At 43.8% G+C, this 71788-nt stretch overlaps 3 protein-coding genes across 5 annotated transcripts; 1 reads left to right on the forward strand and 2 right to left on the reverse strand.

Moving 5' to 3' along the window:
* Nucleotides 1–2887: 2887 nt before the first annotated feature.
* On the reverse strand, nucleotides 2888–15916 carry gprin3a (GPRIN family member 3a). Of its 3 annotated transcripts, XM_015946111.3 has the most exons (5): nucleotides 15131–15916; nucleotides 11633–11786; nucleotides 10447–11550; nucleotides 10121–10350; nucleotides 2888–5082 (listed from the first exon to the last, which is right to left on the reverse strand). In XM_015946111.3, the coding sequence occupies exons 3-5, from the start codon at nucleotides 11508–11510 to the stop codon at nucleotides 4010–4012; spliced, it is 2367 nt and encodes a 788-aa protein (XP_015801597.3). In that variant the 5' UTR covers nucleotides 11511–11550; nucleotides 11633–11786; nucleotides 15131–15916; the 3' UTR covers nucleotides 2888–4009. The 3 variants fall into 3 exon arrangements, with proteins under 3 accessions (XP_015801597.3, XP_070404284.1, XP_054603314.2); XM_070548183.1 differs by having other exon boundaries at nucleotides 10121–11546; nucleotides 11674–11786; XM_054747339.2 differs by having other exon boundaries at nucleotides 10121–11550.
* Nucleotides 15917–16060: 144 nt separating this feature from the next.
* rnf150b (ring finger protein 150b) lies at nucleotides 16061–41256 on the reverse strand. Its single transcript, XM_015946154.3, has 6 exons — nucleotides 40387–41256; nucleotides 19323–19573; nucleotides 19025–19179; nucleotides 18554–18650; nucleotides 18216–18477; nucleotides 16061–17940 (listed from the first exon to the last, which is right to left on the reverse strand). The coding sequence occupies exons 1-6, from the start codon at nucleotides 40841–40843 to the stop codon at nucleotides 17822–17824; spliced, it is 1341 nt and encodes a 446-aa protein (XP_015801640.3). The 5' UTR covers nucleotides 40844–41256; the 3' UTR covers nucleotides 16061–17821.
* Nucleotides 41257–47211: 5955 nt separating this feature from the next.
* Nucleotides 47212–65366, forward strand: LOC107376843 (uncharacterized). Its single transcript, XM_054747336.2, has 3 exons — nucleotides 47212–47523; nucleotides 52264–52605; nucleotides 63830–65366. The coding sequence occupies exons 1-3, from the start codon at nucleotides 47352–47354 to the stop codon at nucleotides 64645–64647; spliced, it is 1332 nt and encodes a 443-aa protein (XP_054603311.2). The 5' UTR covers nucleotides 47212–47351; the 3' UTR covers nucleotides 64648–65366.
* Nucleotides 65367–71788: the final 6422 nt, after the last annotated feature.

Below are 71788 nucleotides of genomic sequence, written 5' to 3' on the forward strand. Positions count from 1 at the left end.
CACCCGGTTCTCCCCAGCGGTCAGCCCGGCGTATCTCTGACTCAGAAGCTCTGGTGTTGTGCACAGTTAACTCCGGTTGTAGCTAGGTTGCTACCTCCGTTAGCTTAGCTCCCACCTCCACAATAGCTTTGGGTTAGCTTCAGGTTAGCTTGTAGCTAGTTCGACCGGGTGTCGTCAGTTGATCCCAGCCTTACAGCCCCACCCTCAACCCCACCTCTCTTCCCTTTTTTGGAATTGTCTGGGCTTGACGGAACCCATGACACAGTCAAAATGGCGGTGGTGGCCACCTCCCATTTGGCCTCAAAAACGTGTTATTGGAGTCTATGGAAAGCCATTCTCCAATATTTTTATGTCGATGAATAAAAGGCAGCTGCCTGCTCTTTCAGCAGGACAGCTTTCGTATGGCACTTCAGGTGCTGAGGTAATGAGAAAGCCCAACTGCAAGCAGCGATTACCGGAGCTGCATGTGCTGTTACAGTGTCAAACTGCACTCGGGTACTTCTAATCAGTTCTCTGCCCTGCATGTGTGGCAGCCATATTAAGGCTGATCCGACTCAGCCGCGCTACGACCGTACATCTTTGCCTCTGATTGGGGGGGGGGGGGTGGGGGGGGGGTGTACTGATCCAGGGGAACCATGCCAGTTTATTTGTTTGCAGTGTCTGTGCGCCGAGAGCCGCTGTCGGTACAGGATCTGCTCGGGTGCAGGATCGGCTCGGGGTCCTTCGACTGCCGATGACGTCAAAGTAGTTGATTGGCTGAACGTGAAGCTTACGGAAGTTACGTTGTTACGATTTTGATTGGTCAGAACAAATTTGCGGTCATAGTCTTAGCGGTTGTAGTCCTGTAGTCCAAACATCAACACTTTTTGGAGAAAATTTGTTTGAATTTCTAAAGGAAATGTAAAATATAAGCAAATGATAAACGGTGACCCTCAAAAGCTCTTGATGTTGATGAAATGGGGCAAAATAAAATATAAGAACTTATTGAAAGACACCAAGAAATATTTTGAATCAAAGAATGTATTTAGATAACAACTAATGAAATATACAGACGAACGCCCCATTAATACAAACAGATGTGGCTTCACATATAAGAACTGTTCTATGTTTTGTCAGTCCGATGTTGGTTTTATGCAGTTTTACATTCTTTACAAAACAAAGATAATCTGGTGTTTTATTAACAAATTACAATTATAAAGAAAACATTTAGGTGTTAACAAACAAGAATTTATTAACAAAACTGCTGATGTCTTTCCTAAACGTGTGTATGAAAGCCGAGTAGTTTTGCAGTAATGTGACGTCACCGGCAGTCGAAGGACCCCGAGCCGATCCTGTACCCAAGCAGATCCTGTGTAGCTGCCCCTGGCACCATGAAGAAAAGAACGGAGCCTCGACGGGTGCGCAAACTTTTATTTGTTTCTCTGGTCCAATGCCTTGGACTTTACTCCATGAGTTGCACCGTGAAAACTGTTTAGAGATATACAAAGCATAAATAAAAGGTGAACACAACTTCAATGTCATAACAGAAATAGATTACAGTATATTCTCACATTTACCTTGCTCCGCTGGCCAAGGGTGCTAAACAAAACAATAATTCCTCAGAGCTGCTTTATCTGTAGATTTGACCAGGTGATGGACAAGAAAAACAAACAATGACTATAGAGTGTCAAACTAATAACCCAAACAAAAGCGTCAATACAGCAAAACTTACGTGGGGATGCAGTCGGCAACGTGCAGCTGAGGTGAATTTAGGCTAAAGACATAATTTCAATACTTCAAACAGTGTTATCTTCTCTACAAGTTAACCCAAGCAGTTTTCTCTGGAGGGGTGTGGCTTATATAAATTCTGTGAGCCAATTAAGGGTCATTGCCATCAGTTGCTCAGCTGGCAGCTACATCCTGTACCGACACTGCTATTACATTCAGCTAACCCAGGGTGGCGTTGCTGCAACCACCTTTTAAACCATTTATTCAATTGTCACGACTACCACATAACACAGTGATGTGCCAAAAAAACCTATTTAAATAAATAGGCTGACCTTTTGCTGCTGTACACGCCGCGGATGCGATTGAAATCGCGAGGTGAACGAGCATGGACGTAATTTTCAGTTTAAAAGTGGGGGGGACACGGGGGGGGGGGGGGGGTATCTTTACAGTATGCTCTAATGGGAAACTGGTTTCAACACAAACGGTTGTTTTCCGCTTGGTCCTAGAGCTCAACCAGTGTCAATTTAATATAGTGTGATATTGTTTTTGGATGGTAAAAAGTGCAGGGGTCAAAACCTGACTTTGGAAAAAGTGGGGGGGACATGTCCCCCCTGTCCCCCCCCCCCAAATTACGTCCATGTGAACGAGCATTTGTCCATGCTGCCCCAAAGCTATGGAACTCATTGCCCATTGGAGTTCGGCAGGCTCCATCTCTGGCGGTTTTTAAATCTCGTTTAAAGACCCACTTTTACGCTTTGGCTTTTAGACAGTGACTCGTTTTAGTGTTTTATTGTATCAGTGTTTTAATGTGTTCTTAGTATTTATCATGTTTTATCTGCTTTTGATTTGGACTTTTATCCTCTGTTTTAGTTCTTTCGAATGGTTGTGTTTTGTTTTAGCCTGTGCAGCACTTTGGGCAGCTCCCATGCTGCGTTTTAAATGTGCTATATAAATAAACTATGCTGTGCTATGCTAAAAACAAAGGAGCAATATTATAACAACTAACATGAGCTTCAAACAAAGATTAAAAGCTATGTAGAGCACACACACACACACACATACACATAAAAACAAAAGCAATATAAGGAGGTCAATATTTCCTGAGGTTTATAATAAATTTTTCATAAAATATCCTCCTGTGTTTCTACGTCTGAATGAATAAAACACAACAGGGTCCCTGTTAACATCAACGTGACTTTAATGTTTCTGAATTATTCAAATCAACAGTTCAGCTCCATCAACAGCATCCATCGGGGGTGGGGGTGGGGTGAAGAAGGAAGGATGAAAAGCTAGGATTACATTTGCTCATATGTGGAAAAAATTCAAAAAATGAGGAATTTTTTTATGAGCTTTAAAAACGTTGTTATTATAGAGGAACTGATTAGTGTGGAAACGTGTAACAGAAAGAGAAAAAACAAGAAGAGGTAAGATTAAGTAAGGGAATGAAAGGTAAACATCCGACACAAAAATAAATACAGATGGAGACAGTGAAGACAGTACAACAATAGATGAGAAAATTTAAGAAAATTTAAGAAATCGGCAGAAACCACTCCTTGACTTAAACTCCTGTGAGCTGCTGGGTGTTTAAGTATGTATGTTGTGAGTTTCATAAAACAGGAAGTGTATTAAATGTGTAGCAGAAACGACCCTGCTGTCCTCTACATCAACAACCAGCACCGGTTAAGAGTAAATCTGTACATCTGACTAAATAAAGACCTCTGTGGTCATCACAGCTGAAGGATGCTTCAGCTCTCTGGTCCTGATTGACTTGTTCTTCTCTAGAAAGACTCTTTGATTCCATTCACTCATGCAAGACAAGCTTTGATCAATAAAATTAAAACATAAACACAAATGTACCCGTTTTTATTCGACCACAATGGTTTAAACCAAAGGTACATTGGTTGTGATGCATATACATGTCTTGATGCCTTTTTATCACAAACTGTCTTATTTTGGTCACCAACAACTTTCAGTGTTGTCTCTCCTGTTTGGAGGCCCGCTACAAAGTTTTGACTATTTTGGAGAACGTGTTCAAGAGTCGGGCCGTGTGAGAGGAAGACCTTATGACTTGCAATAAAAGTGAGACTTCTCAAGAACGTTTCAAGACATTTTGAATGCTGCTCTTGGTTTGTTTCCAACAGTTGCATCAATGGGACAGTGAATCTACCCGAAACCTCCCTCTCCAAGTGGGTCCAGAACATTTTGGATCAGGTGTGGCCAATAATCACACGGACCGTGTTGGTGTTTTAAACTCATTAGTGAAATTCACGTGTATGACAGATGTCAGCTTTCTGGACTGATCTCATTCTGCCACAGTGGACCCCTTCCTGCAACAACCCAGAAACCTTCGGCGTTTCTTCGTCCTCCTGTGGCCTCTGGAGCTGCCTTTGGAACAGACAGACTTCCTCAGAGTCTGGATGTGTTTCTCCTGCTCCTGAATCTTTGACTCCAGGTGGGACTGGATGGCCTTTCCAAGGGATTCAAGGTCTACGGAGGCGCCATAAACTTCCCATGTCATCCCCTTTTCATCCCACTCCACCTGCTGAGGCTTGTCTGTTGGTACTTCACACCCATAAAGTTCTTCCTTCTCATTCTGGGTCTTTTTATCATCTCTGCTCCCATCTTCCCAGGTGTGTCTTGTACTGTCTTCCATACCATCAAGGGCAGGGTTTTGCTGGAAGCCAAATGTACGTAAAAAGGGAGGGAGGCAACTTGTCTTCCTTGCATTGTCTGTTTGGCCACTCAGCTCAATGTCGATTTGATACATCAGAGAGGAGATAGGAGCTCCTTGCTGGAGGCTGGGACTTGTGGAAGCCGAGCATTTGACTACTTCCACCTGAATGCCCACGTCTCTCGTACTTCCTGGCCAATGATGGATTCTCTCAAACAGCTCAGTCATGGTCCCGGTCTCCTTGACCCAACTGGAGGCTGATGCATCAGTAGATGGAGGAAGGGCTGATGAAGAATTCCCCAGACCATCACTCTGTTTCCTATACACCAGCTTCTTCTTCTCTTCTTTTGCACTCATTAGCCTTGGCAATTGGATGGTATTTGCATTACCCAGTTGATCCAGTTTACTCAGGAAGGGGTCTGGTGTCCTTCCATTGTCTCCTGACAAACACCCATTGTTGTCAGTCACGGTCTGCTGGGATACCTCCAGACCTCCCTTGGCTCTCTCTTTGCTCTGGGTCAGGTTAAAGCGTTCCTTGTCTGAATCGTTCTTAATTTTTTCTGTTGTCTTGGGGATGGAGTCAAAGGTGAGACCCCGAGTCAGACCAGTATTACCGGATGAGCTGCTGGGATGTATTACGTCTTGTGAACATTCTCCCATGATTTTGATTTTAGGCTTTGAGGAGCCCAAAGGTGCCAAGAGTCCTGAAATAAACCATCAAACAAAAAGAAGTTAATGGTGAAAACGTCCATCATCCCTTCAAAAGAGCATGCTTTTTGTTTGTGTTTTCAAATAAAATAAGCAAACTTTTTAGTACATTTTGAAACTATAACTGAACAACCCTTTGTTGTAAATAATTTTGGCATAATTTAAGTGTATAGGATGTGATGAGATTTGGTAACTGCGACCGTCTTTTTACACCATCTTTTTCCACTCAGACCTGTGTCTCGATGGGTTGTGACAGTTGGAGACAAATTCTCAAACATATTCAGAGATGTTGAATTCCCTCATCCCTTGCTGGGCAAAGCCCTTGTCACTTCACAAATTCACAGAGACTATAATGGGAGCGTCGCTTCGTGTGTCTCAAACCTATCTCGAACATGTCTCTGTCAGGGACTTGCATAAAGCAGCCAGGAGAGCACTGATGATTTTCTTGACGTCTTAATTTATTACCTTTTTTTTCTTTTCTCAAAAGAGGGTTCCAACCAGTACTTGAAATGACATAAGAATGGACGTCGTAACAAAGGAACCCAAACTCAGGACCCGACTGCAGACATGTACAAAAACACACCTCTCTACAGACACAACTGGCTCAACTTAAATAGTGGCTGATCAGACCACTGCCAACACACTGGGGTAAGGGGACATCAATTAACAAAGAACATAAATAAACTACCCCTAACAAATACAGACTAATCAGTCCGTCATGTTTGAGTTACTTAAAATGAATACATATTACTATCAAAACCCAAATACTATTTACAAAAGAGAATAACTAAATAGACAAACACAGGAATCTCTTCTCCCTTGAGAGTTGGTATGACCCAGTGGTGCTGATTAGGCCAAGTGAAGTGATCTGCAACAGCTGCTCCAACTCCAAGGCCACTGGCAACCAGAAGGCAAATGCAAGTTTTCTGAATTACAAATTCAACAATAAGGCCCTGTCCACACGTAGCCGGGGATCTGCCAAAACGTAGATATGTTTCTACGTTTTGGCCTGTCATCCACACGAAAACGGAGTTTTTTCACACGAAAACGGATCTTTTTAAAAACTCCGGCCAAAGTGAAGATCTGCGTTTTCTCCGTTTTGGGTGTCTGCGTGTGGACGGACAAAACCGGAGTTTTAAGGTCCGCAGCGTCACTTTTCGCGACAAAAAAATGCTGACATCACGTGTGCGACCTGTGTTTACACTAGCCGACATCATGGAAGCCTTCAGAGCTGCGCTCTGTCACTACCCGATCCATAAATTGTCCAAGCGCTTTTTGCTTGTTTGTTTTTGCAAGCGGAATTACTGCTCCTTGCGGAAGACCACAGACGAAGGACGAGGTTAAGAACGGGGAAGTACTGCCGCCTACAGGTCTGGCATGTCCTTAACAACGTATTTATCCGGGTACGTGTGGACAGAGTTTGTTTTTAAAACGCGGTGGTGTGGATGCAAGTTTTTGGAGGGGCGGATATTCGTTTTTAAAAATCCCCGGCTACGTGTGGACTAGGCCTAAGTTTGGAATTACTGGGCACGATTTCGAAAGCATTCCCAGTGAAATGTCTCTTGTTGGAGACCATAGTATTAGCCAGCGAGCCGTCATTTGGATGGCCAGCTTTAAAAAATGACAGCCTAAATAACAAGGGACGTCTTTAAATTTGATAGTAAGCCATCCCTGTTGTCTGTAATATCTCATCAAGAATTTGCATTTTGTGGAAGTAAAATTAAAATCTGATTATTGCACAAATCTCTTGGCACACATGGTCAAGTCTGTACCACCGGACATACGCAGATTCATTGGAGGGGTTTACCCAGCACGGATCCCTGTTTCTGTCAACTGTGAAAGCAGCGACGGCAGCAGATGGATGAAGATGTGCTTGTAAAGGTGGGGTAACGTCGGTTACACAGACCTGGTTTGGGTCTGAGGAGTCTGATGTTCAGCAGAAAAACCTCCACAGTGCAATATTCTGAACGCCTTATCTGAGTTAAAAGCTTGTTAACGTAAATGACCTTAATTTTTATTTACACACAAATGCACAGGTTTCATAAGGAGTGTCCATCAGCTATCACCAGCTAGCTAGAAGATAAGGCCAGGCAAGGCGGCTTTATTTGTACAGCACATTTCAAACACAAAGGTCATTCAAAGTGCTTTACAGAAGCAACAAAAGGAAGTTGACTTCCTCCAGTTAAACTCTGAAAAGACTGAAGTCTGAGAGCATGGTTCCACTGCTTAGTCAACAACTTTGTCATTTATCTTCTGTCGTCAAGATGAACTTAAGGCACATATGTCAGAGTCAAGGCCCGCGGGCCAGATGGGGCCCGCGGAGCATTTTTATGTGGCCCGCGAGATAAATATCAATATATTAAAACTGGCCCGCTGGCCGATTTTACCGCAAAGAATTCAACTCCCATGATGCTTTATGGCGTCAGCGCGGAGCCGACGAAGCCCCCTCCTTTGTGTTTTTTCCAGCACCTGCTGCCGGTGTCTGCAGCTCCGCTGTCTCGGACAAACTGCACTCCTCTCACTCAGCTCCGAGTTCACTCAGCTATTTTCTGACGTTGAAGCCCAGAAACGGAGATTCTAGCCGCTCAGTAATGTGTTCACGACTGAAAGAGAAAGTTTTCCAACTAACTTCCAGACAGAGCTGATATAACTCCAGCGAACAGCGACACGCTCAAACCAGCACGACTCTGTGGTTGTGTTTCCTCCCCGACACACAACAACGTGGTCAAGCTGCTCAGACATGTTCATCAGCACAAACCTATGTGAGCACCTGTTGTCATCTAATGTTGTCGTTATTATGATGAAGATGAACAAAACAACAGGAGTCTCCTCCTCAGCTCAGATCAACCCCATGATGCAGGTATCTGGCTGGAACAGGTGAGCATCACAGTAAACCAGTGGAGCAAACTGAGCTGTAAATATGTTGGTTTTATGCTCTTTTTCTGCTCCAAAACATGAAAGTTAACAGGTGAGATGTTGCAATTTTCATTTAACATAAAATGATATTTTTATTTTGTTGTTGGCCCGTGAGAAAAGATTTAACCTACAGTAAACAGGAAGTGGAAATGCTGCAGATAGATGACTAGAATAGAAAATCCCTTTATTGTTCCTCAGTGGGGAAAGCTAGACGTCACAGCAGCGATGACACGTATTACAGGAGAACAAAAGGAGAATAAAAAATAAGAAAAATGAATAAACAAGAAAACATAAATCCTGAATAGATTTTAAAAATGCTGATTAAACCACAAGTAATGAATACCACTGATGTGTTTTATTTGTAACTGACTTGCTCGTGTGTAATTTGGTTATTCCACATTCAGTGTTAATGCAGAAATAAGTTTGTTTCCAAATTTAAAGGTTCAAAATTGCATATATGTTGATAAAGAAAATGTGCAAATTTTCAGTCACTTTTTCAAAAATATTAAGTTTGGCCCTCGACTCCGTCCCAGAGTTTCATTTCGGCCCCTTGTGAGTTTGAGTTTGACACCCCTGACTTAAGGAATTTGGGTGTTTTTGACCAATCAATGTCTCTTGAAGGCCACTCAAAAACGTTGGTCCGAAATTGTTTTTATCAACTAAGAAATATCTCCAAACTGTGAAGTTTGGTGCCAAAACATGAACTTGAAATGGTCATCCATGCCTTTATCTCCTCCCGTCTAGATTACTGTAACACACTCTTCACATGTTTTAACAAAAAAGCACTTGACCGTCTTCAGTCGGTCCAGAACTCTGCAGCGAGGCTCCTAACTGGAGCAAACAGAAGAGCACACATCACTCCTATTCTGATGTCTCTGCACTGGTTACCCGTTAACTTCAGAGTTCATTTTAGAATCCTGATTAAAACTTTCAGGGCTCTTCATGGTCAAGCTCCTCCCTATATTACTGAACTGTTAAAGCCTTATTCTCCAACCCGAGCCCTCAGGTCTACCCACCAGAACCTTCTAGAGGTTCCAAAGATTAGATATAAAAGTCGAGGTGATCACTTCCTCCGGGCTGTTGCACCCGCACTTTGGAATGATCTTCCTTCATCCTTATGTAGCACTGACAGTCGGGACACTTGTAAAAAACAGCTAAGGACCCTTTTATTTAAAGCTGCTTTAACTAAACCTTTAATTTTATTTTCTTCATCTGTACAATGACTTAAAAATGTTCTTTCTGTTGTTTCATATCTTGTAGTTTGACTTGTGATTGTTTTATGATTTTTTGTCTTTAAACTATTTCAAACTTTTCGTGTCCTCTGATTTTAATTATTTTTCATCTTAATTTTATTATATTTTGTTGTTTTGTTTAATGATAATTTTATGACTTTATGATTGTTTGTGATTTTTCTTTTTGGGATAAGTGCTATTTAAAAAACGTATTCACTTTTTAAAATAAGTTTTGAACATTAAATATTCTTCAAATGAAATTCTATACTTTATTAATTTATGAAAAAATTTAAAAGAAAATTTGACATTGCACCCACCCTCCCCTCCCCCAGAGAGGGACACCCACTTTCCCAGTTTCTGGCTGGAGATGCAGTCCTGGGGGAGTCAAAACGCATTGGGCTTCAGAACGTCTGCAGACATCATGTCTTGAACATGACTTGTCAGTAAGTGCTGGACTGGAGTGAAACACCCTTTTGTCTGGTCCAGATTGCCCAGTTGCACCATATTTGTAACAAATGCACAAAATGGTTGAGTGCTTTAAAACATTGAAATCTCTTTAGTAGTGCAAATTTTTGACAAACCCAAACTATTCCTGCAAGACGTGGCTCCAACAAGTCACCAAAAGCCACAGCCCAATTAAATACCGTTTTAAAGGGTTTGCAACCACACAAAATGAGGAAACTGAGACAGTGTTTGATCCTTTCTTCTGTTGTTGATGGTGGAGCATTAAGGAGATAAGATCAGCAGTGATTCTGGCACCAATGATCGAAATCACTTTTAATGTCAACTCTATAGGACCACATTATGACTACTCTGACTTAGAGATACCAAGACCCCGGAAACCATGTCACTAAGGGAGAATAGAACTTTTTGACAAGATAATTACCTGATGAAGAACTGGGACTTATCTGGTCTTCCTTGTTTGGTCCAGCTGAACTTAGACCAAGACTTGTCCCAGATCTGGAGTCCATATTTCGATTTACTGATATCAAAGATGGTGTCAAAGCTGATTTTTCCAGAGCTGACTTTGAATTTGACCAAACTGGTCCAGACCTGGGAGAATCTGATGGATCTAGACTGGACTCAGCTGTAGAACCCTTGGTTTTAAGTCTTTCTCTGGAAAGGAGGGATAAGGAAACAGACCTAAGAACATTGACGGAGAAATCAGGTGGCTTTAGGGTAGGAGATGACTGGGTGGCATCGAAGTCATACCTTGAGATGAGATCAGAAACAGAGCCGACCTTCAAGTCAGACCCTGAATAAAAAACCTTTTGAGAATCTTTGTGGGTTTTCGTTGTTTGGGGTTTTGTGCTGGTTTCTAAGTCTAGAGTGTCGCTGAGACCAATCTTAAATTTGGGAGCAGCTTTGGAGCTCCAGTCCATTTTATAGTTTAAGCTGTTCTTGAAGTCCAAACTGCTTTTAGAAGCTGAGCTGCTTTTTGAATCCAGAGTGTCTCTGGAGCCAGTTTGGGATTTGGAGTTTGTACTGGTTTTTGAACAAAGACTGTCCTTGGATGCCCTTGTTGCTTTAAAGCTTGAGCTGGATTTGGGTCTAGATTTGGACTCTAATCCAGTACTTGAATCTTTAGCATGGATACGTTCCTTGGACTCTGATGTTCCACTGGTTCTGGTCCAGGTGGGTTTCCTTGCACCTGTGAAGGACATTTGGGTTTTCAGGGCTGCTCCTGGCTTCATTTTGCTGGTTTTAGACACATCTGTTGGCGGACTGATGGGATTTGGATCTTCTTTCTGACTGTGAACTCTTGGGCCTGTTTTTATGGTGAGGCTCACAGTCATCTTGGTGGTCTTCGCTCTTTCTTCGGTGGTCAGAGCAGAACCAGGTTTTGTTGCTGTTCTGTGTCTGTCTGTGGTTCTGGCGCTGCTCATTTGTAATTTCTGTCGTACGTCTCTGTTGTTCACGACCATCTGAGAGATCTGTGACCTAGAAGATGTTGGAACGATACTCTTTTGTTTCTCACCAGGTGACATCAGCGTAGCCTTGGTCTCCATGGTTACCTCACCCTTTACTCCAGGTTCCCCTCCATCTTTGTTTCTGTCCTTTTTGTTAGTTGCTTGGAGCTTTAAGGCCTTTGTGATGGGGCGCGGGTTACTTGGAGAATTCAGATTGAAGTTGAGGTTGAAGTTTGGCTCCGCCCCCCGGTTAGCATTGGGATCTATGTTTCCTAGAGGGTCAAAAAGCTCCAATTCCCCCAGGATACTGGAATCCAGTTGGCTGTTCTCCTCTATGTGTGTTGTTAGATTTGATGGTGTTGCCATGGAGATGATTTCCACCTGTTATCCTACTGAAGGTCTCTACCTGTTTGGACAAATGGAGACATAATTAGGACAGGACAAGTCTAGTTTCAGATTTCCTAGTTTCTTTTGTTACTGTAACATACCAGTGGTAAAATTTTCACCTACAAAATGACCAGGAAGGAACCTACTTCCCGATTAATTCAGTTTCCAGCTGATGTCCAATTCGGTCAAATCGATGGAAAAAGCATTTTGAAACCATCTTCTCCTTCGACATCAAGTCAAAGCCTCTCCGCATCGCTGCGAGTGATTACAGACACAAAGACTGAATTAAGAGCCACTCAATACCTCAGACAGACATCTAACCTGCAGGCCCTGGTTGCGTCTCATGGCCGGTGAAAGCTGAAACCAAGGGGTTCTCGTGGTCTCGACGTCTGGTGGCTAACCACTCGGGCCGCCTTTCCTCCGGACCGCCGGGAGTGACACGTAATAAGGATATCGTAGTCTCTGCACACTGGTGTCGCACGGTTTTATAAACAAATCTGTAGTTTACCAAACATAATGCCAAATTGATTTTACAACCCAGACTCCACAAACTCTCAGATACTTAAGAAAGGTTTTGCTAAAACATCTGGCTTCCATTCCAGCATTCCACACATCACATTAAATCACCTCATCATACCTTGTCTCGTATAATCATTAGTTTAAGGAAATAGAAATAAATTTATTTTTATAAACTATATACTTGACTCTGTCTGGATTAATACGAAGTGTGTTTATGGTCCCTGAATAAGTAAAAGTAACTAGAATCTTCTGATTAAACGTTGAAAGATCAGATTGATATTTCATTTTTATATGGAGTCATCACATCTTGTTGATCATTCGTTACAGCTGCAACGTGATGAAGGAGCTATTCCTCCAAGGTTATTTAACCTTTTCCACAGTTCTCCCTGACACAGCGCCAGAGTGCATGAAACAGCCTCAAGGTCATGCATTCGCTTCTAAACTGTTTACTTTCCAGCAATTAAGACAGAAGATGAAGAGACTCTTTTCTTTTATTAAATCAAAGAACTCTATTTTTAATAAAGCTAATCAAAACAACTGTTAGTCTAATACAATGTGACTGAGCTGTGAAATCACAATGTTATGATTAATATGTTTTAATAAGTAATATGACTTAATCTAGTTCACTAGACACACTGACACACGTAAGGAAAACAATCACAAGACACATTGCTGTTGCTGATCCAATCAGAACCTTCCTAACGTTGAAGCGTTTCCTTTCGTGTTGGGACGGGATCTACTCCAATGCTTTAAAGCCGGCATTTCACTCGAGGATTGGACACTCCAAACTCGGGTGACTCAACCGATGCCCTTGGGCCCTTGAGCACCTCGTTACATGTCCAGGCGGTGACAACAACAACGGAACCGCCAACCTGGTCGATCAATCCAGTACCAGTAAGGTCAGTGACATCCAGAGAGTCTGCGTCGTCTCTGCAACACCACTCCACACGGAGGTGGGGAGAACACCTACCCTAGTGGGAGTTGGCGGTTGCAGTGACACACCACCTGAGACTCAGCACCCTGCGGTGGGGACATCACCTGGCAAAGGGGGGACTGATGGTGGCGCTGATACTCCGGCTAAAGCCCAGAACCTTGCGGTGGGGACTCCCTCTGCCGAAGGACAGGCTGATGACGTCGCTGACACTACTGCACTACAGCAGGCGCTGGTGACCTTTAGCCCAGAGGTTGGTGACCCACCTACCGAAGGCAAAGTTGTCCGGTGCCCTGTACCACCACTGGTTGACCCCGATCTCTCTGACTGCACCTGTGCGTCGACCGAGGGCCCTCCGGGGCGCCCACCTGCGCCGAACCCTCACAAGAACGTGCCAGTCTGCAACCTACAACGTTCCTGGTTTCCATTTTCAGGTGTGATTAAATACGTTTTGTTAGTCGCGTGTTTCGGTCTGCTATCAACTGCAGTTAATATCCATCCTCAGCCACCTCGAACGCACCTGTATGAACCTGGACCCTCTTCGGGTATCACACTCCGAGACCGCCCAGGTCTACTAATGACTAACTATCGTCTATTTACACAAAAGATCTTCGTCAAATTCGACCCCGCTATGGAGTGTACTGATAGGATGAAGATAAGAATGTAGCTGATCCTTAACGCTACATTATGAAATATTATATATATTATATATTATAAAATTGGATGATTTATCTAAATTTCGCAAACATCAGATCTTCTCAGATGACATGAGAAATAATAAACAAGCTCACAGACCAGCCTGCTGATCCAATATGACACATCACATTATAAACAAGGTACAGGCTAGTTCAGCTCGAAATAAGGTATTTTTAAAAGGACTTTACGGAGTTTTTAAGTTTTATGCTCGCGATTGCCTCTCAGGCCAAAAGCGTAACGGCAGCTTCAATAGAAGGCTCGCGCACGAGGCACGCATGCTGTACGTGCACACTCCTTAACGAAAATAACAGCTGAGACAGTCAGCTCCGTGTGTGTGTGTGTGTGTGGGGCCCGGAGGACAGAGGACAGGAGAACGCACAGCTAATTAATTAAATAATTTGGTCCTGTATACCTTTCTCTTCAGCACAGCCGACAAAGGTTTATGATGGGTCAGTCCTCCTGCATGCTCAGATCATTCCCTTCCCTTCCCTGAATAATTGTTCCAAAATGAAATTTGAACCCACATCTTTTTTATCTGTGAATTCAATGCCATTCGGCGAGTCTCAAATAAAAATTTGGGCATCTTACTATAAAAAAATATACCATTAATGTAAAAAAGAAACTCTAAATAAACTATGTTCACATCCAGAATCGAACCCAGGTCTTCCGCACGAAAGTCTGACGTCTTGCCAGGCGAGCCAACGCGGCAGTAAAGTCACGTGTGTCTGTACCATTTAAGAACGGTTTGAAGGGCGATGCCTGAGCGTGAACGCGTATGAAGCAGCCTGCTCGACCCGAGCATCTCTCTTTTTCTGTGATTTTACAGAAAAACAGGCAATCACAGTAAAAATGCCAGGGCTCATTCTACAGGACCAGGGCATTGCAGGAGAATGTATGAAGAAGACATTTATTATTTCTATACATGTTTTGGCTGTCAAACTTCCATAATGCCCCTTTAATAAAGATAGCATAAAGATGTTCCAAATGTTGGCAGAAAATTTCAACCCAACATTTCTGCTTTTATTTGCTTATGATCCGATGTTGTGCATGAATCATATGCATGTTGATGTCTTCCAGCTGAGATGTTGGGTCATCTCAGATTCAAGTGGAACCACAACAAATAAAACCCATGTTTAGAGGGACATGCCATGACGGATGAAGATATGAAACATGAAAATTTCAGGAAGTATTTGGAACGTCTGTACACTAAACGTGGAAATGTGTCATTAAATTAAGGCAAGTTTCTTTTTACTAAAGTCTAAACGAGTTTTAGATCTGCTCACATTTTGTTTCAGAATGGCAGAATTCTCAGATTCAAATTTAAAAGACTAAAAAGCCCCGAATCCTAAAATCCAGAGCAGATTTGAAGCCTTTCCACCATCTGATGGCAGTAATACTGAGGACATAAAACCTTTTCTCTACTAAATGCAACAAGAATATCCAGTTGTTTTACCTGTTTAGGGTCACATCAGATGATGGGGGTTGATGGTTAAAATCCCATCATACGAGAACGCCTGAGAGTAAAAAAAGACCTTTAATTGCTCCGTTTCTTCCTTCTCACTGCTCCAGAGGAAAAACATCAGTGCATAAATGAACAGAGAGCACCGTTCTCCCCTCCTCTTTTCTCTCATTCCTCCATTATTTAACTCCCCTTTCTCCTCCTCTTTACTCTAAATCTGCTTTCATCTCATCAGCTTTTCCTGCCTCAGTTCCTCTCAAAATCTAGAAATCTGCAGGGAAGAAAATAAAACCTGCCACATGGAGAATCAGTCACACTCAGATCAGATGTCAGCAGGTGTCTCCTTCAGTGGCATTTACCTGGGGGTGGTACCAGGAACGAGCCCCCGCTGGCCCAACAGAGCCAGTATTGTACCATTAATACCACTAATCAGATGCTCAGTCTTTTGTTAATTTTCATTTCTCAGAAACCAACACCTCCTCTAAAACTGGTATTTAGTTTATTAGAACTCCAGGTTTGAGCTCATCTTTCATTTTAAAGCCACAAAGTTAAAAACTGCTCACTAAGCCTCTCATTTTTCTGCTTTTTCATCCATATCCAGTCTGAATCACGAAGTAAAGCTGGTTCATGCTCGTCTTTCTGACCTGCTGCTGTGGGCTACTGATGCACGTGCTGCCCCCTCGTGGCCACAGGGAGCAACACCAAAGAAAAACCAACAGTTTTTCGTGTTTTCAATTTAAAAAAAAGTATAATTAAATTACAAATGTTAGCATGTAACGCTTACATCATTGTGGCGTTAAAGAGCTGTTTCATTTAAATTTGGTCTAATATCTAAATATTGCCTTTTCAGAAGAATAAAAATCGACCCCTCCAACCGGGGGGGATCGGTTAGATACAGGAAGTTGGAATAAAATACCTTCAAAATAAAGCTCACAACACAAAGCAGGTGACTTTAATGAAAACATCACTGTAAATGAACAAACCAGCCTCTGTGTAACACCAGAGTATAAATTAACTAGTGGACATTAAACCTGGAGGAAAACGACTTTACAACAGGAACTCGGCTCTGACAGGAAACAGGATCACTGGTGGGACTAGGAACAAACACTGGAGCTGGGATCGACCCGGTTTATTTACTGGAGCTGGCTTCTCTCACATCCAAACGGACGTTCAACAGAACTCTGAAAGTTCCAGGTCAGGGGGTCGGAGTCTGGATTACAAAAATAAACTTCTCCTCTGGTATCAAAATAGACGACAGTCTTCTTCTCTCAGGACACCTCTAGCAGACCCGGGTTGCAGGCTAGGAACGGATCCACGACTTGTGATGTCAAACACACAACGCAAAAACAGAACTCACCACGGATTGTCGGAGTTAAACGTGTTTAGGGGCGCTAGCGGAGTGCGGGGGTTGGACCAGGAGACTACAGCAGGGTAGCACTGCAGGTGCTTTCAGACCAACATGAAGGTTCAGACGAGTTCCCAGAGGAACACGCTGGTCTCTGATCCTCGGAGCTTCATTAACACGTGTGAGTGAGCTAACTCGCTAACCGCTCCCGCCTGGCGGCCTCTGGCATCCCGGTCTAGGAACAAACAACGCAGCTCTGACCTGATCCCTGGTCAGTCTCACAGTGATCCACACCTTCAGTAGTGGAACGGGGGCGATCTGTAAACTAGCTCACACTGGTGAAGCTCTCACATCAGAATAAATACTACACATTGCTGTAAAGTCCTTCCAGGGTTCTGGACAAGATCCAGGCATCCGTGCTGCAGGAGTCCTGGAGGTCCAACATCAAGAAGAAAACCTTCGTTCACAGAACCTGAATCAGCTGATCAGCTCATCCAGGTGTTTTTAGATCTGGTTATTTATGGATGTGTGTGTGTGTGTGTGTGTGTGTGTGTGTGTGTGTGTGTGTGTGTGTGTGTGTGTGTGTGTGTGTGTGTGATCAGGAGGACCTTCCTGTGGTCCAAAAGCACCTTCCCAGAGTTCCTCCCAGGTGTCGGAGCGAGAGAACGGACCAGACATGACAGAGACACTGAGTTCTGCAGCAGGAAGTCCTGATGTTCTCCTGAAGACGCCGGACAACCAGATCCATGCTGGGTTCCAACTGAGCTTCACAGGAGGAAACCGGGATGGACTTTTGCTGCGTCAGCATTTCCTAATACTGTAGGGCTTCCTCCTCCACTCAGGTAGCTCCCCCCCCCCACACCGGCAGAGGAACCACCGCTCCTTTCAAAATAAAAGTATTTTGTTTACCAAAATAAGAGTCATCAGAGAAAAGAACCCGACACAAACCAGAACAAGGAGAAAGAGTACGGATGGTTCAGGGTGCAGAACCTCCAGAGTCCAACCACAAGGACCTTTTGTAATGAAGGTCTGGTTCTGTCACCCAGCGAGCCAGGGGGGGGTGGGGGGGTGGGGGGGTCAAAGTCAGAACAGAACCGAGACAACCACGGCAGGCTCGGGTGAGTCCAAGTCTAGACCTGGAGAGTAAGACCAGAACAATTGCACCAGAAAAGTCCAGAGTTGGCTCTGAACGGATTCTAGGAACAGGAACCAGACCAGTCCTCTGAGTCCTAAACTCTGGACCCGGTTCTGGTTCTGACAGAACCGGGCCCCGGTCCAGTCTCTCTCTGGTCCCAGTCTGAGCTTTGGCCTGGTTCTGGTTTGGTTCTGTTGGGCTGCTCTCAGGACTTCATCCCCATCCGAGGCTGCTCCATGGACCCCTCCTCGTCCAACAGACCCGTTTCCACGGCGATGACCAGCGACGCCACAGAGGAGCTGCTGGGCATCGGCTGCAGCTCACCTGGAGGGTAAAGAACCAGGATTAAGTAAAACCTGGAACTAAAAAAAAATCTATTATTCAAACGTTTAAACAGAAAAATGTTAGAGACAAAATATTCTTAAAAGTAAAGTAAATAAAAAAAATTACAGTTTCTACAATATAAACAACTCATTTTACATCTGAATAAAACCAATAAATAAAAACTCTTCTGGAAAAAATGGATTTATTCTGGTTTTAATCCTGAAAACCAACACCAGGGGGCAGTACAACACCACCTGTGTGTGTGTGTGTCTCACCCATTTGTGTGTCGGTGGTGGCAGTCACTGGGCTGTCCCGTAGCGTGTCGGGGTCCTGGTAGTCCTGTGGGAGTCCCAGCCGTCGAACGCCAGGATCCAGAACAACCAAGGATCCGCCCTCACTCAGCGCCCCGTCGCTCGACGCTCCGGACACCACCGCCTCTAGGGCCAGGGCCCCGACTCCGCCCATCCCGACCCCACCTACGCCACCCAGAGCCAGGTCGTAGTCCAGGGGGAGCTCGTCCAGGCAGTCAGCGTTCAGCTGGAACCAAAAGGGAAAGATTCAGCCTCACAGCCGCCCACGCCCAGATGTTTACAAGTCAAACAGCTGGACTCACCGCCACGCCCAGGGCCTTCAGGATGTTCATCTTACACATGGGACAGGTCCGGTGGTCCAGCAGCCACGGGTCCACACAGCTCTTATGGAACAGATGCCTGCAACGGTGAAAACACCCGTTTAATCTGGGATGAGTGAGAGCCCAGCAGGAGGAGCGGAATTATGGGAATTACAGGTTAAAGGTCGGATTTAATCGCCCGAGACGCACTACATCAGAAATGATCACAGCTCTTCGCTAAGAAACTTTGGTCTGATCTAATTTCACAGATTAAAGAAAAGTTCTTACTTAAGAGTTTTTAGTAAAAACAAACGTCTAAAGTCATAAAAAGAATATTATTTAAGTAGATCTAACTCAGACTGAACTTCCTGTCAGAGAAACTCCTAGATCACGTCTGAGCAGGCGCCCTCGGGACTTCCTGTTCCAAACGTACCCGCCGCTCTGCTCTGAGTTCAGAGGTCACGGTGAGGTTACCTGCAGGGCAGGATGCGGACGACGTCGTTGGGCTTGTAGCCTTCGATGCAGACGGCGCAGTTGTCGAAGTCGACCTCGGTCTCCTGGTCGCCCTTCCTGATGGTGCGAAGTTGAAGTTTGCTGATGGCCTTCTTCGCCGCGTCGCCAAGACGACGCTGGAGACAAACACGAGGACAGGTTTTCTCTAAATGAGAGAACATTCTAGCGTGTTTCTAGATGTAACTATTAAAGTTACGTCTCAAACATCATGGCTGCCAGACTGTTTTAAATAAGCAGGCCCCCCCCCCCCCCCCCGTACCTGGTTGCGGTCCCGCGCGTTGGCGTATCGGAACCTCTGGATGTAGTAGAAGACGAGCCAGGCGAGGGAGATGATCATCAACACGATGAAGGAGATGGACACGAACACCACCGACGTCCTGCTCACGTACTTCTGCAGGTTCCTCGTCCCGATGGTGATCGTCATGGTGACTGTGATGTTGCGCTCCAGCAGGGAGACGACCTCAAGACCTTTTGGCTCAGGAATCATGATGGCGACCACATCACCTGTTCCTGAAGGTGAGAAGACTCGCTGTGAGTTCTACTAAAAAGGCGTGTGTGGGTTTTACCAGACCGATCCCATCAGACGTTCAGATTCACCAAGTAAAGCTTTATTTAAACCCGTGTTGACAACAGAAACAAGCCGCAGTACTTCCTGTTTGCAGTACTAACCGGTTCTACTAAAGGTCAAAGTTCTGTCTCTAACCAGTAACGAGCACTATGGGCATTGTTGGAGAACGTCTTTAGACCACAACAGGAAGTGTGTTTAGAGTGAGATAGGACACTGGTTCTGATAGGAGAACCTGGTTCTCAAAGCAGGAACCGACTCTGAAAGCAGCTAGATTGATATCCGCCATCTTGAATCTATCAGTTTTGTGACTGGAGGAGAAACCCAGAACGAAGGTTTCAGAAGACATTTGAGCATTTGTACCACGTCACCAGAAGTTTGCTCTCTTCTGTCTGACACAGGAAACCTGGTCCAGGTCCAGCTCCTTCCATAGAGTAACGATTAAATTTACGTATTATTTAATGAACCATAAAATGTGAGATTCCATAGCAAATATGAAATCAACTTTATGGATCTTTGGATAATTTAAACCAGAAGATTGGAACTTTTTATTGCAGGGATTATGTAACCACTTCGTATTAACTCAGAGACAACAGAAAGAGAGTCAAGTTTTAAAAGTTTAAAGATTTATTACTAAACAAATTAAAACTAGACTAACTTTAAACACTAAATGTATGGTGTAAATAAGGTGAAGGGAGACGGAGAATGGTGTAGTGTGGAATGTTGTTCAGAACCAGCAAATCCGGAGAAACGATTAGTTCTGATGGGAGTGAAGATGATAATTCGCTCTAAGCTTTTGGTTTGGAGATTTATAACACACACTGAGACACTATTCTGCCGTCCTACGTATCCTTTCGGAAGTCCCCGTTAGATCAGGAATGTCGAGGTCCAGCTTGACCTCCTCTGGAACCGAAGCCGGTAGGAAAAGCAGCGGTTGCCGACCAGACCAGTCTTGAGATACTTCCGGGTCACAACAGTTTTATTGGCATCTAGCGAGACCCAAAAAGGGGTCGTGATGGTTCAGCTTTTATTCTGAAAGGAACCGTTGCAGCAGGTGGAACAGCAACAGATTTTATCCAGCTTGTCGTTAGGTTCTTTCGGCTGAAGAGGAAAGTTACGGATTGGTCACTCCGACAACTTCTCTAGAACGCTCTGAACTCGAGTTTAAGATGACGTGGGCATAGTTTTATAATTTGGATCATTTGATTTACGGTCGAATCAAAAAGGGACACCAAGAGGGGGTTTACCAAGCACCACCAAAACACGCCTCGCGTCAGATCTGGAAGGCTCTGATTGGATCAGAAAAAGGAAATGTGTCATGTGATTCTTAACATTACGTATGATCAGTCTCTAGTGGAAACATTAGAAGTTGTATTACTTATTATAACTTACTAATCATAAACACTGTCATTTCACAGATTGTTTCACATTTTATTATTGGACTAACACTTTGTTTAATTAGCTTATTAAAAATAGAGTTCTTCTGATTTATTAAAAGAAAGAGTCCTTTGTCTTCATTCTTCTCTTGAGCTGGAAAGGAAACAGTTTAGGAGCAGAGCATGAGACCTTGAGCACTATCTCATGCAGATTAGGTTTGTGTCAGAGACTTCTGGTTTTGCTTTGAGCAGAGCAAAACAGCACAGGGCCTTTTAGGTCAGAAATGGACAAGTCATCACGCTACAACAGGAACATGTCTAACAGCAAACATCTGGGCTGCTTTTACCTGGAAATGTCACCTATTCAGATGTGCTGACTACAAAGGGAAGGATGCCACAGGTTTTATCATGACAATCTGAATCTTGGCTGCTCCTTATGGGATGTTCTGACTGCTGGTGCGACATTGTGACAAATGGATCAGACGAAAACCGTTTCCACTTCATCATCATTTTCTCAGACTTGGTTCATCCGAAACACGACGGCCAATTTACTGATCCAATAACAGCCTGGGCCTGATGCATCCCCACATCACCATGACGACCACCGCTCTAAAAATACCCTTTATGAGCCGATGCGGTGGGCGAGGCGTGGAGCGGCCCGAGCATGAGATTATGCAAGAGCCTCTCCGAGGACTGTTCACGGGATTTCTGTAATCCTGCAGCAGGCTTTTACTGCAGATCCTCTCAGAGAACAACACGCCTGAATATGGAACACCATTATATCATAAATACAGGAGTACCACCTGGTTTAGGCAGGAGGGTACTATACACTCACCGTACCCATTTATATTACCATCTATAATAAACTTGTGTGTAGTAATAATAGATTTAAGAGGTCAAATTTATAAATATTAAAAATCCCAAGAAAGAAATCAGAATTATAGCAAAGTGTTTATTTTCTCATTTATTTTGTTGACATTGAAGTATTTCTATGGTTTTTGTGATCATGCTTTAATTGGACTTTCATGTTTAAATAGAAAACATGAGTTTAGATAAAGACTGACAGCCTAGATGTGGAATAAGAGAACAAGAAGGACCAGAAAAGCCCAAAGCATCCACAATTTAGTGAACCGAAACTTTCTTTTTATGGTCGAACAGTGTGTGTGTGTGTGTGTGTGTGGGTGTGGGTGTGTGTGTGTGGGGGGGGGGTGTGTATAGAATCACAACGGGTTTGAATGTGCTGACTACCTGCCAAAGCAGAGATGGCAGAACCACCACATTCTGAGGGGAGAGAACGTTTCAGCCTGGACCGTTTTAGACGTGACACACTCTGAGCCTGATCACTTGAGTGTGTTTGCATAAAAACGAAGACGAGTCTGAGTTGTGATGAGTTTAACTTTAGCCTGAGTTGGTGACTTACACAAGAGATTAACTGTAGCAAGATGTTACTACCGCGTTAGCATAAAGAAGCTAATTATTAGCCATGGCGACTCCATTTCCTCAGGGCTGTTTTAACGTGAAGAGGTAGTGTGACTGTGTTTTCAGAAACACATTAGTTAAACAAAAAACAACTGTAACAAATGCTGGCACACGTTTGCCGGATCGTCCAGCCCTAGCTGAGGTTCGGTATCGACCCTAAAGATCGGTGCACGCGTATCAATCAAACTGATGAGTATTGAGGGAAAAATGAACAGAAAAAGAGGAAACAAAGCTGAAACAGAAAGGTCAGGGTTAAAAATTCCTGCTTCCTGGAGCCAAACCAGATCATCGACCCTCCATATCTGCTTGTTTTCAGTAACTAAACTTTATTTATAAGCACTCGTCGCAGACAGAACATCACAAAGTGCTTCACATAGCTCAAAACAAAACAAGTAACGTCATAGAATCATAATGATTAAAAATCAAGTCATTAAATGATAAAATACCATAAAACAAATGATAGATAATAACTCTTTTGAGTTATAAATAGGAAAACTAAAGATTTATGTAAAAGCTGTTTTTTAAAAGCGTCCAAACTGTTAACTCGTTCGCTGCCAGCGGTTTTCAGCGTTTTTACTGTTTTTTTAAGAGTCACAGAACGTTGCACTCCATGATGATGTCGACGCCAAAACTACCAAAACAAAGAGGAAACTCACCTCTTACATCAGGAGGAATCTGCGTGTTTCGAGCGTTATCCGTTCTTTCATAATCCGTTGTGGAATTGTGATTGGCAGAAGCTTTTCCGGTTCACACCTCACTTTTTTTTACAGGAGTGGTCCAAAACGATCTCCTAACACATGGATGTCTGCCTCCTGATCATGTGATGCAGATCGGCTTTAGAGCTGGGATGTTTGTTCACACAGTGCGGGGGCTCGTTCCGACGCCCACACAGTCAAACAATGCAAATGAGGAATTTAGCCGTCATTGACAGTGTAACGGTTGGGTTTAAAATGATGACTTTTCTCGTCAGTGGCAGTGAATGAGTTATTAACAGTGTTGGGAGCGTTACTTTAAAAAAGTAATTACTTATAGTTACTGATTACTTTGTCAAAAAAGTAACTCAGTTACTAACTGAGTTACGAGATAATAAAAGTAACTACTGGTAATTACCAAGAAAAATAACTACTTAGTTACTTTTTTCATTAAAGAATGCAAGAAAAATGGGTTCCCCTCTTAATTAAACTTGCTTAATTTACTATAAATGACTACAATAGTGAAATATAAATGACTAGTGTCTGGAACATAATAAAATGTCCAAAAGTTTTTTATAAACCTGAATAATTTAAATAAATTATCACTTAACAGGAGGAACTACTAACAGGAACATTACACTCATCTAGACTATTTAAAGGTCACTGTGTGATATTTAACAAGACCCCAAACAGCTCAAATGCATAATTGCGAATAGAAACACCTGTAAAGGTACCTGAGCCTGTAAATGGTCTCTCAGTCTAGTTAAATTACTGAAATAAAAGTATTTTTGCACAGTATTTTAATTTTTCCAGCTTCACATAATTGTGTGTTTTAGCAGCATTTCTGTTGCTGCTAATCTAGTAACGGTTAAATAACTAAATACAATCATTTAAAATGACACTAGAAGAGGCACAAGCCTGATGGAGGACTTACATTTACTAACATGGGTCAGACCCAACCACAGAAGAGCTGAAGCTGGGTGGTGAACACACACAGGTAGTTCTAATAACACCTGAGCTCCATGACGTCTGAGACTGATGCATCAGTGTTACAGCGGGGCTAAAGACATGATCAGAAACAGGTTACAGCTGGATGACCTAGGAAGGTAGAAGATCAGGACGTCTGAGCGGTGAACAGGTGAGCGGACCTTCAGGACATCCCGCTGTCACGCTAAGAAGGGCACGGCTGCAGATCCACACCTGCAGCCGTAGACTATTCATCACGTCTTCTTCGTTCTTGATGCGCGTGGATGAAAACATCTGCCTCTTTAGCTCCTGATCAGCTGATGACAGCTTCAACACACCGCGCTGCTTAACGCACGCATTTTCTTTTGATAAAAGAAGACGGTAATTATTTAGATTGATTGTTACTGAAAAAATATTTTTTTTTTAGTAACGCGGTTATTTTAAACTGTGTTATTCCCATCACTGCTCTGTGGGGTCTACAGCAGGCAGCGACTGAGACAGTGAGAACACTGAGGGTCTCCGCCCACCCGGCCAATCATCATCGTGTTTGTAAGTGCGTTACCGACACCTCTCTCTACCTGGCTGCAGCTGAAGTGTGGCGGTCAGAAAGTCTCACACTGTTGCTCAACGTTCGACAAGCACATAGTAACGCACAACCTTCCGTCTCCAGTAACGGTAACGGCGTTGCAACAGTGGTAAAAGTCATTAATTAGATTATTCCGTTACCTAAAAAAGAACACCGTTATACTTAAACGCCGTTACTCCCAACACTGTTATTAATACATAAGAATAAAGGAAGATAAAGCTGGGGTGCAACAGCCTGGAAGGAGTGGTCACCTCGACTTTTATATAGGGCTGCCATGATTAGTCGACTCGTCACGACGACGTCCACAAATAAAATAGTTGCTTATTTTGTAAACGTTTTTTAAATCTCGCTTGCTGCGGCACATTCAGTGGTTGTTTCCTGCCTTTCTGCTCAGCCGCCGCTTTAGCTCCGAGGCAAATGCGCAGTAGTGGCCGTCCAGATCAGCATTCGTCATCGGAGAAAGAAAACATGGCGAGTCGGTAACGTAGCTCAAAAAACGGAGGGCTCGGGTTGGAGCATAAGGCTTTAACAGTTCAGTAACATAGAGAGGAGCTTGACCATGTAGAGCATTGAACGTTAGTCAGGATTCTAAACTCTAAAGATAACGGGTAACCAGTGCAGAGACATTAGAATAAGAGTGACGTGTGCTCTTCTGTTTGCTCCAGTTAGGAGCCTCGCTGCAGAGTTCTGGACCGACTGAAGACGGTCAAGGGCTTTTTTAGTTGTGTGAAGAGTGTGTTACAGTAATCTAGACGGGAGGAGGAGATAAATGCATGGATGACCATTTCAAGTTCATGTTTTGACACCAACCTTCACAGTTTGGAGATATTTCTTAAGTGATAAAAACAGCTATATGGGATGGCTTCTGGTCCACACTTACCGCAGCTCGAGCTGTACCAGCTAAATACTCGGTGCCACCAGGAGGAAACAACCACTAGCGATACTATTATTGCAAGAACAATTCCATCCTACTGGTCGTCTTTTTGCCGCCGCTCTCTGAGACTGGGCCAAAGACCTGTCAACCGCACTGGTCCTGCTAACTGAACAGCTCCAGAGATCTCCAGGCACTTGCTACAGATGGCTCCGGCTTGTTTCCCCCAATCAGACGCTTCCACCACCCCACCAGAAATTAGTGAAGCGGCAAATGGGAGGGTGCATGCCGGGAAATCTGCGCCGGATTTCCCAGGATCGGCATCAGCCCGAACCAAGTCTCGTACACTTTTTTCTGGTGAACATCTGTTCCCTTCAAAATAAAAGTTTCATTCTTAGTGAGATTTTTACATCCTGCACGTTGGATTTTCTCCTGCTGACTGAGACATGGATTAAGCCAGGAGAAAACAGTTTTTACCAACCTACTCCCCCCAGAATGCTCCTTCTTCAGTTCTCTCAGGCTTTCTGGCAGAGGTGGTGGCCTTGCTACCGTCTTCAGGAACGTTTTTAAATCTAAGTTCCTGAACCATCAGAGCTCCATTTCATCTTTTGAGCTGCAGCAGAAGACGGCTTCTTTAGCTTAGTTATACGTTGTATTTAACTGTTTGTTATTGTTTTATGAGTGTTGACTTGCGCTGATTTTATGTAATATCTGTTATTGTTATGTCCTGTAAAGCGCTTTGGTCACCTTCCATGGTTGTGGAAAGTGCTAAATAAACTTGATTGTCTGCAGCCATCATGATGTCACTGGAAACTTAAGCAACGCCGTTTCTGTTGAATGCTTTTTACGAAAACCAGATTGGAATTTGTCAAAACTGTTGTGTAGTTCCAGAAAAGTAATCAGTTGATCTGCAACAACCTTTTCTAATATTTTAGAGATAAAGGGTCATTTAGAAATAGTTCTGTAATTTTTAGGCTGAGATGAGTCCAAACTAGTTTTTTTCAGGATAGGTTTAACAACTGCATGTCTGAAAACAAGGTAACAGAGCCAGATTGTTGAGATAAATTATTAAAATCCACAATGCATGGGCACATTTTCAGACTGAAAACAGATCAAGGTCGTTGCTGCTGAACACAGCAGGCTGTCCTGGATGTCTCTGTGTGCCACAGCCCGACTGTTTTCCATTCAGAACTCAGGTTTTCCTTGTGACCAAGGCCTGACTGTGCAAGCACACCCTCGTGTAACCCCAAAGATTGAGAAAAATATCCCAAAAGAAGATTCATGCTCCAAACTGGGACTGGCTGCAGCTGCAAAAGTAACAGTTTAGTATTTAACAAGTTGATCTGCAAGCTCTGAGTACAAAGCAATAATCAGAGAGAAGCAGCTGGGAGTGTGTCGCCAAGTCTGGACAAGTTTAAAACATGTCGGCTCACTGGTGGATGCTTTAACAACAAACGGCTGATTAGAAACAAACAGAAGGAATGCTGCCTCCCACGTCTGTAAACGCTTGACCCTGATCCAAACACAGGTTAGTGGACAAACATTTACAACTTGATGGAGAACTAAAGACAGGGAAGCAACAAGTCTGCAATCCCAGCCACATCTATTGTGTGTGTGTGTGTGTGTGTGTGTGTGTGTGTGTGTGTGTGTGTGTGTGTGTGTGTGTGTGTGTGTGTGTGTGTGTGTGTGTGTGTGTGTGTGTGTGTGTGTGTGTGTGTGTGTGTGTGCGTGTGCGTGCGTCAGGAATTGCTATGTCGTAATATAACTCTTCATCATCAGTTCAGTTATGGTGCACCTCATGGCTAACTACTTGGTCCTAATAAATTCTCATATCAATATTCTTGAAGATATGTAACTGGATTAGGTTGTCACGGTGTGAAAATTTAATCTCACGGTGATTATTATTGTCTACTTTTTCTACCGGGGTTTACCGCTACACCGGTTACCGTGACAACCCTAAACTGGATCAAATAAAGCAAAATAATAAATTATACAAGTTTTGCTAAGTTTGTATCAGAAATTTGTAGGTTTTTGTTGAGATAGGCTGATATTAGTTTTATTGTTGCCAATATCTAGATGTTTTCTGTCTAACTCGGGGGTCGGCAACCTTTTCCCCTCAAAGAGCCATTAGTACCTGCTTCCCACAGTAAAGAAAACACTGGGAGCCACAGCAGAGACCTGCTTTAAACAATCACAACAGGTGACAGCAGCCAGTACCGGTCGCTCGTGTACGTCAAAGTAATCTTTCATAAGAAGATTATCAATAAAATGATTTATATAAAGTGTATCCAGAAGTTGTAGCCCGTCTCTGCCTACAATAGTTTGATATTTTTCACCCTGTTGGTGGTTTTACTGAGCAGGTGCCACTTTTGTCATACGTTTCTTTTTAAAACATGTTTAGACTGTTCAGAATACAAATCCAGGCTCTGTCACGTTTGATTGTTGTAATTAAACTTTGTAGGTGGGGAAGGTCAGAAAAGGATCTGATCAATTTGTTTTTCCCTCATTTACAGTGACGGAGATAATGGCACAGTGCGCCTGGCTCTGGTGGTAATCAAGTTTAATTATATCTCTTTGCAACAATTTTCACAAGAAAACAGAACAGTTAAAAGCAGGGCTTGTGTTGACTGGACAGTTCCCGTATTTGACCGTTTATTTTGACGGAGAAAGAATAGAAAGTATTACCCCAACGCATGCAGACGAACTGACATTTTATTCGTTACGCACATCGCAGATGTAGCTAAATCACTCAAGAAAAGATTCCCATCTGAACATCTGAGCTGGACACTGCTCAGCGCAGCTCCCTGTCAGCGCGTACGTACGGTGCACAGCGAGCTGAAGATGTGGAGAGGGGCTTGGAGCGCGTTGCAGAACCAGAGCGCATGCGGGAAGCTTCCTCCCACTGAAGCGAGTGTTTTCCAAACCCGGTCTCTCAGAGAGACTTGTCACTTAGAAAATGTTCCCTGATTATGAAACTTTGGCTGAATAGTGCTCGTTCCTGTCTCCAATGTGGCGACACATCCAGGAGCCTGTCTGAGGAGAGTCCCAGAATCTCACATACTATTCAGCTCAGAAAGCGCCTATGATTACGCACAAGCGTGACCCGTCAACCCGGTCTCACAGTCAGACCGGGTTGGACCAAGCATTTTATTTAAAGGGGCATTATGGAAGTTTGACAGCCAAAACATGTAAAGAAATTGTGTAGAACTTTCTTCTAGATATTTCCTGCAAATTAGCAAAAAAATAGCCATTTTCGCTTCGAACCGTTCTTTGAACGTTGTTTCAGCTGTCATTAAGGATATAAATGTTACAGATACAGGAGCTTTAGCTCACCTAGTAAAACGTTGGACTCCCGTGCAGAAGCCCTGGGTTTGATTCTAGATGTGAACATAGTTTATTCAGAGTTAATTTTTTTAATTAATGGTATATTTTTTTACAGTAAGATGCCCAAATTTTCATTTGAGACTCGCCGATCGGCATTGAATTCACAGGTAAAAAAGATGTGGGTTCAACTTTCATTTTGGAACAATTTTTCAAGCAAGGGAGGGGAATGATCTGAGCATGCAGGAGGACTGACCTATCATAAACCTTTGTCAGCTGTGCTGAAGAGAAAGGTACAGAACCTAATTATTTAATTAATTAGCTGCGTGTTCTCCTGTCCTCCAGGCCACACACACACACACACACACACACACACACAAGGGACTGTCTAAGCTGTTATTTTCGTTAAGGAGTGTGCACGTACAGCATGCGCGCCTCGTGCACAAGCCTACTATTGAAGCTGCCATTCCGCTTTTGGCCTGAGGGGGCAATCGCGAGCATAAAAATTCAAAACTCCGTAAAGTCCCTTTAAATATCCATTCATTATTTTACAAGCACAGAGAGCCGCATCAGATGGATGGAAGAGCCGCATGCTGCTCCAGGGCCACGGGTTGCCGACCCCTGGTCTAACTGAATGCTAAAATATAGCTAAAAACATTGAATGCACTACATTTCTGAACATAATCTAGTTTTGTTAATTATACAAGTCGCCCCACATTAAAAGGATTTTTTTAAACCATTTATAGCATTTCTGCATAACAATGATAAATTGTTCCCATCTAACCCCGTCCTTGTGTACGCGGCTGTTGCATAAACGTTTAAAGAATGTTTAAAAGTACTTTTGTAGTTCTGCTGTGGTATAAAGAATGGACTTCCTGCTCACAACATTTTTTTGCGTAATTCTTGCTAACCTACTGGTCAGGATGAGAACTACAGAGGGTGCAGCATGAATCAAGAGCCAGTAGCAAAGGAAATTGTTGCCTATTTATAAAATAGTTAGTATTTCTATTTCTTCTATTAGTGTACCAGGAAGTCGCTTTTGAATAACAATAACTGCTGAATCATGTTTCATTGGTTGTGTAGACATCGTTCTGGTTTTCAGGTTTCGTGTTTCTGGCATTTAAATATTGAGGACGCTGAGATGCATCTTCTGCTCGTTTTTCTCAGAAGAGACTTTATTTGTTCTGCTGGCAGAGAACAGCCGGTTAGAAATCCCTCGAGGCCAACGCTGAACTCACGCTGACCCACTAACAACAATGTCGATCAGTGTTGACCCTAAAAATATCACCCTGGGATCAATATGGCTCTCATGCTGGCGTGTCGCTGTGGTTATGTAAAAGCAAACTTCAGCACAAACCTTAATTTAAACCTGATCCGGGTCTGAGTGGGAGGCTGCAGAAATAAAAAGAGATCTTTCTGCTGATTTATCTTTCTTCACATTTTTAAAAGCATTTTCTCTTCAGGATGGAGGAACTATCGAGTCTGGTACGGTTCCATAAATCAGAACATCCAACAGTTTAATCAATAAAACACATGAAAGGTCCTCCTTTTTTTACTCTGATCCATCAATTCTCCTCTAGATGAATCCAAATATGACAACCCTGACCTCTGCGGAGCCAACCGTGGCTGTCAGGACCACCGAACACTGATGTTTCAAACCATCACTTCCTCCCTGAGGGAAAACGCGCCCATATTTGGTGTGTTATGTCATTACTCCAGTTCAGCGGAGAGAAGCCTGACATGTTGGGATCAGCAACTCCAAACTAATCTGCAGGATAAACTGGGGAACGATAAAGCAGCCGATCCCACACTGTCTGTTTTAAGGTGGATTAACGACAAACGGCCCCGACTAGACGAGGGATTCGCCGGCCGCAGCCTGGCCCCATGCCCCCCCATTCTCTGAAGTCTGACTCCAACTTCTCCTTACTTGGGTCTCATTTCTTTAGGAGCTGAAGCTTTAAAACATTCTAAATAAAGCAGCAAATGGGTTTTTTTTTGTACCACAGAAACCGCCTAAAACCCACTTCAGAGACCAAACTCATCACTACTGATACCAAATAAGTGACTGAAGCAGTTTTTCTTTCAGAGGAATTCCTAAACGAGAGGGAGAGTTGTTGTATCTGAGGGAATCATCGAGTGGGAGTCACAGGGATAAATAACACAGTCTTATGTAACAATTTAATCACCACATATCAGTCCTCATGTGACTCACGGGGGAGGAAAGATGGACGATTTAATCAACATTCCTGCGCTCAAACTGTAAAAATATCTGCTAACTTGCTTTTAGAAACGAGATGTTCAGATAATCATAAACAGTGTCGGTCTCTAATCAGGGGTCACGGCTTCTCGCCGTTTGTGATTGCTCGTAGCTGCCCGAGCAGTTTCCCGCAGAGCGACACGGGCAACAAGATTTGGTCGAGAAGTTTGTTCCCAAAAGAGGCTTCATCTGTTATTTAGCTACATGGTTGATTCAGCAAGAAGGATGTGATGAAAAGAAAAGACGAGTGTAAAGTGTGGAGAAAGACTGTAGCGCAAAGTCATGGTAACACCCTCCTCCGCCTTCAGTACAACTCATAGGTGACAACACTCACATGACCAAGTGAGGGTCGCGTCTCTGAGGGTTAGTGAATGCATCGCCACACCAGTCAGTCGTTTCAGCGCGATTACGCTCACGATAGGGTGGTGTGTGTGGGTGGGCGGGAGACATGAGTGTGTGGAGAGTTCCACTGACAGTTAGCCAAGCCAATGGGACATTCCTGGACGGGTTGCTGTCGCCGTTGTGAGTTTGCCACAGTTGTGAGTATAGTACATGTGATGTCAGGGTCCGAAATTAACACTCGCCACTCGCCAAATGCGAGTAAATTGCTCCATTTGGCGAGTAAATTTTTGAGCTCTACCTGCCACCTGGCGAGTAAATGTTTGCACCAAATTAGTTATGTTTATCAGTCATCTTCCACGGATGTCTGATACTCCTCCCGCCCGCCTGCATGCAACGTACACAAACGTACGCGAAACGTGAACGCCGCATCCAACGTCATTTCCACCTATCCCATTTAATCAGTTTATCAAGTCAGCCGTTAGCTTCGTGTTAAAACTAGCGGTGAAATGTGGCGGTTTTTAACTGGAGTCAGCCAGCCTTCCAAAAGAAAACTCGTCGAACTGGAAGAAAAACCACCAGGACCAGTGGCAACCAGAAGATTTTGTGAAAAGTGGCGAACTGGAGACGGCGGAGTCGTGAGACAATGGCTGCATTATGATGGCCACGTAGCGTTGCTGCCTTTCACAGACAACTGTCCCTCGGCATTCTTCAAATATCCAAAAGATGCCCGTACTTCCGACTTTGTCTTCTTTGAGGGATAATAAGTGCGCATGTGCCGCCGGCAACTTCCAGCAGATGATACGGTGGCTGGTAAGGGTCACCGCGCCTACACCGCAGCCACGGTAATCCACCGAGATAAATATATATATATATATATATATATATATATTTTTTTTTTTTTATTTTTTTTTTTTTAAACAAGACGGTTATTATTTATTGTCAACTTTTTTACCGGGGTTTACTGCTACACCGGTTACCGTGACAACCCTAGCCCTAACACACTTTCAGATATTCTCATGGTGCAGCTGTGTTCTCCAGAGATCAAGGACTATGACCCAAATGAGGCTGTAATGCTTTGGCACAAAGACGGTGTCAGAAGCAGGAGGCCAGACTTCATGGACAGAGAAAACAAGGAGTCTGACTAGATTTCAATGAAAGAGTTCATAAAAACATCTCTAAAAATAAATAAATAGTAAAAATGACAAAAGAGTTGTTTTCCTTATTAATTGATGTTTTAATTATTTTGTCACTCTGTTTGGAATCAACATAATATAGAATAACATGCTTTAGGTAGATCTAAATCATTTAGAATTTTGGCCGGTAAAAAATGTGCTTGGCTGGTAGATTTTCATCATCTACCGGCCAACTTGGCCGGTGAGTAAAAAATTTAATTTCGGACCCTGTGTGATGTTTGTGTATGTTGAAGAGTCGGTGCATAGAGGAACTAACATCTGTTTTCGTTGCAGCTACACCCTCGCTGCTCAACCAGGTTCACTTTTGTCACGAAAATTGTTTGTGTCGCATGAGTGTGGGTTCAATCAGCCGATAAAAATCGGAACTTCTTCTACTACTACTACTACTACTACTACTACTACTACTACTGGGCGAGCTGGCGTGATATTTCTAGTAAATCCAAACAGCTGCAGTAGTCAATCCCCCGGGTTACTGCCTCATAGGCTTTTAAGGTGTTTTAAGGGTTTTCCCCCTTAGTTTCAGTCCCTGATAGGGTTGTCACGGTAACCGGTGTAGAGGTAAACCCCGGTAAATAAGTTGACAATAATAATAACCGTCTTGTTTTTCAAAAAAATATATTATCTCGGTGGATTACCGTGGCTGCGGTGTAGGTGCGGTGACCCTTACCAGCCACCGTATCATCTGCTGAAGTTGCTGGCGGCACATGCGCACTTTGTTGTTTACAACCAAAACTTTCTTGAAGCTAAAGCTGAAATAATGACCAAAGGAGGAGACGGCAGCGCTCAGGACATTTTTTATCCCTCAAAGAAGACAAAGTGGGAAGTACGGGCATCTTTTGGATATTTGAAGAATGCCGAGGGACAGTTGATAAAAGACGGCTATCCTGTTTGCAGCACGTGCAGAAAAAGTGTCTGTGAAAGGCAGCAACGCTTCAAATCTCATGACCATCACCCACAACTCTACAGTCAACGCAAGGCAAGCTAACGTTAGCGTTTTAGCTAAAATGCGTGATCCGAGGATTTGGGTTGAGGGAGAATGCAACGAGTCGCTATATAAAGCAGCCGCAGCGCCGCTACCTGCATATAAACCGTGTCGCGGACACCCCCATGTTGAAATGACGCTATGCATTACGGGACTCCCAGGGGCAGATAAGAGTTGGTCTCTCTCCGAGAATAATTATGAATTTAACAATGATTACTGCCTGATGACATTTTCCCAAATCTGCAAAGCTCACTGGAAGGACACAAACCGAGGACAACATTTTCCTGATATAGGGTTTATTACTCAAGTAAGGGTAAAAAAGTATCTGATTAGAAGGCTACTTGAGTACTGAGTATCATCTGATCTAATATTTTTAAAATGATGACATCAAACAAACAAAAAATAAGAAGTTATGGGCAAATATTGATATTTTAAAGACTAAAGGGGAAAAATGTAAACAAATAAACAACATAATTACAAAATAACACATTTTAGGCAAAATTTAGACACAAACTGAGGACAATATTTTCCTGATATACAGGGTTTATTTAGTTGTCTGAAAATGTAACACGTTTAAAAAATACCGCGATAATACCGAATACCGTGATAATTTTGGTCACAATAACCGTGAGGTTAAATTTTCACACCGTGACAACACAAGTCCCTAACTGTTCTTTTTGTTACCGTTTGAATTCTTTTGTTCATTTTTATTTTTTCTTATCATGTTGGTTTATGTGGGGGAAGAGGGATATTTTAGATCTTCGTAAATTAATAAAGTTTAATGAAGAATCTGTTTGTGCACACCTGACTCAGTTCTCCCTGTGTGTGTAATTGGACTCGTGCTGGAGGTCTGCGAGGTATCTGGGTGTGTGTACGGGCCACAGCTTTACTCGGCATCACCACATAAAATCCATCGTCAGAAAATCAGAGCTTGATTCTGAAATACTTTGTGTCTGTGGGAAATTTGGGTTATTTTAATTTAAAACATGTTCCTTTGTTTCCCTGAGAAGTTTTTCCAGCTGTGGTGGGGTTGGGAGGGTGTCGCACACTAAATGTTTCGCTTCCATGAAGGGGGGATCAGTTTCGCGTTGCAGCGCCACACTTCAGCCTAGGTAGGAGAAACACTGCTTGTTCAGTTGTGCTTGGTTTTCAATCTTAACTAAAAGTTTTCAGTTTGAAATTTATTTGCAGAAATTACAAATAATCGCAATGAACATATCTAGAGAAATAATACAATCAGTAAAGCTGTCTGTGGACGTCTGGCCCAGTGCTCGGACTGACATGGATCAGCTGATCTGGTAGAGTAAATTTCTTCTCTCGGTGTTTCAGGAATCCGCTTCAAATCACAGATTGGCCAGGAAAATCTATCCTTCTCAGCTGAACATGAACCTCCGAGTTAACAGGCAGCAAATGAAGGGAGTTGATTACAATAAATGTTGTTAAAAATATACTTTTGCCCAAGTAGTAGTAGTAGTAGTAGTAGTAGTGTGCTGATTCTTGGAAATAAAACCAAGTGGACAAACTCCAGGACTCCAGAGAGTGGAGCTCATAAATAAAATCACACAGGACTCACTTTTACATGCATCATTCACCGCCCGTATGTTTTGCCCTTATTCTGCCATTTCTACCTTGACTGAGCATTTGAAACTCCTCTGTGAGATGAGTGCGGCCTCTTAAAAACCATGACATTATTGGGATTGTTGGAACGGGAATCAGTCGTGAAAAACACATTTGACTGATGATTATACAGCTGTAGATGGTGAGAGACTGTTCACACACACGAACATCTGAGCATCATGCTGGTAGATGCTAATTCACAAATGTACCTGCAGGATCTGAGATCACCAGAGAGGGCGAGGAAACCAAGTCCCCTGGAATGTAAACAACACATCAGCTGTGTGTTGTGACTTTAAAAATTACAGATGTTATAGATCAGGCTCGTGTTGATAGTCTTCAATAACTTTAGAACTAGGGATGCACCGATACGATACTGGTATTGGTATCGGTGCCGATACCAGTATCGGTATCGGTAAAAGTTAACCGATACCAATGCAGTTGCTTGAAAATGGCTTCCCTGTAACTTGTCATTTCTGTTCACCTAATATTTTAGTTTTGTGATGATTTCCATTCATATATTTTACTTTGTATCTACCTCACAGTCTTTTCCTGTTGAAAGCAGAGAAGAAAATAAAATCTGTATCCCAAATTATTGCATTTTTTTGTGTGGTAGAAGTATCGGTATTGGTAGGGCTGCTCAATTAATCGAATTTTAATCACGATTACGATCTGAGTTTTGAACGATTATAAAAAACAAAACAAGCCGATTATTTGCTCCTCCCACTTGCGCTGCCCTGAGTTGCAAATGAAGCGCTCCTCAGCGTTGCCAACTTGGCGACTTTGACGCTATTTCTAACAGCTTCTCAGACCCCCTTCTTGACTTTTTAAATCTTAAAAGTACCCAGCAAACACCTCAGAAACATCTCTGGTAACCCTTAGCTACTTTCTGGATAACTGTCGTCGACGTTTCCTGCAGGTTAGCTAAACACTCCGCCTGCGCTCCGGACCGTTCTTCAGGAATTGGGAAAGGGAATGATGTAGTGATGTGTCGGTCGCTAAAGAAACAGCTCTCGGAGCCAGCTCCTTGTTGGAGTAACCAGAGTGAGTGACACACACACCGCACCTGCGGACTCCTGAGCCGCTAAACACACGTGCAGCTTGCCCTGATTGCTGTGAGACCGGGTTGGGGGGTGGGGGTGCAGCTGTGGTTGGGACAATTATTACATTAACTGATGGACTTGTAAATAAATAGTTTATAAATAAGGTAGAAATAAGTTCCTCACTCTGATAAATAATAACTAACCTCTCTGAGGACACGGTGCTAGTGCACGCTCCTACAGCACCTTGACACGACTCAATAAATGTTATGCAACATTTTGTGAACATCAATTTATTTGCATTTATTTGTTATAAATGCCACTGTATAATTCTTGCTGTCAGTATTTGCAAGATATTGGTATTTGGGTCTGTACTGGTTAGACTTAAATGAGTTAAACCAAGGTCTATAGCCCTTGGGTCATAGACTATGAGCTATAAGTATATTGGTCTTTTTATACTGGGAATCAGGAGTTATTTTAGTGATCATCTTGTTTCTTATTTATTTTTGTCCCGATTGTGCCCTGAGCAATTTTATGACTGAATAAAAACAAATAAAATCAACATAAATAGAAAAATCATCCTAAATAATCGTGATCTCAATTTCAGTCACCATAATCATGATTATTATTTTTGCCATAATCGAGCAGCCCTAGGTATTGGTAATCTGTATCGGCGAGTACTCAGATCCAAGTATCGGTGTCGTATCGGTTTGGAAAAAAGTGGTATCGGTGCATCCCTATTAAGAACTACAGTCGATAATACAAACTAAAACCACAAACCTGATGGTTTGACTACAGCGCGCGAGCTACTTGACCAAAGGTCGCGTTGAACCTCCAAACAAAACCCATAAAAGCATCAGAACATCTGCACACATCTTTATTTCCAGCAGGGTCTAAACTCTGCAGATGTTTCTCTGGGAGAGCCATTCTGACGTGCGATGGCGTGTCAGATTCCCTGAAACATCACGAGAAACCAGATTAAAGTCAACAAGTGCAACTTTCTTGTGAGTTATTTCCTGGATTTTTGCAACTCAGAGTGGGAGTGGGGGTCCTGCTCGGACCGCTGAAGGGAATTCCAGCTGCTGGACAAACAGCTGTTAGCAGGCCTGGCGGCTCTGACGTCGGCTCCGTTTGAACATTACGTAACGCAGTGCTGCATCAACCACAAACATCTCAGAGGAGCAGGAATCCCACACCAGCCTTTTGACCGCTCTACCACCAGGCTGGGCCTGGAGATGGTTTCTGTTCTCAGATCAGTTTCTCATCAGATCAGAACCACAGATACAAAATAACCTCTCCAGGCTGGATTCAGAGGATTGTGACACGTGGCTTCTAACTACAGAGGAAGTTAAAGACCTTTTCCCCACAGATTTATGAATAATATAATCCAACCACCCCTAAAGGATGGGTCTGCTTGACTCCACCATAACTTTTAGGTCAACAAGATTAAAAAGCTGGAACCATGAACCAGCCACCAGCAGAACTTGCAGCTGTCTCAGTGAATCATCGCTCAAACGTTGGAGAAACAGAAACAGGACGACTCGTCCACGTGGCTCAGAGTTGCCGAGTCAGCTGTCTGCTTCCTCTGCATCATATTAGGTCAGGTCTACAGCTGCTGCAGCCAAACACAGATGTTTCAGCTTCTTACAGGAGAAGATCCGCTTGTTCTGAGAACAACGGCTCAGGACTAACGTTCTGGTCTCACTAATGGTTCCAGGATGGTCAAACTGTGGCTCTAGTGTCTGACTATTATAGACTAACCAGGGATGAGATCCAGTCCGAGTCAAGCCTCGAGTCACTGAGGGGAAGGGGAAAATCTGATGACTTGATGTCTTCATACAAAATCTCCCCTTTAGGACTTTGTTATGATGTCAGCATCGCAACCATATGAGCAATGAGTGATGTCACTGATCTGCATCAAAGGCGTCCACAGCCATTACTATCATTAAAGATGTTTGATTCTGTAAAAATACACTGGATTTTGCAGTTGGTGTGACCTGTTGGGAGAGCGGCTAATGGGCCATTCCCATCTGTACCGGGTCGGCCCGGGCCGGGTAGCCCCAGTCGGCCCCAGCCTGGCCCGGTTGATTCCACACATCCTTGTCTTAAGCCCATGTGGGCTGATTCTACCCACCAATCAGAGGCTTGCTCTAATGGAAGGTGTGAATTTGCTGTCAGCAGTGGGTGTGTTGGCCCTGGTCGGCCTGAAGCAGACCCCCTCGAGAAGAGGGCTGAGAATGAGCCTTGGTTGGCCCGGAAAAATACCAGGCCACCCAGATATGTAAACAACCTACGCTACCCGGCCCGGGCCGACCCGGTACAGATGGGAATGGCCCATAAGTGACATAAAAAGAGTGCTCCATAGGCCACAAAGTGGTGTAAATTACAGCATTGAGAGTTTAGGTCCCTGCTCCCTCACCCTACTGGTTGAAAGTAGAATTACAACTGTTGTGAACAACCATGCAGATGCCTGCTATAGCTAGCGCTAACAACGCGCTAACGCACCAATGTTCACCCTGGTTTTAGCTCTTTGCTTCACCTCCAAAGACATCACTCTCTTACTTTTACTTCCCGGTTCCGCCATGATGCCAACAAAAAAAGGTAATTATTTTCTTCTTCTTGTACTATTTATTGATGATGAGCGAACTAAAAATGCTGACTGCCTAATGCAGGTAAAGAGCACCTCTAGAGAACATACCCGCTCCACAACACTGTTACGTTATCTAACCAGCAGAGGGCTGTAGAGTGGTGTCAAATACGAGACTGGTCACGTTTCTAACTCAACAATCACTGAATGTTAAAATTATATCTTAAAGTTTAAAAAACTATTTAGTGTTACTTAAACCTGCCCCCCCCCCTCCCCCCAATTCTGCTTCACCAGCAACACTTCCGCTTTTACCAATGCAGGATGTTTTGGTGATGTTATTTCGGTTACATGTGCACTGACTGACATCCAAGTCGATCCAGGTGGATCCTATGGTAAAAAGCTGTGAGTCTTTATCCAAGTTTACATGCACGTTAGAAAACTGACCTCTCAAATAAAGTTGGTTCCACTCCGGTACAGTAGGTGGCGACACGTGCCCTTTTATGTTGACATTCTTCCGGTTAGCTTATAGCTACACAAATATAAATAAATGCTACCGGGAGTGAAGCAGAGGGAACCGAAACAGGATATGCACAATGGCCGAAGGAATGGACGACGACAACGTTGCAGCAAAGCTGTCTGATGGTGTTACAAGCGTTACTTTGTGGTGATGATAACTTCAGAAGACCACCTCCGCGATCGTCCATCCGGTTTGGCTCGGCTGAGCCTTTTACATGCAGATGAAGTCGGGCTTCTACGCCTTACCTGGGTGCTTCAGCTTGACTGGAACCAGTTTGCCTTCAGCCAAACGAACAGGTTCATATGTGTTTAAAGAAAATGACTTGAGTCTTCTTTTGATGCGCATGTTAACACACTGAATGACTCCAGTCCAAGTCATGGCTGGCTTTTTTAGTTTACCAAATTTTCTTCCTTGCTCCGTTTTTACACGGTTCTGTTGATGTTTCTGACTTTATACTGGGAGTACCAAAGGCCAGCATGAACAAAATCAGGCCATGTGTATTTTCAGCAGATGCACAGAGATTCAAAGTCCTAAATGAACAAACCTAAATCCATTAATGAAACCTGAGGGGCATCACTGTTCTGTGCATCAAGTGTTCAGCTGATAAAATCAGAATGACCCTGTTGGTCCTTTGATGATGCAAATGCCCACCAGGAGAGACTTGATCAACACAAATTTACTTTACTCTGAAAAGGAAGTGAAACTGAATGAGAAAGCAGCCAACGTCCAGATGAAAACTTAGAAAAGAGCTATCAGATTTAAAAAGGAAAGATAGAGAAGAGCGTGTTGTCCGTGCAGTTTAAAATTAAGCATCCCCTTCTGACAACCAGGAAAACAAAGACTAAACTATCGCTTGGGTCTGGTGTTCCTACAGGGGGGCATGGGTCCATTCGTTAGTGTAGGACGGTGACAGAGAGAGGATGACCCCCACATACCTTGATGGGGCATCGTGATGGTGTCGTTGGCATTAGGAGAGCCCACGTTAAAGATAACCACCGCCGAGGCGTTGTGCGCTGCAGCGTGGCGGATCTTGTCCTTGAAGGTGCAGTTCCCCAGGGCGATCAGCGCCACCCAGGCCCCGGCCTGCTGGGGCACCGCGAAGCGGCCGTGAGGGTCGCAGGCCTGGCGGTCCAGCGGGGCTGTGGGCAGGACCACCACCCCCTTGGCGTCCCGCTTTGGGGAGTGCTCCCCGTACCGTCCGCACTCGGTTTTCTCCGTGCGCAGCTCGGAGGTGGCCGGGTCCACGTAGGTGATGTTAACGAAGGCGGTGTACCACTCCTCCCGCTCGGCCACGGTGAAGTCCAGGCACAGCAGGTGGACGAAGCAGAAGGACAGCAGCCACGTAGAGAGAGCCAGGCTGCGGCAGGCCGCCACCAGCGAGCCCGGGGCCATGGCGATCCTCCCCGGAGAGCTCGTTGGACGGCGGTAAATTAAACGCCGCACCTCTACTCCACCATGCTAACCAGCACACTGCTCCGAGGTTCCTTAGTCGGGGGGTTTAACGTCTGTAAATCTGCTGCGACCCCTTCAGCCGCTCCCCTCCGCTGATGCCAGGGTACTGAGCAGCCCGTTAGCAGTCTCCATTCCCGACCAAAACGAACACGGTTAAATCCCGAACAGACTCGGCGGGCAGTAAAACGCACGAATCTCACCGGTAAAATACACAAATAAGGAGGCTCCGGAGCACCGTGAAGCCGGTATTTTAACGTCTGCTGTGTTGTATACAGCTGAAGCTGCTGTTGAGCTAAGCTGTATTGTTTTGACTGGGCCACGACTCACCGACCGTTAAGCCTCTGTGAACAAGAAGGGCCGTTTCCGGTTATTGATTTAAAAATAAAAGCATTATTGCTTCAAAAAAATTGCTTCCATCAATTTTATATAACTTAATATCTCATTAAGGAGAAATATTAATTATTGTGTACCATATTTTATTTCTACATCTGTAATGTACAGTCATTTTAAAGCTAGTTCTTTTATTTTGAAAGACAATGATAATTTTCCGTCAAAATCTGGATAACTATATATTTAACACAATACTGCCATCTAGGGCAGAAGAGAAAAATGCACCACATTTTAAAAGGAAACCAGTTTCCGCCACTGTTTTTTATTTATTTATTGAAGTTATTCACAAATACATGAACAAAGCAACGCTGACGAGGACAATGGGCCAACAAAACACTGAAACGAAGACAGGGTTATATACATAGTGACTGGGTGATTGGGAGACGAGGAGCAGGTGCGTGGTGAGAGAGAACTGAGGGGAGACTGGTGAAAACAATTAACTAAATGGGAAGGGAAAATAAATAATAAACCTAAAGGACTAAGGGCACAGGAGAAACAAAGAATAAATAGCTAATGACCTGAGGAGTAAGGGAGACCAATTAACAAGTGGGGAAGGAAACACAAGGAGACTAATAACATGAAAAGCTGAACCTATAGAAAAACTACAAAGGGGTGACTAGGGGAGACCTGAGGGAGACCGGGAGGGAGCTGGGGACAAAAAGGGGCACAGGAAGTTTGGGTACACATGAGGGGATCCTAGAGGGACACCTGGAGGGGTTGGAGACCTAAAGGGGCACAGAAACCTAAGGGGAGAACCTGGAGTGGGACGGGAAACAAAAGGAGGCACATGAGGAGCACAAGGAGACACATAAGGAGAACTTAGAGGGAGGCTGGAGAACACATGAGGGGGACGCAGGACACAGACCATGACAGCAGCAAGAAGGTCCTGGGTCTGTCTAAATTGTCCTTAGGTGTGAGTGTGTGTGTGTGTATGGTTGATGTTCTGTGTGTCTCTGTGTTGCCCTGCGATGGACTGGCATTCTGTCCAGGGTGTACCCCGCCTGATTGCCCATTGACCGCTGGAGAGAGGTACCAGCCCCCCCGCGACCCTATGGACAAGCAGGTTCAGACAATGGATGGCTGTGTTGATGCAATTATTTTTATTTTTTGCGTGTGTTTTTGGGTAAGTTTACTAAAAATAAAACGTTTACACTAGTGTCCTTGCTGAAAATGCTTGCGGCTCAGATTTGGCTTTAATAAATTAACATTAGCCTACATTTTTTTTCCACTGCTAAAATGGCACAACGTCTCAATGTATCACAAGCCTGTGAACTTTTTCATGAGCTAGAAGCCCAGCAGGAACCAACAGTCTGTTTAATTATTTTTTATATATTTATTTTATTTTAGGAACCAACAGTCTCCAGTGGGGAAAGCTCCCCTTCTGACAATGACTCTGTGGACTCGGAGGATGAAAGTCCGGGGCACAGTTGTTCACTCTGCATCTGCATCTCTTTTTACAGTCACTGCTGCTCTGTATTCACTTTGGAGAGTGAGGAGCAAGGCCGGATTAACCATATGGACAACTGTTGCCCAGGGCCCGCAAACTCTAAAAGGACCCAGGGCAGCAAGGGCACGAGCAAAATACTGTATCTGTAATCTCCTGCTTTATATTAAACTAGGGTGACCGTACATCCCGTTTTCCCCGGACATGTCCACTTTTCACTGTAAAATAATGAATGGATATTTTAAAAAATGCTTTATATTTTACTGAATTAATTTTATATCTGTAAGTCAATTCTATATAAAGATTATCTGCGTAAACCTGAACAGGTCCAACCCGGTCTTACTGTGAGACTGGGTTGACGGGTCACGCTTGTGCGTAATCATATGCACTTTCTGAGCTGACGAGGATGTGTGATTCTGGGCTTCTCCTCAAACGGCTCCTGGATGTGTCGCCACATTGGAGACAGGAACAAGCACTATTCAGCCAAAGTTTCATAATCAGGGAACATTTTTTAAGTGACAAGTCTCTCTGAGAGACAGGGTTTGGAAAACACTCGCTTCAGTGGGAGGAACCTTCCCGCATGCGCTCTGGTTCTGCGACGCGCTCCAAGCCAATCTCCAAATCTTCAGCTCGCTGTGTACATATGCGCTGACCGCGAGCTGCGCTGAGCAGTGTCCAGCTCAGATGTTCAGATGGGAATCATTTCTTGAGTGATTTAGCTACATCTGCGATTTGTGTAATGAATAAAATGTCAGTTTGTCTGCATGCGTCGGGGTAATTCTTTCTATTCTTTCTCCGTCAAAATAAACGGTCAAATTCGGGAACTATCCGGTCAACACAACTCAAGCCCTGCTTTTGACTGTTCTTTTTTCTTGTGAAAATTGTCGGAAAGAGATAAAATTTAACTTGATTACCACCAGAGCCAGTGCGCCGTCATCTCCGTGACGGTAAATGAGGGAAAAACAAATTGATCGGTTCCTGCACGTCTTGTAACACATTGGTCAGGATTGACACACTTTGTTTTCATTTAGTTGGTTAAAAAAAAAAAAGTCGGGCTCGGGCTTGGGTCAGGCCAGAGAATCCTGAAAACCTTTTCGGGCCGGGTCGGGCTGGGGCTCAGATTTTAGGCCCGTGCAGGGCTCTAGTCTGGATGGAAAGCTAAAATGAAGAGTTTTTGGATGCGTGGATGTTCTCAGACGGTTTCTTTCGGAGAGAGAAGCGCATTCTGGGTTGGAAATGATGGTTTTGCAGCTAACTGAGTCGTTTACTTAGAGAGAACAGCATCAAACACAATCTGTCAGAATGTCTACCTCACCCAGTATAGAAGACCCCCTTTTTGGATCCGAAGTGCCAGGTGGAGATGGTTTCCTCCAGGAACGAGGTTGGTAGATGGGCCTCTGGTGCGACCAAATCGGTCCTGAGATGTCTCCTTGGGTCACTCGACTGGTGGAACTATTTGCGTCTCCAAGTCAATAACTCTGAAGGAGTTTATTTTCATCAGCTGGTTACAGTTGTGTTTATTCAAAGCTATTCTTATCGGCGTGACAGGACAGCAGGTGGAGGTTAGGGATGGCCGTTCCCGTTGTTACGTTTTACCTTCTTCAGGGAGGGGAAACCAGGGAGGCAAGAAGGAACTTGTGTAAAGAAAAACAAATTTATTAAAACATTAGAGGAAAACACAAAACCAAGGGCTGGAAATCCTAACAGCAATACACTAACACAGCCCATAAAACTCAGAGAGCCCAATGTTCGTATAACATAAAGCAGGAGACTAAGGCTCAGATCTTTTAACTGGCAGCACCAAAAGAAAACCGTCCAACAGGCTGGTACAAAGGAATGAAAGATGTGGGATGGATTAACTAAAAGCCTCAGGGTTATTTCCAAAACCTAAAGTAGCTTTCACCTTCTACATAATAATTCAGCAACTTAACCACTAAAGACTCTCAAACTCTAACAGTGGCCACTGTAGTTCTTTTACCAAGAGTACTTACTAAACCCAAAGAGAGACTGAATAAAAGCTACAGAATTATTTTCTATCAAGATGTTTAAACTTCTAAAACTCTGAAACCAGCCCAAAGGGAGTCTACTTGGTTACAAGTAGCTCCCAGAATGAAAGTTCCTCCAGCCTTTTATCCTTTCCAGATCCAGAGAAAACGATTAGTCCAATTGCTTCCACCTGAAGAACTGTGGAGGGATCCACTAGTGATGAGGCTGCCGGTGCTCATTGTGGTTTCCATGGTTACTGGACAACAGCATGGAGGCAGCCATCTTGTATCTGGGTCTGGTGTTGTCACTCCAAAAGAAAACAAAACAATGGGAAGAAAACTACCAAAACAGGGGAAAGAATTCTGACTAAACAGTAATAATAATAATACGACCAACCATTGTAAAACCCAGGTGTCGTAACACCCGTATCCTCAGTGATGGTGGTTGGTTCACAAACTGGTGTTTCTCTGCTGGAAAGTTAGTTTAACAAACTCCTCAGAACACGCCCTCTCAGAGCAAGAAAGCTTTGGTCGTGAGTCAAGACACGTGATGGCAATTACCCTTTACTCTGGATAAACTCTGTGTTAGATGGATAAAGTGGAAGTTGACCTTCTGGTTTGCTGAACACACATTTCTGTTCATCAACCATAATCATAATTATACCCAAAGCATAATAATTCATTTCAGTAATTAAAAATACATTTATACTGAACCAAGAGATTATTTATGATGATTAATAAACCTCAACTAGAAAAATTGCATTTATTGCACAAATGCTGTTTGAATGCTGGATAGCTGAAACTGTAAGCTGAAGCTGCTGAACAGCTGAACTGAAGCTGAAACAAAGCAAAACTGTCAAAATGAGCTGAATGTTTTTAAAGATTTAGAAGCAAAATTCACCAACAAGTGTAATAAAGCTCAGAATATAGGTGAAGAATGGATAAAAAAAAATGCTAAACAACAGAAAACTTTAATCTTTGAACATTTATTAAAAACTCGAAATTTGAAGTGTTAAACAGCTGGCATTTGAATGAGAATAGTTTAACGGGTACATTTTTACAATTGGCTGAACTGTGAATTTAGAAATATTTGCTGATATCTGAAACTGATAGATTAACATATGTTCAGACTTGATATGGGATGGATGAATGGTTGGATGAATGAAACAACGGATGGATTGTTGGATGGATGTTAGATGGTTTATTGGATGGATGGATGGATGGATCTATATGTAGATGGATGGATGGATGGATCTATATGTAGATGGATGGATGGATGGATCTATATGTAGATGGATGGATGGATGGATCTATATGTAGATGGATGGATTCCTTAGGCCAAGCCGATCGATTTGATGTCTCACGTGTGGGTGTGTAATTCCATCTAGCCAGAAGATGACTGACCTCCCTCAACCAATCAGGGAGCTGGGAGGGAGCGGGGCACTTTCCCACCTTCTGACGGTCAATCAAATTGAACTTATTTCTAGTTTTAAGTACAAACAGTTCAAAAAGATCAAAAACAGGAGATGGGCCTATCTGACCTCACAGAGGAAACTTTATTTTACTTGAGAAAGATGTTTTAAGATGAACTTATTAAAACAAAAAAATCTTCAAACTCTTCACTGTCTATTTTTTAGATGAACAACATTTAACACTGTTCAGACTTATTTTTTGATTCAAGTTGCATGAACAGGTTGAATAAAAGGATATTTCCCTTTGTTGCATTTAACTATTTCTTCTTTAAAGAAGTGCTGATTCAGAAGAGAATAACTGCATTTAGGAAGATGACTTGCTACGTTTTTTTCCCCTGAAGACACCACAATGCGTACAACAATGGAGAGATGCTCTCATAATTTTTCACAGTGGTAATGAACCTTGCTGCAGTGCTCTGAACCATTTGCAGCCCTGGCAGTGTTAAAGTAGTCACGTTTGGAAAGCACAAATGCAGATGTGACGATTACAAGGTTCTTTTGGATAGATGTTCCTGTTTCATGTTCTCTGTAAATTCTACCTTGATGCTGTTTGATGTTATTTTAGAGTCGGGCTGCTGCTGATCTAAAACGCTGCTGCAACCAGATTGGTATCATGTGAACTTGTTTCGGAGTCCCCCTCTGGCAGCCTGTTGTCATCAGGTGCTGCCACCTGCTGGCTGCATCCTGAAACTACCTGAACCTTCTGCTGGCTTCAGTCCTGCTGTTGAAATGAACTTGGAAATGTTTCACTAAGGCACCAACAAAGATCTAAACTTGTTCAGGACGATAATCTGATCTGCCTTTAGAACACATTTATTAACTTGCTTTAATATTTCAGTCACATAGAAAGTTTTACATCTGGAGCTTTGTAACGTTTTCATGTTTCTGTCAGAAATCAAAGCGCCTGTTGCTGAAGCTTCCTGTTCAGGTCAACATCGTTGTCGTTGTTCAATCCAACTCCGATCCAGTAGGTGGCGGTAGTGCACCTTTAATCTGGTCACCAATCGCTACATCACCCGGACGCTGTTAGCCACGTTAGCTTGATAGCAGCATATTACGCACATATCTATAGTTAGCAGCGTTAGCTTGTTGCTCGTTAGCAGCGTTAGCTTGTTGTGTGGGTGTGTGAGGTGAACCTCTGAGGCTCTGCAGCAACAATGTCTTCAGCTCAGTCTCTGAGAGAGTTTATCAGAGAGCGGCTAACTGCTGCTGCTGCAGAAATATTCTCCGAGTTTGAACAAACCATCGTCCGCTACGAGGAAGAGATCGATCGTCAGCGCAGACTGCTGGAGATCAGCTGGAAACCACAGATCAACTTACACAGAATAGGTATGAAACAGCAGCGGGACTCATGAGGACTAGTGAAGGAGAAACCAGAGCTTTCCAAACCATTTAACCAATATGAAGCAATTGTTTTAAATGGTTCAGTGTTGTGAAACATGGAACCCGAGTGCACGCCCCGCTCCGACGGAGACCGGACAAATTGTTTGCTTCGGACTTGTAAATCTTTAGACTAATGGAGAAACTGTAAATGCTCATAAACATTAATAACGTCTATTGTTAAAATACTTTAAAGCCCTAGTGTGTAATATTTACCTGTGTACTACTACATTCCGTGTAACCAGTGCACAAACTTCCCCTTTTTCAGTAATATTTCTCACCAACATTAATTTGTAAATATTCCTCTCTGCTCCACGGTCATCCACCACCATCATCTTCTTCGATGAGTCAGGCAGACTGGACACTTAAAAGGTGTATTGCTGCCACCCCATCACTGAGCCAATACACACACACACACACACACACACACACACACACAGTGCACTTCCAAACCACCACCATTATAACCCCCCACCAGCAGGGCCGTTTCAAGACATATGGGGGCCCCAGGCAAGATGGGTTTTGGGGGGCCCTTTTGTCAAAATGACCTCCCCCTCCACACACACACACACACACTGTGGGTGACGGTGGCACAGGAGTTAAGTGCTCGCCCCGTAATCGGAAGGTTGCAGGCTCAGTTTGTCGCTATCGTTGTGTCCTTGGGCAAGACACTGAACCCACATTGCCTGCTGGTGGTGGTCGGAGGGACCAGTGGCGCCAGTACTCTGTAGACTCGCCTCTGTCAGGGTAGCTGTGGCTACATCGTAGCTCATTCCCACCAGTGTGTGAATGTGTGTGTGTGAATGGGTGAATGACTGATTGTGTTGCAAAGCGCCTTGGGGGGTTCCAGGACTCTAGAAGGCGCTATATCAAATACAGGCCATTCACACACACACACACACACACACACACACACACACACACACACACACACACACACACACACACACACACTGTTTGAGATTGACTAACTTTTTAATAGTTTATGTTTGCATATCTTGCATAACATGGCATTTATGGTAATGTTTACATTTGCAAAAAAAATCCTTCTTCACAAAGCAACAAACATATAAAGTGCAAACTGCATTAAATTAAATATAAAATGTATGTATATATGTGATTCGCACTGATCCTTTTGTCACAACTTGACGGTGTCAGTATTGACCATTGTGCAGAATCATCAGTCATAAATATTGAGCTTGTGGTACCTTGTGCAGAGTCAATTTGTGCTAATGTTGAGGCCATGGGGCGGCTGGAGGTAGTTCCTCATCATCTTTCAGTACAAAAGTGGAGGCGTTGTTGGACATTTTGCACAGTTTTATGGCTTTTTGTCAGTTTCAGACCCAGGAAATGGCTGCAGGCAGTGAAACACAAGGCAAAAAAATAAATAAAATACCCGGAGCAACCAGTGATGCCGGCTCGGCTCATCCTTGCCAGGTACCTCAATGGAGCAGGGACTAAAAATAGGGGAGAAAGTAGAGGGAAAATACTGCACCATGCCCTTGGGAACAGTGGTCGGGCCGAGTTGTTCTGAGTAGTGCTCCCGGAAAACCAGCTGTAGAATTTAGTTCCCAGAACTACCCTTCCCATAGGAACCATTTCAGATTGTGTTCGCACAGCACTCGGGAACCTTTTAGAGGCAACCGTGATGAAACCGCCTGCGATAGTGTGATGGGTTTAGTCCCAGAAAAACAATACCACAAAGCTAAGCTCACGGCTATAGCTAACAGGACTCAGGAGGCGACTGTGCTCATTACCTGCATTATGAGAATGCTTTTGCTAAGAGTTCAAATCACAGGTATCACGTCGAGACTGCTAGAGCACGCAGAAAGAGTCGGGTCGGGAGATGAAAAATCCAACAGCGAGCAAAATTCAGTTTCAGGGGGGATTTATGGAAAACAGCGCCGCAGATAAATGAGAAGTTGTGCAAGTATAACCTATTAAACACTCGTTGATTGTATGCACTTGTATGTTTAAACGTAACTGGAGTAGATCGCACACCTGAGTAAGTGGAGTAGATCGCACAGCCGAGTAAGTGGAGTAGATGACACACCAGAGTAAGTGGAGTAGATTACACACCCGAGTAAGTGGAGTAGATGACACACCAGAGTAAGTGGAGTAGATTACACACCCGAGTAAGTGGAGTAGATTACACACCCGAGTAAGTGGAGTAGATTACACACCCGAGTAAGTGGAGTAGATGACACACCCGAGTAAGTGGAGTAGATGACACACCCGAGTAAGTGTCGCTTCACATAAACAAAAAATATAAAAAAGCATTTAGAAAATGTTTAAAAATATATTTAAAATGAGCAAAACTAGACAGTTGTGATTAATAAAATGTTAAGAAAGAGAGAGAGTGAATAGGAAAGAGGGAAATCAGTGGATCCTGAGGAAGGTGGAATAGGTGGGGAGAGCAGAATAAAGAGAGTGGTGAAGAAGGTCATACAAAAGCCAGCTTGAACAAGTGAGTCTTCAGCTGCTTTTTAAAGGAGACCACTGAGTCCACTGATCTCAGGCTCAGGGGGAGAGAGTTCCAGAGTCTGGGGGCCAAAGCAGCAAATGATCTGTCACCTTTGGTCTTTAGCCTGGTGCTGCACAACCAGTAGGCTTTGATCACTAGACCTCAGGGACCTGCTGGGGGTGTAGGGACTAAGAAGATCACCAATGTAAGATGGTGCTTGTCCATGTAAGGCCCTATAGACCAGAACCAGGATCTTGAAATGAATCCTGAAGTTGACTGGCAGCCAGTGAAGCTGGAGGAGAAGCGGGGTGATGTGGGTGTGTTTGGAGGACTTGGTCAGAAGCCGAGCACAGGCATTCTGAACCACCTGTAGACGGTTCAGGGAGGTTCTGCTCAGACACGTGAAAAGAGAGTTACAGTAGTCTAAGCGTGAGGAGATGAAGGTGTGGATAACAGTCTGAAGTTCAGAGCGAGACAGAATGGGACTCAGCTTAGCAATGTTCCTGAGATGGAAGAAGGAAGAGCGAACAAGAGAACTGACATGAGAATCCAGGGTGAGAGCTGGGTCAAAGGTCACGCCAAGATTCCTGACAGAAGCTTAGGTGTTAGAAGCAAGCTGACCAAGAGAGTCGCTGACTTTGGGAACCAGCTTGTTTGGGGCACAGATGAGGATCTCAGTCTTATCTTCATTCAGCTGAAGAAAGCTCCCAGCCATCCAGGTTTTGATAGAGTCTAAGCAGGTGTGTAACAGCTGCAGCTTAGACATCTCATGGGGCTTAAAGGAGATGTACAGTTGGATGTCATCTGCATAAAGATGGTAGGAGATTCCTTTGAAGGAGCTCAGGATGTGCTGAAGAGGAAGCAGATAGAGGAGGAAGAGCAGAGGCCCCAGCACAGAACCTTGTGGGACACCATGGGTAAGAGAGGTGGTGGAGGACCTAAACTTGGAGACGGCCACAGAAAATAAGCGCTCAGAGAGATAAGAGGAGAACCACTCCAGAGCAGATCCTGATAGGCCTACCCAGTCTCTCAGCCTCTCCAGTAGCAGGTGATGGTCAACAGTGTCAAAGGCTGCAGTCAGGTCCAGCAGGACCAGAACAGAACAGTCCCCTGCATCACTGAGTAGATGGAGTAGATCACACACCTGAGGATAAGAAAGGCTTAATGTGAGCAAACAGTTCTTATTTAGTGTGACCAAATTACATCTAGCTGACATCACTCAGAGACAAAGAATACTTCTGACTCTTAAAGTCATTAATTAAAAACATGCCTGCTACAAGCTCAAGTATTTCAGTGCAAAAAAAAAAAATACACATGCTCGCTCTTGGCGGCTTTCGCTCCGAGATTTCATCTCAAAATGGACAATTTCCTTCTGTTGTATCAAGAGAAGAAACACAACATTAGTAAATGCATTAAGACGGCTTTCTTTACCTGTTCGGTTTTGGTGAGGTGCGCTAGCGGCAGCAGGAGTGTCCACGATGCAGTCCAGTATGTTTCTAAATAAACACGATTTGGAACAGAAAAGATGCGGAAATCAAGCATGGGGCGTAGCTCACCAAGCGCCGACGTCAGGTTAGTTTCATAGGAACCAGAGAAAGTCCCAGCCTCAGAGTAGGAGCTAAAGTGGTTCTAGGAACTACGGGAAAAGCTTCCTACTTCCTATCTGTTCGAACGTGTGCAAAAAAGGGGACTGGTTCCTGAAAAGGTTCTAGGAACTACAAAAACTTCCTGTTGTCTAGTATTGAATGCTTTCAGCGGATGTTCTACAATCAGAGACTTGTTTAGAGCAGTTTCTGTTAGTCTGATCTGTTTGTGGATATTACCAAGTAAAGCTGTCAGCAGCTTCAAAGTGGAGATGATTCCATGAGAACATCTCAGTCCCGTTTTCATCAGAGACTGATGCATCTGAGGAACATCTGGATGTTTATGTGTCTATAAACTCACCTGTAGTACCTGTGTGTCCATCCCAGAAGTCAGTAAGAATCTAAATCAATGAATCTGATAGATACTGAGTCCAGTTCTGCTATGGGTCAGTCAGACATAAACACACACACACACACACCTGCTGTTCTCATCTCTGATTGTAGAGCTGTGTGTGGTTGTTTGTCAGGTTAAGAGTTCATTCTGTTCTAAAACATCTTCAGATGCATCAGATGATTAAAGTGAAGTGTGCTCTCTTATTGTCACATGATTCATCTTTTTGTTTGGTCTGTTTGTCTGTCCAGAACTCCCGCTGCATGATGTCAGCAAAGATGAGGAGGTTCAGACAGACCAGCAGCTCTGGAACCAGGAGAGGACCTCCAGTTTGGACCAGGAACAACCAGAACCTCCACAGATGAAAGTGGAGCAGGATGAGTCAGAACCTTTGCAGGTTCTAGAACAAGAGGAGCTCTGCATGAGTCAGGATGAAGAGCAGTTTGTACTGAAGCAGAAGACGGCTACCTACCTTGTGACTCCTGCTGATGAGGACAGAGACCACCGTGGACCAGAACCAGACAGACACGAGCTCCTTTTGTCTCCATTTCCTGACGCTGAGATCAGAGCTGCTGCTCCTCCAGGGTCAACAGGTGGAGGGGGGGGGGGGGGGGGGGGGGGGTATATGCTTAATATTCCTAATGTGATGTCACAATAAGAGGCTTTTTGAAACGGCTCATTTTAGGCATGTAGGGAGACTGAGTGTCCTCCCCTAACAGTCTGCTCGTGGGTCAAATATAAGTAAACGGGGCTATAAAAGTTATTTTCTGGTTGGCTTTGCCTTCTGCCCCGAATCACACATTTGTTGTTCTTCAATTTAAATAATAGATAATTATGTGAGTTTCGACTGTTGTGTAATTTCAAGTTTATTATCTTGTAAAAATTTGTAATTAAAATGACTACAATTCAGAAGTTGCACATCACAGCAGAATCTCTCCTCCCCATCGAAGCTACTTACCACATAACCAGATTCATCGTGGTGTTCTTCACGTTCGATGCTACTTTCATTCTGGAAGAAGAATGTGAAGCTCGCCAAACTCCCAGCCATTTTTCTCCTTCTCCTTGTCTTGATGACATCTTCAGAGAGCATCTTCTAAACTAGCACCCTCCCTGCACCCTCCCCCCCTCTCTACTGTCCACTCCTTGTTCCCTCCTCTCCATGATTGATGTCAAGTTGTTGTTGTTGTTAGCCTCAAGGGCAACATGCCGATTATCACTTGTAAGTCACTTTGGACAAAAGCGTCTGCTAAATACATAAACATAAACATCTTTTCACACAAAACCTAAAACAACTTGCTGCCTGTCAAAAATAAGCCCTTTCTTGGCGTCCAAAGGGGTTTTTAAATTTCACGGACATCATTTGTGAAACATATGCATCACATATCAAACAGGCTTAGAAAATAACTTTTATCGGTCCATAGACGCCCATTTGTGTTTTTTGACACAAAGGTAGATGGGTGTGGCTAGGGTCCCTATAATTCACATGCATCTTATGCGATCTACGGAAATAAACTGAGAGCCTACATTGTTTTCAAAACCCTTGCTTTGGTCTCAGACTCTGGCTGCGAGTCTCCTCTTTCCGTCTTCCAGCTAAACAGCTGAGCTGTCTGCTGGACAATCATCTTTCTCATCCTACTTTTAGAATGAATGATTAATGACCCGCGCTTGCCATTCTGATTGGGTTATTCTGAAGCGCTTTACACTAGAGCAGGGGTGTCAAACTCATTTTAGCTCAGGGGCCACATTGCGAGAAATCTAGTCCCAAGTGGGCCGGACCGGTAAATTAAAAACAACTTCACATTGTTTTCTTTGTTTTAATACAATCAATATAAAACAAGGCTGAAGCCTGAGGACAGTGTATCCAAAATACCGTAAATCCGCCAATACAGGCCGGTATTCAATTTAAGGCCGGGTCTCCAATTGTGGCCGGTGTCAAAGTCAGTTGAGGTGAATAATGGCCGGTCTCTTATTGTGGCCGGGTGGAATGTAGTAACAAGCAAGTATGAGCGTCCCAGCGGCAGGGTTATAGTCCCCAAATCAACCAGCAGGAGGCAGTAGAGGTTCAAGCAGACCTTTATCAGGCTTTTTCTTCAACGCTTTGTAACGCTCCTACCACACAGAGTCACGGTGTCAGTTAACCATGCTAATTCAACCCACTCCACAGAACACACATCACCTTCCCTGTGGCTTACATAACACTCACACAACACGCAAATCAGCACATAGGAACTAGCAGAACGATAGGAAACACATATAACACAATACCCAGAATGCACCTGGCTTACAATCCCAGCCAGGTCATTACACTATCAAGTTCAAAGAGAACGTGCTGATTATGCTGCAGAACACTCTGGAGAGCAGCAGTAGGGGGTGTATGAACTAGTCAACTTCACTATAGTGACTTTTTATGCCTGTCGTCGACTAGTCGCTGTCACGTGATAATGACCGGCAAGATGCAGCCCTCGGAAAAGACAGCAGTCTGCTGTCAGCAGGTGACAAGCTCCTGCGCTCGGGGGTGGGGGGGTGGGGGGTGGGGGCAACGCGCTGTGCCAGACCGTAGGTACTGACACGCGATCGTTCATGTTGGTTCATTTCCTTTAATGTTTTCTGTCTTTTATTTGCGCCTGATGTGTATCGCTGCTGTGGAGCGGGGCGCTGCGCGCATCACCACTGATACGGCCGACAAACAGCGAGCACTCCGCTGTTTTTGCGGTCGGTAGATCTTTTAGAACTGCAGTTCAAAGGTAACTCATGAGGTGAATATATATGAACCCAGGTAGCAGTTTCTCTTTAGGATTGAGAGGAGATGCAGGAAGATAATAAACAGACAGGACAGAAAAATAGTCAAATAAAAACAAGTTAGTTTTTGTACCTGGTGGTTGCAACCAACAGACACCATTGAAGGTAATCAGAAGTGAGGAACAGAAAATGAAATAATTATTTTAATGTTTAGAGCAGCAGGAACTCAGAGGCTGCCGGCGCATCAGTGAGTTTGCGGCCGCTGCGCAGGGGGAGGGGGGAGAGGGCTGAAGCAGAAACTACCGTTGTTAAAAGAAATGTGTTTAACTTTGAAAATGTGGGCGCAATTTTAATTGTCAAAAACTCCAGCGAACCATTAGTTCATTTTGCTCAAATGGAAATAGAGGCCTGCCTCTAATACTGGCCCTCCTTCCAATAAAGGTCTGTAGCTTGATGAGCTTGAGTCAAATAGAGGCCCGGGCCTGTATTAGAGGATTTACGGTAGTACAAGTACAACACCTGAAGTGTACTTGAAAATGCGAAAAAAATTTAAAAATCAATAAATAATAAAAACATTCCTTAGTGATTCAAAGAGCTTTCAGATCACATGGCTAGATCAGTTTCATGCAGCACTTAAAGTATATTTGACTCATTTTACTTTACATCTTTTAGCTTTCACCAGCACATCAATATCAGAAGTCACATCCTGAGTGGCAGCCAACTTCAGGATGTGATTCAAGTTCTTGTGTGAGCCTTGAGCGCAGCTTTGTTTTATTTATACTCATTACTGAGGAAACTTGCTCACAAAGATAAGTTTATTTTCACTCTACATTGTAAAGTAGGAAAATAAAGTTTACACAACCATCTCGCGGGCCGGATCTGGCCTGCGGGCCGCATATTTGACACCCCTGCACTAGAGTGCATCATTCATCCACACACCCTGGTGCTTCCACGCTGGAAGACTCTTTGACCTCACATTGGTGCAGACTGCGTCTTTATTCAGAGACTTGCTGCTGCACAGCACTGTACTGCATATAGTCCATGAGGGGGCGCACTAGACTACTCAGACCAGACAGAGAGCCAGGTTTGTGGGTACAACCAAAACACACACGGTGTCAATAGAAGAGATAAGTAACTGGTTAATTTTGAGTTCACGACACAAAAAAAGACAGTAGCGGTATCGAAGATGGTATGAAAGACCTCTAAACCAGAGACCGAATCACCATGGCGAGTGTGTCGCTTTTTTTTTTTTTTTTTTTTTTTTTTGCTGATTCTACCTACTGGTTACTTGTATATTGCAGCGTTCAGACGCGTCACGTTAATTTCAGGAGACGCGTACAAACAACCCTTCAAATCAACGCAAGTAACAGTCTAAAAACAGCGCCTCTTGCTGGATACCGGAAGTGGAAAACATTCCTGACTGCTCAGAAAAAAAAGGAATTTGCAGCAGCAACACAGAGCTCCAGATTCTGAGTCTGAACGTACATTTATGTTAAATACTGATTTAGGCCCTGTCCACACGTAGCCGGGGATCTGCCAAAACGTAGATATTTTTCTACGTTTTGGCCTGTCATCCACACGAAAACGGAGTTTTTTTCACACGAAAACGGATCTTTTTAAAAACTCCGGCCAAAGTGAAGATCTGCGTTTTCTCCGTTTTGGGTGTCTGCGTGTGGACAGACAAAACCGGAGTTTTAAGGTCCGCAGCGTCACTTTCCGCGACAAAAAAATGCTGACATCACGTGTGCGACCTGTGTTTACACTAGCCGACAGCATGGATGCCCTCAGAGCTGCGCTCGCTTTATCAATTGTCCAAGTGCTTTCTGCTTGTTTGTTTTTGCAAGAGGAATTACTGCTCCTTGCGGAAGACCACAGACGAAGGACAAGGTTAAGAATGGGGGAAGTACTGCCGCCTACAGGTCTGGCATGTCCTTAACAACGTATTTATCCGGGTACGTGTGGACAGAGTTTGTTTTTAAAACGCGGTGGTGTGGATGCAAGTTTTTGGAGGGGCGGATATTCGTTTTCAAAAAACCCCGGCTACGTGTGGACTAGGCCTTAGATTCTGGTCATTAGCCAGCAGCAAGAGTTGACGGGATCAGGCCAAACGGGGATAATAATTTAAACGGTGAAGCGTGGGAACTTTAAAATGCACACAGACTTGGAAACGGTAACTGGTCAGAACATTTTTTGTTTAAATAGATTTCGACAGAAACTTGTGCCCTGACAAATTACATTAGACACGTTTACATTAAATGTATTTTTTTTGTTCTCCAATTTACAAGTTAATACGGTCATATTTGCTGCCATTTTCCGACTCCAAATACACCGCTATGTTGGCCTCCTAGTTATTAAATGCGAGCACGGCATTGATCTAAAACGATCACATGAGAGACGGTTTCCTACTTTCTCATTATACTTGAAAGACAGTAGCAGTGTTTGCGAAAACACGTCGAACATTACCGATGTGTTTTAATATTGTCCGACGGAAAACATTCAATCGTTGGATCATATGACCAATGTGCGTCTTCTCTGATCTTGCCAAAATAAAATAAACCTCCTGAAAAACACAAATTGACTGTCAAAAATTTGCTTTGATTCAGTGACAGACATTTGTTCAATAATCCATTAGAGATGGTCTCTTCTGTCACTCTTCGTTCTCCATGCTCAAAAGAAGTCTCCACATGTTGAGAGGCCTTATAAATAATGTAATATAAACTGGAACTTTCTTCAGGGTCACCCTGGGTGTGTAGGTTGAGGGATTCCAGCTCCCCCGTAATTCGAACCCTGCTCCTAGATGAACACCTGGGCCTTCTTCTTCAGAGCACTTTAATAAACCCACGCAGTGTGCGGCGCACCAAAAGTTAAGGTAATTTCTTTTTAGATTTATTGATATTTGTCCAGAACTAAAATGCCAGACAGAATGACATTTTGTCCTCAATAGCGGTTTAATAGTTTAGTTTAACAAACAGCTGAGATAAGCCCTTCTTTAGCCACCGCGCCTCTTAAAGGAACAGTAATATTAAGCTATATCACTCGCAATAACCCCTTATGAACTGTTACAACATTTAGAAATATTTTCATATGTATTCTGATGTTCCTAGTGTTTCGTAATATTTTATAATAATTATATTAGGGGTGGGCAATATAAACGCTAAAAGGTAGAAACGATATAAAATTGAGTAATGATGAGTTTTTGGCTATATCGCAATACCGCGATAACACATGACGTCACTAAAGGTGCTTTTATAGGACACACCATGCTGGCATATTGGTGTAATATTACCGTAATGGTATGTCTATAAAAGCGCCATGCCGGCATGGCGTTGCGCGAATATTCCGGCATTCGTTCCGCCTCGCTTGCTAGTAATATTGTCGCATCAGCCCCTCGCCTCTGACAGCTAAACGTGTGTCAGCCCCGCTAATCCCTTTGGAGCGACTGTGGGAAGCCCCCCGCAAAAGAGGGTGGTTCCGTTAATCACGTGTACTGCGCGCCGGGTGCCGTCCTAAAGGAAAGCCGGCTGGATGGATGCGGAGACCATGGAGCTTTTGGCCATGCGAGCGGACAAACAGATTAGTCGCCTTTTTACGGGGACGGTGAGAGACAGCCAGCTGTTCGACAGAGCAGTGAAAACACTGGCTGAGCGGGACAAAAAGCAGGGCACCTCCCTATATCCCGTCTTGGTTGGAGAGGTGTCTGATGGCAGTTTATTCTAGCTTCAGCTTTGCTACTATAAATGCCAAAATCCTTCCCAGGGTCCTGCGGCATATCCCGTTTTAAAAACGCTATGGTCCTGTAAAAACAGCGTAAGATGTGCACCCTGCTGACATCGGAACAACAGAATGGCAGTGACTGCATGCATGGAGTGAGCGGAGGAGGAGGCCTATATGCCTCAAGTGGCATATATTTGCCACATGAGGATATTTAAAAGCATGTCATTTTGACATGTATAAACAGAGGAAAAAATATATCGCAACATATATCGTTACCGCATATGCTTCAGACTATATGGCAATATAAATTTGAGGCCATATTGCCCAGCCCTAAATTATATAATGATCTCTAAAATTTTCCTGCTAAATTCTGGTTTATTTTATAAGCATAGGGACTGTCTAATCCTCATTTTCTGAAATGTTCAGAAAATCGCAGATAGGGCTGCACGATATTAGGAAAACCTACGATATTCCATAACAGTGCTTAATATTGCGATATCGATATTACTCACGATAAATGAATAAATACTAAAGTATGCAGTGTTGATGTTGTCTGGCGTGTGACGTCTGCTCTGGGTTCAAAGCAAACAAAAACTAATGCATGAATTCCATTACAACATAACATTTTTATTGCAAAAACATGCAGCTGCACCTGCTACTGTGTTAGCAACAAAACAACAAACTGCATGCATGCAGTTTCTCAGTGACTTTAAAACATCACCTCCACCATAAAACTTTTTCTGATGCTCCAAATATAGAAAAACATCCTTACCAGGGTTTTTGAATAAATAGAAATATCAGAAAATAAGTTTAAATGTTAAATAATAGTTAACATCACTTAAATGCAACAGCAAATTCTCTCATTGCTACTGAACATTTTCTCCACTTATGTGGTTATGATATAAGGCTGTTGCTGCTATTGGGAAGTGAACTGTGCTGGGCCAAACTAGGAGAAAATTAAGATTTTCGGAGGGAAAGAGAAAAACAATTGTCTACCTTTTCAGAAGAGGAACTGGCAAAAAACTACATGGAAAATATGTGAAAACGTTTGTTTTTAACCCCAAATTGAACAAGTTTACCTAGATCTTAAAAAGCAGCTCAGATGATGAAACTGCAACTATGATTCTGATAACAAGCTAACAAATTGAACTAGCTCCTCTAAGATAAGCGGCTAGCAGAGCTTCTGACTTTCAGCTTATGTGCAGCAGCAAATCAACTATCCTGATTAACAAGGTTATAAAAGCTCATAAATGAAAAATCACTTTGATGTGTGGGGGAACTTTTCCAGGCCCTCTTTAGCAGGGTGGGACTGGGAGGAGAGTGCTGTAGCCTTTTAGCCGGAAGCTAGCCGGAGCCTGGGGCTAACGGTGGGTTGGTTCACCGGCACATGTCGGAGTCAGCCCGTTTATTATCAGCTGCTTAACGACACCGAGCGGACTCACGTTCACGTTTGAAAGCAGCGCTTATTCCAGAAACCTCAGCACAAAGTGCGTTCGTTAATCTGAGCCAGCATGATGAACAAGGGAAGCGAGCGGCAGCGGAAAGCGGGGGCGGAGCAGAGCGGAGATAGTGGAATTTTGGGGTAAGGGTCTACGTAGGTGGCGGACGTATTACGTGAACGGACCCATCTGATTGGCCGCATATCAGAAGGGCTACATTTGATTGGTCAAATAATACTTCCGCGTAAAAAACAGAGCTGGTTTACAAAAAGCTGATGTATGACACGGATGGAAATGTTGAATCAAACATTTATCGCTGTTTTTGACGTGCTTTGCGATGGGCCTATTGCACGTCCTGTTATCGCGATGACGATAATTTTTCGATATATTGTGCAGCCCTAATCGCAGATTTTTCTTTATTCAAAAATTTTAAAAGATTTTTGTCTAAGTAAATGTATGTATAACATGTAAAGGTCAGAGGTCGCTACAATACCCACTGTTAAGCAGTTACAAATCTGAAGCCCATGAGGACATTGTCCTTCTTGGTTCAATAATTTCCTGCGTGAGACACTCCCACATCTGTCAGTTTGGCAGATGCGGCTCAAGTTTTCGCAAGCACTGAACTGGTCCCACGTTCAAACAGCAATCAGAATAAAAGGCGGGTCTTCTTTAGACATCGGTCTTAATTGACATTCTACTTTTCTGAGATACTTAAATTGGAATTTTGATTAGTTTTTAGTTATAATAATCAAAACTAAAAGAAACGTTTAAAATATATCAGTGTTACTAAATACTTTTTGCCCCACTAGGCCCACTGACTGATTACAACAGGGGTGTCAAATATGCGGCCCACGGGCCGGATCCGGCCCGCAAGCGGTTTAAATCCGGCCCGCGAGATGGTTGTGTAAACTTTATTTTCATACTTTACAATGTAGAGTTAAAATAAACTTATCATTGTGAGCAAGTTTTCTCTGTAATGAGTATAAATAAAACAAAGCTGCGCTCAAGGCTCACACAAGAACTTGAATCACATCCTGAAGTTGGCCGCCACTCAGGATGTGAATTCTGCTATTGATGTGCTGGTGAAAGCTAAAATATGTTAGGTAAAATTAGTCAAATATACTTTACATGCTGCATGAAACTGGTCCATGTGATCTGTAAGCTCTTTGAATCATTAAGGAATGTTTTTTTAATTGTTGATTTTTAAAAAAAAATTTCAAATTTCAAGTACACTTCAGGTGTTGTACTTGTACTACACTGTCCTCAGGCTCCAGCCTTGTTTTATATTGATTGTATTAAAACAAAGAAAACAATCTGAAGTTTTTTTTTATTTACCGGTTCGGCCCACTTGGGACTAGATTTCCCTCAATGTGGCCCCTGAGCTAAAATGAGTTTGACACCCCTGGATTACAAGATAGTAGACTCCTGTGGTGCTAATTAGTGGACACACCTTATATTAACATACCCCTTTAGTCACATTATTTCGTCTTTTCTAGGGGTACCATCATTTTTGTCAGGACCTGTACCATGAGTTTTGTTTTTTTTATATTTCTTTTGAAGCCTGGTTGAAAATGAAAAGCAATGTCTGACTTTCATTGGTTAAATTTGATGAAATTGTTATTCATCATTATTTTAGTCAGATTCAAGTTATTTCTGTTTTACTTTCATTGACCAAAGGGTACCAACAATTTTGTCCATATCTGTATTAGGTGAAGGGAACCGGAAGCCAGACAATCTGTGTGCTTTTGTTTTGTTTTCTTGAAAAATTTAAAAAAGAAACAATTTTCTCTTTATGTAATCCTCACATGTTTCTTTTATATTTAAAATGTCATTTTTCTGTTGTTAAATAGTATAATTTAAAATGCTTGGTTATCCAAACTGGATAGTAAAGTCACTGCAATTATTCAGAGAAGCAGTAAAAAATGTTAAAACATACGTCCAGTGGGGAAAAAATGTATTAATATGTCAGCTGTAAAATCATTGTTGAACTTTTTATTTGCAATTTTAAAAGACAGAGCAGGCTTCTCCTCCATGTTTTCATGTTGTCATAAACCAACGTTTTGGGAGCTATGGTACAATGAATGTATCATAACCCTGTGCAAGGAGGGGGTACCCGACGTGTTTGTACATAACTGTCATGGTGTGTGGGTGGAGATGGTGGACCAAGTGTGGTGGGGGGTTCAGGAGGCAGAAGAGCAGGCACGGATAAAGTAAAAATGGGTTTAATAACAACGGGAGCGACAGGACAAAACGAGACATGCACATACAATGATCCGACATAGGACAGGAGCAAAACAGGTGGTATAAATACACAAGGCTAATTAGGAAAACATGGGCAGGTTAACGAGGGACAGGTGAGAACAATACGGACTAATCAGGGCAGGAGAGAGACAGTCAGGAGGGCAGGGGCAGATCGTGACAGTACCCCCCCCCCCCCACACCCACCCACCTTAAGGGGTGGATACCAGACGCCCACAAGGCCACACAACACAGGAGACTGGGAACACTTGGGACAGGAACACTTGACTCGGGACGCGAACACTTGACTCTGGACAGGGACTCGAAGACTCGACTGGAACAGACTCGAAGACTCGACTGGAACAGACTCGAAGACTCGACTGGAACAGACTCGAAGACTCGACTGGAACAGACTCGAAGACTCGACTGGAACAGACTCGAAGGCTTGACTGGAACAGACTCAAAGACTTGACTGGAACAGACAACAAACTGCAGCAGCAGGCGTGGGACCCAGCAGGAACTGCAGCAGCAGGCATAGGACCCAGCAGGAACTGCAGCGTGAAGGGCCTGCAGGCATAGACCATGCAGGCGTGGACCAGGAAGTGGGACGAAACAGCAGGAGCGACGCGAGGAAGCCCAGTTCGGCGGCAGATACTCGACATATGGTCGGAGCAGGTGCACATCACAATCAGCTGGGTCCATCGGCGGAGGCTCGGGTGAAGGGAAGCAGGGAAGGAGCAGGAAGACCGGCCCTGCCACTCAGAAGAACGCTGGCGTGCGCAGGGGGTTTCACCTCCATCAAAACTCCAGGATCCGCAGCTTCCGTGAAGAACAGGACGGGGCAAAACAGCAGGAGAGGAGAAAAGACCTTGACCACCCCGGAAACTGGTAGGATGCGCCAGGATCACCTCAGAGGGCTCGACCACCCCGAGAACAGGTAGGGTGTGCCGAGAAACACAACTCCAGGCCGGAATCTCCCTCAGCTGAAATGGGAGAGAGAAAAAAAATCCTCCGGAACAGAAAGGCAGGCTCACCACGGGTCCAGGTTTGGTCGGATCATTCTGTCATGGTGTGTGGGTGGAGATGGTGGACCAAGTGTGGTGGGGGGTTCAGGAGGCAGAAGAGCAGGCACGGATAAAGTAAAAATGGGTTTAATAACAACGGGAGCGACAGGACAAAACGAGACATGCACATACAATGATCCGGCATAGGACAGGAGCAAAACAGGTGGTATAAATACACAAGGCTAATTAGAAAAACATGGGCAGGTTAACGAGGGACAGGTGAGAACAATACGGACTAATCAGGGCAGGAGAGAGACAGTCAGGAGGGCAGGGGCAGATCGTGACAATAACAGAGTGAGTCTGATCAAGTGTCCATTAATGTTGAGCAGCTAGAGAGACGGTGTTAATAAACAGAAGTAGCCAATCAAATTATGCCTCATTTTGTTGTAAATGATTACAACATGGTTCTACATTTGTGTAACGGCGTATAATTGTCTGCTTCTGTAGCTTAAAAGCATTGAAAGCATCAAAAGTGTGATTTCATGGTATACATTTAAAATTTGCAATGAATTAGCAATTAATCATGAGTTTACTATAAAACTCTGCAATTATTCACAATTTAAAAGTTTGGGCTCCAACTGTTACATTATTTAATGTTTTCTTTCATCTTTTATCCTGTCCAGAAGTTCCACAGCACCATGTCTGGGAAAAGGAGGAGGTTCTGACTGACCAGCAGCTCTCTAACCAGACAATCACCTCTAGTTTGGACCAGAAGGAACCAGAGTCTCCTCTGATCAAAGAGGAACAGCAGGAACTCTGTATCCATCAGCATGAAGGGCGGTTCATGATGATTTCTCCTTCTGAAGAACCTGAATTCTGTCAACCAGAACCAAACAGGAACCAACCCTTGTGTCAGAGTTCTACTGAAGTTGAGAACCAAGATCAGGATGGATGCATGGGTGAAAACTCTGAATCAAACAGCAATGAGGACCAGACACAAAGTAAAAGTCAACAAACCAAAGATCACAGAGACGGTGTAGATAATAAAATGAAAACGCACAAGAGGGCTCGCAGGGAAGAGAAATCATTTTTGTGTAAATTCTGTGGGAAATCTTTCACTTACAAGTGTTTATTAACAATTCACATGAGAACTCACTCAGGTGAGAAACCATTTAGATGTGAAACTTGTGGTAAATATTTCTCTCAGAATAATAATTTGACTAGTCACATGAGAACTCACAAAAGTGAGAAACCATATTCATGTGAGTCTTGTGGTAAAAGTTTTACTGCCCGTAGTAACTTGACTAAACACAAGAGAATTCATTCAGGTGAGAAACCATTTAGCTGCGAAACTTGTGGTAAAAGTTTTACTGACAGTAGTACCTTGACTAAACACATTAGAACTCACACAGGTGAGAAACCATATTCATGTAAAACTTGTGGTAGATGTTTCTCTAGGAGTAATCACTTGACGAGTCACATGAAAACTCAACACAGATGAGAAGCATTTTCCATGGTTGATCTGTAAACCACAACTCAACCCCCTAACCACCACCAGCACTTCTACTGCACGTATTACGCTCTTTTTACTGGTCTCAGCAAAACCTTCCTCTCACGCCTTCAAGCCATCCAAAATGCAGCAGCCAGACTCCTAACCAAATCCAGCAGACGAGCTCACATCACTCCAGGTTTACAGTCCCTCCACTGGCTCCCGGTAGAATATAGAATACAGTTTTTTTAGTCCTGACCTATAGAGCTCTTAACAACCAGGCTCCAAGCTACCTATCTGAGCTTTTATCCCCACACACCACCTCTCGGAACCTTAGATCCACATCTGAAAACCTCCTGGCTGTTCCTCGAACCAGACTGAAAACCAAAGGGGACAGGGCCTTTCAGACTATTGCACCCAGACTTTGGAACAGTCTACCTTCAAATCTCCGTTTCTCTAACACTGTAGAGGTCTTTAAAAATCACCTAAAAACTCACCTTTTCATCCAGGCGTTCCCTCCCTAAATGTTTCAAAAAGATGGCTTTGTTCGGGTTCACACCTTCACTTTGTTTATACTCATGATTTTATTTTCTACGTTTATCACTGCTATTGTTTTTCTGATGTTTTTGTTGGTTAGAGGTATTTGCCCTGATCTTTATCGTGTTGTAGAGCGCTTTGTGATTTATATCTGTGAAAGGCGCTCTATAAATAAACTTTTACTTACTCACTTATTACGGTAGTTTGTCAGTGTGTTTTAGTTCTGAACAACTCAGTAAGGTAAATAAAACGATTGACTTATTTACTTCACACATACTGTACACAGTAATATTGAGTTGTTGGTAATTGGAAAAAGTAGCTTGAGATATATTTAGAGCCGACTATTTGCATCTAATTCACAGTTAGCATTGTTGGCTCGATGTTGGCCTCTAGCCTGCTTCCTATTAGAGTAAAACAAGAAGATGCTCTGGCTTCTTAGGGGTACCAGAAATAACTTCTGGGCCACTCCGTTGCATAGGCTTTGGTTCTTTAAACAACTCTGGATCTATTTGCCCGCTGGTGTCGAATTACAAATGCCTGCTCGCTGTCGATCTCACAATGTCTCACAGAAGTCTTTCAATTACGCCAAACGTTCAGATCAATCCAAATATCCCCATACAGTTTGGAAACATTAAGTACCTAGGCATCAATATTTCTACCAGGCTTCAAGATTTAGCACAATAAAACCACTACCACCTGCTCTAAACAGTACAAGATGGACGAATTCCCTCACATCACTTATGAGAAGTGTTGTTGCTTTTAAAAATGTTTTTCCTTAGAATAAATTATATATTTTCAATGGTATCTAATAAACCACAAGTATGGCTCAATCTTTTATACTCAAGTGTCAACAAATTCTAAACCACCACGTATAAGTTTCAAATCCTTACCAAAGGCAAAAGTCTGGTAGGTTAGAACTTCCCCATTTTTTCCACTATTACCTAACTCACAGACTTAAGTATATCCTTAAAAAAGGTTGGGAATCACTGCTTTATAACTCATGGTTGGGCATAGAACAAACAAAATTTGACGAAATCTATGTTAAAGATATTTCGTTTATCAGCCGTAAAATTGAGAAAACATAGTAGTTTTCAAAATGTGAATATTAATATTATATAAGCCCATATCCACCTGGAGTTCCTGGCAAGGCTCCGAGGATCCTGGGGACGGCTCTTAAGTTCTGGCTACTGCGAGATAGCTGAGGTGGAGAGCACAAGCAAACAATCAGAAACCCCCTCAAATAATGGTGACGTTTCTGCGACATCACTGCCCTGGGCCATACAACGCCAGGGATTTGGGGGTTTAAACTTGAGAGTGGTAAGGAGGTTGCATAAGCCTCCTGCTTCTGACCTTGTGCGCCCCCCCCCCCCCCCCCCCCCCCCCCCCGCAGGGAAAACTACAGAGAATTCACATTTTTAAGACAGATCTAATCATTATTAGTCTTATGTTGAATAAACAAATGCACATTGAAAACAGTTCAATGCTATTTTATTAAAAAGCCTGTTTTTTAAAACATTTTACCCCCATTTGATACAAAATAAGTTCTAAGGTCCAGTTTACATTAGAAAACATCCTACTGAATTCAACATTTATAATGCATTTGGTTTATATTAATTACCTACATGATAATACTCTGCAGTAATGTGTTGTGTATGTTTAACAAGTTCATTCTGTAGCTTAAAACATACATGAAACCATCTAAAGTTAACATGTAAGTCCTGAAAGCTTCTAGAATAAACAAAGTTACTTTACCTGAAAACGGTTGTGAACAAACGCTGCTGATGGACGTGAAGCTGCTGTAGCTCCTTAATATTCCTGCTCGATTTTTGCTAGCTTTAGCATTTTTCCTTTGCGTGTAGCTGCCGCCACAGCTGTGACGGGACCTACGGGCCACCGCTGGCTTGACTGTCCGAATTCAGAGCCGCTAGGTTCCGGTGTTAGAGGTCTGGCAAGGACCCGGCCTTGCTAGACCGGCAAGGACCCGTACTCGTAAGCATCCTGCCTGTGGATTCGGACATATGTACATATGTATTCGGATATATGTATGTCGATTATTCGGACACTGTTGTATACTCATTTTTTGTTAAATAAAGTAAAAAAAAAACATGTTCGGCAGAACTACTTTCGGTTCAAAAGGCCAACGGATCCATCATCCAATCAGTGATGCCTGTTGTTGCATTGGTACCTACCTTTTCCGGTTTGGGTTTTGTTTTTGTGGTTTTCAATTTGGTTTTGCGTTTAGTGAATTTGTCTTTGCGCTTTTCAATTTGTTGTGCGTTTTGTGATTTGTTTTTGCATTAAGTGATTTGTTTTTGTGGTTTGCACTTCAGGGCCACCGTAGAATCCTTCTTTGCATTATCTCCTCCAGTGGTTCCACAGTCGTCCCCAGAACAGAACCAGCCTTTTTTATTAGGCTGTTGAGCCTTTTCAGGTCCCTGCTTCTGATGCTGCTACCCCAACAGACGATGGCTGAAGAGATTACACTCTCAACAACAGACTTGTAGAAGATCTGCAGCATCTTGCTACAGACATTGAAGGACCTAAGCGTCCTCAAGAAGTGCAGTCTGCTGTGCCCCTTCTTGTAAACGGCTTCACTGTTCTTTCTCCAGTCCAGTCTGTCGTCCAGGTGAACTCCAAGGTATTTGTATTCCTCAACCACCTCCACTTCTTCTCCCATGATGGAAACAGTGTTTGACTCCACCCTGTTTCTTCTGAAGTCTAAAATCATCTCCTTTGCTTACATATCTATATCTATATATATGTATATATATATATATATATATATATATATATATATATATATATATATATATATATATATATATATATATATATAGATATGTATATATGGAGAGCCTGACCAGATGCCCGAGCCACCTCAACTGGCGCCTCTCAATGTGGAGGAGCAGCGGGTCTACTCCGAGCCCCCCCCCCCCAAATGACCAAGCTTCTCACCCTATCTCTAAGGGAGAGCCCGGCCACTCTTCGGAGAACAATCATTTCGGCTGCTTGTATCCGCAATCTCGTTCTTTTGGCCACTACCCAAAGCTCATGACCATAGGTGAGGGTAGGAACGTAGATTGATCGGTAAATCGAGAGCTTCGCCTTCTGACTCAGCTCTCTCTTCACCACGACAGACCGGCACAACGCCCGCATCACTGCAGATGCAGCACCAATCCGCCTATTGATCTCACGCTCCTGTTTTCCCTCACTCGTGAACAAGACCCCGAGATACTTAAACTCCTCCACTTGGGGCAGGACCTCATCCCTGACCTGGAGAAGGCATTCTACCCTTTTCCGACTCAAGACCATGGTCTCAGATTTAGAGGAGCTGATTCTCATCCCAGCTCTTCACACTCGGCTGCGAACCGCTCCAGCGAAAGCTGAAGATCACGTTCTGATGACGCCAACAGGACCACATCATCTGCAAAAAGCAGAGACCTGATCCTCAGGCCACCAAAACGGATGCACTCCACACCTTGGCTGTGCCAAGAAATCCTGTCCATAAAGGTTATGAACTGAATCGGTGACAAAGGGCAGCCTTGGCGGAGTCCAACTCTCACTGGGAACGAGCCCGACTTACTGCCGGCAATGCGGACCAAGCTCTGACACCGGTCATACAGGAACCTAACAACCCGTATCAGAGGGCCTGGTACCCCATACTCCCGGAGTACCCCCCACAGGGCCCCCCGAGGGACGTGGTCAAACGCCTTCTCCAAATCCACAAAACACATGTAGACTGGTTGGGCAAATTCCCGCGCACCCTCCAGGATCCCCCTAAGGCACATATGTCAGAGTCAAGGCCCGCGGAGCATTTTTATGTGGCCCGCGAGATAAATATCAAAAATATATTAAAACTAGCCCGCTGGCCGATTTTACCGCAAAGATTTCAACTCCCATGATGCTTTGCGGGGTCAGCGCGGAGCCGACGCGCCCCCTCCTTTGTGTTTTTTTCCAGCGCCTGCTGCCGGTGTCTGCAGCTCCGCTGTCTCAGACAAACTACACTCCTCTCACTCAGCGCCGAGTTCACTCAGCTATTTTCTGACGTTGAAGCCCAGAAACGGAGATTCTAGCCGCTCAGTAATGTGTTCACGACTGAAAGAGAAAGTTTTCCAACTAACTTCCAGACAGAGCCGATATAACTCCAGCGAACAGCGACACGCTCAAACCAGCACGACTCTGTGGTTGTGTTTCCTCCCCGACACACAACAACGTGGTCAAGCTGCTCAGACATGTTCAGCAGCACAAACCTATGTGAGCACCTGTTGTCATCTAATGTTGTCGTTATTATGATGACGATGAACAAAACAACAGGAGTCTCCTCCTCAGCTCAGATCAGCCCCATGATGCAGGTATCTGGCTGGAACAGGTGAGCATCACAGTAAACCAGTGGAGCAAACTGAGCTTTAAATATGTTGGTTTTATGCTCTTTTTCTGCTCCAAAACATGAACGTTAACAGGTGAGATGTTGCATTTTCATTTAAGATAAAATGATATTTTTATTTTGTTGTTGGCCCGTGAGAAAAGATTTAACCTACAGTAAACAGGAAGTGGAAAGGCTGCAGATAGATGAATAGAATAGAAAATCCCTTTATTGTTCCTCAGTGGGGAAAGCTAGACGTCACAGCAGCGATGACGCTTATTACAGGAGGAAAAAAGGAATAGAAAATAAGAAAAATGAATAAACAAGAAAACATGAATCCTGAATAGATTTTAAAAATGCTGATTATACCACAAGTAATGAATACCACTGATGTGTTTTATTTAAAACTGACTTGCTCGTGTGTAATTTGGTTATTCCACATTCAGTGTTAATGCAGAAATAAGTTTGTTTCCAAATTTAAAGGTTCAAAATTGCATATAAGTTGATAAAGAAAATGTGCAAATTTGCCGTCACTTTTTCAAAAAATATTAAGTTTGGCCCTCGACTTCGTCCCAGAGTTTCATTTCGGCCCCGTGTGAGTTTGAGTTTGACACCCCTGGTCTAAGGGTATAGAGCTGGTCCAGTGTTCCACGGCCAGGACGAAAACCACATTGCTCCTCCTGAATCTGAGGTTCAACAATCCGACGGACCCTCCTCTCCAGAACCCCTGAATAGACCTTACCAGGAAGGCTCAGGAGTGCGATCCCCCCCTGTAGTTGGAACACACCCTGTGGTCCCCCTTTTTTAATAAGGGGACCACCACCCCGGTCTGCCAGTCCAGTGGGATTGCCCCCGATGTCCAAGCGATACTGCAGAGCCACGTCAGCCAACACAGCCCCACAACATCCAGAGTCTTAAGGAACTCCGGGCGGATCTCATCCACCCCTGGAGCCTTGCCACATAGGAGCTTTTTAACCACCTCAGTGACCTCAGCACCAGAGATTTGAGAGGCCAACCCAAAGTCCCCAGACTCTGCTTCCTCACTGGAAGACGTGTCGGTGGGATTGAGGAGGTCTTCGAAGTATTCTGCCCACCGATCCACAACGTCCTGAGTAGAGGTTAGCAGCACGCCATCCCCACTATAGATAGTGTTGGTAGCGCACTGCTCCCCCCCCCCCCCCCCCCCCCCCCCCCGAGGCGCCGGATGGTGGACCAGAATCTCCTCGAAGCCGTACTGAAGTCTTGCTCCATGCTCCATGATCTCACCGAACTCCTCCCATGCCCGGGCTTTTGCCTTGGCGACCACTCGAGCCGCGTTCCGCTTGGACTGCCGGTACCCGTCAGCTGCCTCTGGAGTCCCACAGGCCAAAAGGACCTGATAGGACTCTTTCTTCAGCTTGACAGCATCCCTAACCGCCAGTGTCCACCAGCGGGTTTGGGGGGTTGCCACCACGACAGGCACCGAAGATCCTGCGAACACAGCTCCGGTTGGCCGCCTCAACAATGGAGGCACAGAACAGGGTCCTGTCATGTTGGGCGGCAGTCTTGACCCACGACATGCAGAATCACCACACAGGAACCGGCAAGTAAGTAAAACGATTTTATTATTTACTGAAGAACAATGATAGGAACGGGAACAAACAACGGGCAGGCTGGCAGCAAGATTCCAGGATGGAATTCTGAGGAGGGAGACAGAGTGAGTATATGGAGGGAATGATGGAGAATGATATTGGGAGCTATATTGCAGCTAGTGGTGAGATCTTCCGGAGGGACTGGTCAGGTCTGGGTGAGCAGGAAGGCTCCAGAAGGTGATGGGACTGTTGGTCCAGAGAGGAGGTAGGAGCAACGGTTTGGTGAAGGCAGGTGAGCGGCTGAGAGCGAGCGGCCAGGGGAGGAGACAGCGTGATTTGCAGGAGTCTGAGTTGGTTATGGAGATGGTGGAGTGTGGAGAGAAACCTGGAGCAGAGCAGGGAAGGATAATCAGGGTTTTCTCTGGCGACAGGAAATCAAGCAGAACTTCATAAGCACAGGTAAGCGAATCGAGACTAGAAAAATCACAGGATCAAGACAGGTTGAAGCTAGAGCTACCCAAAACAGAGTAGTCATCGGGCGAAATGAAGTGTCACACTGCTCCTTAAATCCCCTGGGCCGTAATGACAGGATTGGCTGCAGCTGGAGACTCTCAGACGCACCCACCTGAAAACAATGCTCAGAGAAGATAGGTTACGCGCAGGAAGCTCACCACGGCCCGTG

The sequence above is a fragment of the Nothobranchius furzeri genome, chromosome 2 (genome assembly GCF_043380555.1).
Source record: "Nothobranchius furzeri strain GRZ-AD chromosome 2, NfurGRZ-RIMD1, whole genome shotgun sequence".
Taxonomy (NCBI): domain Eukaryota; kingdom Metazoa; phylum Chordata; class Actinopteri; order Cyprinodontiformes; family Nothobranchiidae; genus Nothobranchius; species Nothobranchius furzeri.

Bases quoted from the DNA above. Each gene is read 5' to 3' on its own strand.
- gprin3a (XM_070548183.1), bottom strand. From the start codon at position 11,510: ATGGCAACACCATCAAATCTAACAACACACATAGAGGAGAACAGCCAA. The intron at 5,083-10,120 runs GTAATTATCTTG...GGTTTATTTCAG, and splicing joins AAGTCCCAGTTCTTCATCAG to GACTCTTGGCACCTTTGGGC.
- rnf150b (XM_015946154.3), bottom strand. From the start codon at position 40,843: ATGGCCCCGGGCTCGCTGGTGGCGGCCTGCCGCAGCCTGGCTCTCTCT. The intron at 19,574-40,386 runs GTATGTGGGGGT...TCTCACCTTCAG, and splicing joins CATCACGATGCCCCATCAAG to GAACAGGTGATGTGGTCGCC. The intron at 17,941-18,215 runs GTGAGACACACA...TTTACCCTCCAG, and splicing joins CACCACCGACACACAAATGG to GTGAGCTGCAGCCGATGCCC.
- LOC107376843 (XM_054747336.2), top strand. From the start codon at position 47,352: ATGTCTTCAGCTCAGTCTCTGAGAGAGTTTATCAGAGAGCGGCTAACT. The intron at 47,524-52,263 runs GTATGAAACAGC...TTGTCTGTCCAG, and splicing joins GATCAACTTACACAGAATAG to AACTCCCGCTGCATGATGTC. The intron at 52,606-63,829 runs GTGGAGGGGGGG...TATCCTGTCCAG, and splicing joins TGCTCCTCCAGGGTCAACAG to AAGTTCCACAGCACCATGTC.